Source organism: Chiloscyllium punctatum, chromosome 46, assembly GCF_047496795.1.
Source record: "Chiloscyllium punctatum isolate Juve2018m chromosome 46, sChiPun1.3, whole genome shotgun sequence".
Classification (NCBI taxonomy): Eukaryota; Metazoa; Chordata; class Chondrichthyes; order Orectolobiformes; family Hemiscylliidae; genus Chiloscyllium; species Chiloscyllium punctatum.
In genome coordinates this window covers 12,050,107-12,122,195 of record NC_092784.1, presented here as the reverse complement: position 1 = coordinate 12,122,195, position 72,089 = coordinate 12,050,107, and positions in this window count along the sequence as shown.

The following is a 72,089-nucleotide window of genomic DNA, read 5'->3' as shown; positions in this document are numbered from 1 at the left end:
CCATCCAGATTGAGTAAATATTCCCTTTTATTATGATGTGAAATGTGATTTAAGGAAGGGGTTAACTGAACCTGTTTGTTCGGTGACTGTGGTTAATGTTTGTCTCCATGGATTGTAATTATTCCAGTGGAGGGTTTCCATCTTTTACTGATAAATGGGCAATATGAACGGGGGCATCACCGACAGCACTAACCGGGATCAGTGGCGACAGAGAGAGAGGGAAGAGAGATCAGAATCTGAGAACATTAGACTGGAATGTTCCAACAATGGATCAGAATCGGAGAACATTAGACTGGAATGTTCCAACAATGGACAGGAGTTTATCCAATTCTGTTTGGCATCTTTCTGCATTTTATGAATGGTTGTCATTATCATGGCGGACCTATTATGCTCTTCGCATTATTCAATATATTTATTACCCTCTCCTGTCTATCGTTGGTGTCCCTGGTAAGTCTCACTATCCAGATATTTTCTTTCTATGAAACAGTTATGACTGCATTTCTGTTCTTTCATATAGTCTACACTTCCTGCCATCAATCGTGTTCCTGTTGATACATTGAATCCAGTACAATTCCTGTCTCCCTACTTTCTTCTGGCAGTATTAGTCATGGGTCTCTATGTTGAACTTCTCAGTTGCAGAAGTGAACCATTGTCTCTCTACCCTTGTTATTTAATTATTCTGGGCGTGGAGGTCATTGTCATCTATTATGTTTACCAACTCCATTTCCTTCCTGGGATTCCATCCCATCCCTGGCTAATATATTTTATTTTCATTCATTTTTGGGACTTGCGTGTTGCTAGCTGGACAGCATTGATAGCCATCTCTACTTGCCCTCGAGAAGGTGAGACTGAGCTGGTTTCTTTTCTTTTTTTTAGCAGCAGAGGACGCAGGCCTCTCCTCAGGCCACAGCAGCAGCAGTGGTGGTGGAGGTCCTGGGGAGGGGCCCCAAGGCAAGTCCCAGGCAGCAGCAGGGAGGCAGGCCCCAAGCAGCACCAGGGAGAGTCCTTGCACGTGTGCGCACACACTCACAGAGTCACAGTCCTACACTGATCTGATATCTCCACACAATGGGGGAAAACACCCGAGTGGCCAGTGATAAGCACTGCCCTTCACATCAAAGGATTCCTCTATTTTTTTTTCTTTGTTTTTATTGGCTAGTGACAAGCACTGCCCTTCACATCAAAGGGCAATGCTGTGGACACCCCAATTCTTTTTATTTCTTTTTCTTACTTTAACCCCCACACTACCGCCTAAGTGCGGTAGTGCTTATTTTTATTCCCCAGCACCCATGGTGTGTGTGTGTGCAGGTGTAAAACACAGTGAAAGACACAAAGTGCACCAATCTTTATTCAATTTCCACCACCAGGAAGATATGAAAAACACCCGAGTGGCCAGTGACAAGCACTGCCCTTCACATCAAGGGGCAATGTTACTCCTGGTTATATTTGAGCTGGTTTCTTGAATCCCAGCACTCCACTTGCTGTTGGGTGACGCACAATGCCAATAGGGAGGGAATTCCAGGATGTTGAGCCAATGGCTGTGAAGGAACAGCAGTATATTTCCAAATCAGTGTGGTGATTGGCTTGGGTGGGGGGTGGGGTGCGATGGGAGGTGAAACATGCAGGTGTTGTTTGAAACAGACGAATTACAATTCTGGTGATCCCGTTGGCCATGAGCTGATTCCTGACACCACGCCCTGACCATTATTATCTTTATCTACTCGCTGCTTCACAATGTACTTCACTGGCTTGACCCATCTGTTGATTGAACGTTGAGCTGTGAAATACAGATTTAGTGATGACCACAATCTGCTGCTGACACTCGGGATGCAACCTACAGAAACAAATCTGATTCGAACTCAGACCAAAATCCCATCCATCTGATATTCCTGTGAACGCTGATCTGTATCGCTGTTGTCTCTGACAATGCCTTTATTTTAATATTCTTTAAACACTTTAACTCATCTGTACACGAAACTTCCCTCAATTTCTTTGTGTCCATTATGCAAATCCCTTCCAGTTGTTCATAGTTAACCTGGTTTTCTACAAGTGCTTTTTCTCTTAAGCAATGATTTTCACATTCAATCACCCAAATGCACGCCTGACACACCACACACACACACACACACACACACACACACACACACACACACACACACACACACACACACACACACACCTTATACTGGTCAAATGGAGAGAGAAACCTTCATCTGCTGTGTCTATTTGATATGTGTATCGTTCCCATATGATAGTAAAGGTTAGCAATAATCCTCATGCTAGGCAGATAATCCAGTTTACTGAACAATACACTAGCCCAGTCTGCTCAGTTCCCCATGTTGGTCTATCATCTTGTCCCAGCTTATGCTGCTCACACAACACTGTGAAGTGTTCTGTAAAGCCGATTCAGAATTCGATGAAACAAAGTATTTCAGCTGCTCTGAAAATACCTTTATTTAATGTTCACATTCCTGTAATTTTGCTCTCTCACGGTTCAATCCTACAGTTAGTCACACTACCCAGTCTTTTTCTATATATTTTCACAACATATTCCAAGTTAATTAACTGTCTGTTTCTGTCCTTAATGTTGATCTCTCTGTTCCTCTGTATCTTTTCCTGGCCTTGGTTTTTGGCTCCCTAGTGTATTGAGTGCTGGCATTGTGAAGCTCAGAGACAATGAAATGGTCTTTGTCCAGCTGTTGTTCACTTCCCGGTGTGACCTATATGGTGTTCCATGTTCGGGAGTGTGGGTGTGTGTTGGGATTTTGTTCCCTTCCCGGTGTGTCCTAAGTGGTGCTCCATGTTGTGGGGGGGTATTGTTGTCGGGCTGTTGTTCACTTTCCGGTGTGTGTCATGTGCTGCTCCATGTTGGATAGGGGTTTCAGCAGCTTTGACTCACATCTTTTAAACTTGATCTGTGCCTGGCCATTGAACATCTGGCTTTAGTGTTTGTCCCTTTGAGCTGACTGTGTGGTCAGTAACACGAGGAAGCCCCTTGAGTATTATTGTGAAGGACCAGGTACCTAACATCTCTGACAGTGCTGTCACTTAAAAAAGGTTATTTGCTCTTTTCCTTTAAAAAGAAATCTTAAAGGCCGAACTACGTAAACCAAATGGCTGAAGTAAATAACTTAGGAGGCGTTTAGTTTGTTTCATATATAGTGATAACAATGGTCAGTTCGCACAGACCAGGCTTTCCAGGTTTTCTGAGCTGTGACAATCACCAGGTGCCTGGGGTGGGAGCAGGGTTGGATGCTTCAGTAAATGACTCTGAACTGCTATTCCCTCTGAAATCTGTCTTGATGCTGTTTCCCCCTGGATTGGAGAACTGCATGCATGACTGACTGGCCGTGGATGTGTATTTTTGCCAAGGGACGAGCTTATGTGATGATCGTACATTGAAACAGTTAATTAGTGGAAGGTACTATGTCTATAATTCTGTTAAGATTTCCAGTAGTTAAGTTATTCTACGTACCTCTTCTTTTAGCATGTATATTTAATGGAGTGTTTAAATAATTGTGTTTTGCTTTAAGTTGAGTAGTTTGACCAGCTGCATCACATCTGGACCACCCATTTCACATCCATCTTTACTATAAGACAAAGTTGGCGTCCAGGCTGCCATCTTAAAACATTTTAAGGCAGTCTGGTCTGGTCCATAGCAAAGTGGGGACTCTTGTCCGTTTCGAAATCGATAATTCCAAATTGGGTTCAGGTTCAGAATCCCTACACTGTTTAATCAGGTCATTTTTCCCAACAATTCCACACCAATCCACCGAAGAGTAACCCATCCAGACCCATTCCCCTATCCTATTCTTCCATACTTACCCCTGACTAATGCACCGAACATAGACATCCCTGAACAGTATGGACAATTTAACATGTCCAATTCACCTAACCTGCACATTTTGAGGCTGTGGGAGGAAAACTGAGCACACAGAGGAAACCCACGTGAGGAGGGCGAGCATGTGCAAAGGGAGATTGTTGGGCTCGAAAGCGACGTTTGGTAGTTGTTTGTGCTTTTGTTCTGAGTGTTGAATTCGGTTGGTTTGAACAGCGCTTTGTACAGTAATGGTTTTTTTCTGTCTCTAAGAGGTCTGTGGGTGTGGAAAAAGTGAAGTTGGAGATTTTACAAAAGGTGAGCAAGGCAAAGCTTTTTGAATTGGCGAACAAGCTGGAGTTGGGTTTGTGTTTGTCTGTGAGAAAAGGAGATAATTACAGCTATAGCTTGGAATTTGAATTTTGGTGGAACACCATCAGAATCTTTTGAAATGGCTGGAATTCAATTGCAGATGAAGCAGCTTGAACACGAAAAGGAATTAAGGCAATTTGAAATTTGATTTAAAGTAAAATTAAAAGAGAAGGGGAGGAAGAAGGAATACAGAAAATGAAAGAAGAAACGCAGGAAGAGAGAGAGTTTCAACTTCAAAAGTTAGCAATTAGGAAAGTCGACTTAGCTGGGTGGACATGAAGTTAGACGGTAGGCTGAATGAGGACAATAGTGAGGATGAGCAACTCTATAGTAGCCAAAGGTATGATGGTTATCTGTTTAAATACATGCAGACATTGTCTAAATTTGATGAGAAGGATACAGAGGCCTTTTTAATTTCATTTGAGAAAGTAGCTAAACGCATGCAGTGGCCTCTGATCAAGTAGATTTAGTTGATCCAAACAAAGCTGGTAGGTATAAGGAGTCAGGTATTTGTATCCCTATCGGAAGAGGTATCTGGCCAGTATGAGGGGGGTGAAGAAAGCCATTTGAAGTGCATATGAGCTTGTGCCAGAAGCCTACAGGCAATGTTTCAGGAATCGAAAAAAGCATGCCTGGTTAAATGTACATTGAGTTTGAAAGAATCAAACAAAGTAATTTTGAAAGGTGGATAAGGGTATTAAAAATAAAGCAACCTATGTCAATCTTAGAGAGATTCTTACTTTGGAGGAGTTCAAACATTGACTTCCTGCAGTCGTGATAACTCGTATGCAAGAGCAGAGACTTAAAATGTCGTGATTAGAAGCTGAACCTTCTTCAGGAAACGGGCTCATGCCCGAAACGTTGATTCTCCTGCTACTTGGATGCTGTCTGACCTGCTGCGCTTTTCCAGTAACACATTTTCAGCTCTGATCTCGAGCATCTGCAGTCCTCACTTTCTCCTCGAAGGTACAGAAGCATGTAAATCTTGTAAGCTGAGACATGAGTAGACATGTCATTGAGAAGGACTATTGGAGAGATGAGATTTGCTCCATTATGTAATGTGTGGTTGGAGTGTCCGGTAAAACCATCAACAGAAATATTTCACAATTGGGCCTTGAGCTTGGTGTTAACGTTACAACATTTCAGCATTTAACTTGTAAATAACGTGCCTGAGACAAATCTACATACGATCATATCTCCGAAACGCTTTTGGAGAAATTTAGGGAGAAAATTTCCGGGCTATTCAGATAGAGGTTATTATTGTTGCAATTCAATTTGGAAGTTATACAGGTGACAGGAAGAGAAACCATACTTGCTGCCAAGTTGTCGAGACTTGGATGAAGAAAGACAGAGGTGTTCTGTGGCCGGAGTATACTGACTGAAATAAAATGGAGTTGAGAATGTTTGCATACTTAGTGTCAATACAAGATATGTGTATTGTAGTCTACTGCAACAGTAAGAATAAGGACTTTAAAATAAAGTCTCCTTTGCAAATTGATTGTTCTTTTTGTCAATGGGGGAGTTGTGACGATACTATCACTTTATAAAGGTCATTTTCTCCTGGGTTCTTTTTGAAGAGAGGTCCTAAAGGCAGAGGTTCTGAACTGCCCACTAGAAACCGGCTGAAGTAATTAACTGAGGAGGCCTTTAGGTTGTATGAAAACGGTGAGAATAATGGAAGGGCAGCGGCCTGCTCTCACAGACCAGGTTTTCTCGTTTTGTTTTTGGCTGCAGCATTCAGAAGCGTTCGGGGTCCCAGAAGGGCTGGAAGCTTCAATGCATGACCCCTAGTTCCGAATCTCTCTGAGATCTCTTCTAATATTGTATCTTTCTGGATTCGAAAACTGCAAGTAAGAATCTGTATTTGAGTTTATCTTTGTGCCAAGCGGTGTGTACCAGGAAAGTACGGCATCTATTGTTTGTGTGTGTGTTCCAAAATATAAACTATCGCAAATTGTTCTTTTTTTTGATTGTATTTTAACTATGGCGTTTGAATAGGTTATATTTTGCTTCACACTTCATATCTACGGTTAAACTAAGGAAACGTTTGGGTAACTTTCTTAAAATATGCTCTTCTCATGCATAACTCTCGCAGCTCATGGGCTTCTGTCACTCTCCTGCTATTGAAACGTTAGTGGAGGGGCTGGGGATGTTTTGCTGGAGGTTGTGCTGATGGCTCCTCAGACATTCAGGGAAACCTGAGGATTTGGTGATCCGACTCTGGATGGAGCATGGGTACTGTAGTTACAACGTCTGGGTCTGCAACATGAACACTAAATGGAGCAGAGGCTGCAGAGAAGGGAAGCTCTGAAACCATGAAGTGCGTGTATGTGGGAAAAGGGATCTGCTCTTTCCACCCCGGGTTTTCCAAGACCAGCTTCGCAAGCTACAATTAACCGAGGAGCAGAATGTGAGAGGATGCTGATTGAACTAGGAGCTGGTCACACAGCAGTGTCATCTCCTAAAACATAGCCTACAGCTTCACACCGGGGAGGACGGTGTTGCCAGTAGCTGTGAGGGTCTTTGTTTCAGTCAACGTCTATGATCTGGAAATTTCCAGGCAGGACTGGGTGGCATACCCAACATTTCCCAGTATGTCGACATCAATGTCATCATTCAGAATCGGAGGATATATATGGTGGATGAGCTGAATACAATGTTTTGTCCCTCAGCAGGGAACTGCCGAGTGTATCCTTGTTTTCCCAGTAAAGCGGAATTCCCAATGATGTACGTGCCTCTGCGGGTCCCCATGTCATTGAGGAGATGGAAGGGAACTGAAGGACATCTCACTCCATTAATGTTACAGTGCATCCATGCATGCACAGGACATAATGTTGGTGAATACCCACTGTCCTCGCAGCAGCCACAGCCTCTTCATTCAGAAGTTGTCAAACCATCCCTTCATCATCGGTCTCCATGTAGAAAGAAATTATTGTATCTTAAAGGCCGTTCCCTTGCTACATGTTTCAAAACACTGTCCCCACTGCCAATCAACAACATCAAAATATCCGGTATGTACTGAGAGCAATTGGGCCATTTGGGAATATCACGGAGCAGACCATCAGCGAGATGGAGCAAAACCTCGAATGTCTGAACTGTCTGAGTGAACTCCCCAATACATAGTATTATTAAGGTCTGTAATATTTCTCCATTTCAGTAACATACTCCCTTACATTCCTCCTGTAAATGTAATGACAGATCATATCATGTTATATTCCACCTGCCTTTCTTGATAATTTAATGTCTTGCTTATCACAGATTCATCACCAAATCTAGTTATATTACATCTGTTCCATACTCCTGATCATTGATATAGATTACAAATAGTTGAGGACCAAGCACTGGTCATGGTGTGATTCCACTGCTGACGTTCTGTCAAACTGATTCAGACTGATTTATCCGTAGTGCCTACTTCCTGTCTGATAACCAGTCATCCCCCATTCCTGTGTAACACATTCAAAGAGCTAAATAAGAACAACGAACATCAGTCAGTAATTCAGCCACTCCAGTCTGCTCCATCACTGAATACAATCATGGCTGATGTCATCGCGGCGTCTGTTCCACTTTCCTGCCATCTCTCCATCCTGAAACTCTGGTCTGTTGTTGTAGACTGCTGCAGATGAAAAAAATATCCACTCCACATCTACACTGTCAATTACTTTTAGGATTTTACAGACCTCAATGAGATCTCCTTTCATTATTATAAACATGAGACTATAGTCAAGAACTGCTCAAACTCTCTTCATAAGACAAACACCTCATCTCTGAAATCAGTTTAATGAACCTGTTCTGAATTACTTCCAATGCGAAATGCATCCTTCCGCAAGTCAGCGCACCCAAACTGAACTCTAGTGGCAGCGTTAATAATGTCTTGCACAGCTACAGCAACACTCCCACCTTTCTACTCCATCCTTTTACAAATAAAAACTGAAACTACGTTTGCCTTTACCATTACATACTGTAGCTGCATGCAGTTTCTCTGTGAAATGCAAATGAATACTTTGACCGCTCTGCACCTGAGCACTTTGAAGTTTCTCTCCATTTGGATAATAATTTGCCTTTCTATTTCGCTGGCCAAACTGGATAATCTCATAGTTATCCACTTTACTTTTCATTGCCAAATGTTAGCCCATTCACCCAACCTTTCCAGATTCACTATAAAACCTCTTACATCTTCATTCCGAAGTAATTTCCCACCTACGTTAGTGTCATCTGTAAATTTGATTATATTATTTTCTATTCTGTCAACCGAGTAATAATGTTGATGACAAATAGTTAAGGCATGAGTACTGAAATCTGTGGCACCCCACAAGGTACGTTTGAGAAAGGAAAATGACACATTTATTCCATCTGACTGCATTTTGTTGGTTTACCAATCCTCCATGCAAGCTAATTAATTACTCCTAAATCCATGTTTTCTGATATTACTGCTTACTCTTTGGAGAAGTGATATATACAATCCCTTCTGGAAGACCAGATATAGTCCATCTCCAGGATTCCCGCAATCCACCCTGTCTGTGACTCCTTTAAATAACTCAAGCAAACCAATTCAAATACGATTTAGCCTTCGTAAAGCCATGTTGACTCTGACGGAGTGGGGTTTAACTTTGCAATGGATTCTAAAAATTTGCCTTAAATTGCTATAGTTTATCATTAAACTTTACTCTCTAATGTATACCATTATTAAAAGTTCTTCCCTGTCGATAACCTTTACGTTTTCTTTGAATGCCTGTTTAACAGGCATAAGGCGTTAAGAGATCAGCTCCAATTGCTGTGTAAGAGGCATGTGTGGCTGAATGGACTCATCATCCTGCTGGTGTACAATATCGATGGGATGACGTCTTTCTGGTGTTCCCATGTTGTCATCTCCAAGGCGAGAATGACCTCCTCCTGTTGATATGTTAGAGGGTTGGGGGATTATGGAATCTTCCTGTTGCTGTGTAACAGCTCGAGTGGAGGATGGGTCTTCTCATATTACTCCATAACAGGCTGAAGAAACTGAACAGTCTCCTCAGTCTCCTCGAAATGTTCTCCTCCTGTTCCCTTACAACAGACACGTGTCTGAATTTCCTCCTCTTTTCTCATAAAAAATGTCTCAGACAGTTTGTATCCTTATCCAATTCATTTGCAGTAGGCTCAGTGGGGCTAAATGGCCTCCTGTTATCCCAGTGTAGCAACCTCCAGTCACTGTGTAGTCTCTGCCAGTTCCTGTGTTACAGATTTGGGGAGGCTGAATGGACTGATCCTGTTGATGTGTAATAGGATACTGGTCCATTATCGCCTACTCGGGGTTCAGTGTTATAGGCTCAAGGGGCTGATTGGACTCTTCCTGTAACTGCACATCAGACTCCAGGGACTGAATTGCCTCGTCCTGTTTGGTGTAACAAGGCCTGAATATCCTTCTGATGATCCTGTGTAACAGGCTGGAGAATGGCATGGATTTATCCATTATGTGTTTAATTGGTTTCTGTTTATGACTCCTTCTGGTCACCTATGCTGAAATAAGACCATCTTTCATTCTTGTAAGGTCCAATGTGTGTCAGATCAACCTGACCATCCTTTTGTTATAAACTAACAGCCTCATTCCATAAATCAGTTGAGGAAACCATCTCAGAACTGCTTCCAATGTAACAATATTCTTTCTTCACTGAGGAGATTAAATCTGTACACATTACTCCAGATGTGATCTCATTAAGATCCTGTACAGCAGCAGCAATGCTTCACCAGCCTGCTGTAAGATTCCCACCCAGGTTAGAGCAGTCTCCGCTGTCTGGAGGAATACACAGCATGGTTGAAAGATCTTTGTCCTTCTCTACTCCACCAGCATAACGGGAGGTCTGAAGTAAATCTCTCAATAAAGCTTGAGAAGAGCGTAAGTGATGTGGCGAGATGATTTCTACCATTAATCTCCTCAGAACCAACTTCAGTGAGATTCCACTGAATCATGTAAGGCGGAGCTCAGAAAGAGCAATGCGAAACAAACATTGATGGGAGTTATATGTCAAAGTGAAAGCTGCAATACAAACGTTGGCAGGAAATGGGATATGCACGTTAGTGGGTACTACAGTAATAATGTAATATTTAAATAATATCTAAGCTATGTTAACACAACTGAATGCTAATGTTGGGAAAATTGATTTCATATTCATACGTGAGATGGCTTGCATTGACATTATTTCGAACACCGAGGTCGACATCAGGTTATTTAGGAATTGGTGTTGGATATAAGAAGAGCTAATTGAAAACTTTGCTGTAAATGACCTTTTGGAAACAATGACCTCAACTTTTTTATTTGAGATTCGATTCGCTACAGAATGGAAACAGGCCCTTTGGACCAGCAAGTCCACATCAACCCTCCAAAGATTTACCCACCCAGACCGATTTCCCTCTGATTAATGCACCTACCGCTATGGGCACTTTAATGCGACCAATTCACTTGACCTGCACATCTTTGGGCTGTGGGAGGAAACTGGAGCACCCAGAGGAAACTCACACACACGCGGTGAGAATGTGTAAACTCCACACAGTCAACCAAGGCTCGAATCAAACAGGGGACCCTGTTGTTGTGAGGCAGCAGTGCTCGACAATGACCCGCCGTGCTGCCTCTATTAGTTTTCTGATGTTTGAGTACACGACAGTTGTTGTTTAATTTGAAGTAACCGTTATAAATCTCCATCATGCAAGCCATGAAGGTGTGCGGAGAAAGTGGAGACTGCAGATTCTGGACATTAAAGTCGAAGAATGGGGTACTAGAAAAGCACAGCCGGTCAGTCAGCATATTAGTAACATGAGAATCGATAATTCAGGCATAAGCACTTCATCAGGAATAAGGCTTGTGGGCCAAGGTGGCTGAGAGATAAATGTGAAGGAAATGTGGCGGTTTGAAAGTACCAGGTGATGAAGGGAGACAGAACGCCTCATCGACTGCATCCATTAAGCCCGACATGGTCTTCTCTACAGTGGCAGGACAGGATATCCACTATTGGATCGTTTCATAGACCATCTTTGGGACAGCTTCACTGGCCAACTTCACCGTCTTGTGGCTGAACAATTTTACTCCCCTCCCACTCCACAAAGAACATGCAGGTCCTAGGCCTCTTCCATTGCCAAAACCTAACCACCTGAGTAATGGAGGAATAACGCCTCACCGTCTGCCATGGTACTCTCCCAACACAGGGGATCAATGTGGATTTCACCAGTTTTTCCATTTCCCCTCCACCCACCTTATCCCAGTCCAACTTTCCAACTCGGTACCGCCCTCGCGAATGTGCCCATATGTCCATCTTCCTTCCACCTCTCCACTCCACCCTCCTCTCCGAACTACCACTTTCACATCCCCCCCCCCCCCATCTACCTGTTTGATCAAAGGAAGCAGCTTAGAAAAATGTCAAGTATTGTAGTAAGCCAATGGATTCAGACAAACGTAGGACGCAGCAAAGGAGGACAAAAAAATTTAGAAAAAACTCATAAAGGAATAAAGCATGCAAACAAAAAAATCAACATAAAAACTGCTAAAAAAAAGCTTCTATCAATATATGAAACAAAAAAAACCAAGGTCAAACTTGGAACAGTGAGTGTGTGGACAGGGTAATTTATTATAAGGAACCGAGATATTACATGGTAAAGAAACAGTTTCTTTGTGTCTGTCTTCAAGTAAGAATATCCAGAAATTCTCCCAGAAAGACCAAGTGACCATAGGACTTGTGTAAGTAAACAGTAAGATCATTCTTGTCGGTGTTGACGTAGTATTTGAAAAGACAGATGGATTGAGTATTGATAAATCTGACAGACCAGATTTACTTCATACAAACATTTCAGTGGAAGCAGCAAGAGTCATGTTGTTTGAATTATGGATTTTCACGTTATTTTCCGACACATTCCCGAAAGGCAGGAAGCCAATAGGGATAAGGGACGGTTATAAATATTATCCGCCAGTTTAAGTAAGAATGAAGATGGAGAGTTGTGGAATGCTACAGTCTATGTAACTTGTCATCTGCAGTCTGGTGTCTGTTGAACTCGATTACAAAGAATATGGTACGAGATATATAGAAGGTAACAGCAAACCTGGGGAGTACGATAATGCATCGATGAAAGGAAAACTGTACGTGGCAAACTTTTTTTTAAAATGGTTTGAAGATGATTCTTGTAGATATCAGCAATGAGGAACCAATGGATAACGTATAGTTGAATATTCAGGTGGATTTTTTTGAGAAACCACACACTAATATCATAAGAAACGTTGAAGCAAAAGGCATTGGGAAGAACATATGCAAATGGGAAAATAATAATTATGTTTACATTCACGTGAATGTAATTGGAATATAATCTGATTGTGAAACTCAACCAGTGATCTCGAATTTCAAATAATGAGAGGTGATCGCAGTGAATCTTAGAATCTTAGAAACATAGAGGAGACTGAATAACAGAGGGACATGGAGAAGTGCACGGAGCCGCAATTAGGAAGAATCCCATGGTATTCTACACGGACAACAAGTAGAGCAGAATAATCAGTGAACAGTTAGTGTCTATCAGAAACAAAGGGGGAAATCTGTGTGTGAAGCTGGAGAACATTGAGAAATTGTGACATGAGAGCTTCATAACTGTTTTACTTGGCTGAAGAAGGATGCAGGGACAGAATTCGAGGAGATGGATGGGGAAGCTCTTTAGCAGATTGATGTAAAATGCTAGCAGGAATTTGAGGCTTTGGCTGGTAGAAAATTGGACTGAATGCCAGGTCTAAATGAGTTGTATCACAGGCTGCTGTTGGAAACAAGGGAGGAAAGATCCTGACTGAAAATTTTAATTAGCATATGACCATAGGCGAGGTGCCAGCGTACTGGAAAACAGTTAATGTGATTCCACTTCACAGTAAGGGTGGGAGAGATAGACCAGGGAACTATAGACAAGCGAGTATTTCAACATTGTTAGGGAAACTACTGGAGAAAATAGGGAAGGAGAAAATTGAACTCCAATCACAACGGCAAGGTTTGATCAGGGATAATCATTATGACTTGATCAGTGGGACATCAAAACTAACGAATTTGAATTAGTTTGAGGAGGTTGCTTATTTAGTTTTGCAGCAAGGACATTGACAAATCTCCACATGGGAAAGTGAAGAATAAAGTAAAATCTCATGGAATCAAGGATAACTTGACAAGTTACAATGAAAATTGTCTTGTGGCAGGACACAGAGTTTGATGGGAGAAGGCTGTATGTGTGACTGGAGACCAGTGTCCCCTGCTGAACCAAAGACAACAGTGCTGCGTCGCTTATTATTTGTAGTATTCATAAATTGTGGGGATGTGAATGGAGGGGGTGGGTGGAGGGTGTGGGGGGTTGTGATAAGTACGTTTGTGTTTGCATTGAGGAGGAAGGTCTTATGTTACAGAAAGATACAGATGGATTGGTCAGATGAGCAGATCAATTTCAGTTGGAATGTAACCCTAACAAGTATGAGATGATGCACTTTGGAAGAAGAAAGCAGACAGGGGAGTACTCAATACATGAAAACACACTAGGAAGCTCAGAAATTGCTTCACCAATCATTCCTGAAAGTGACTGGACAGGGCAATAGTTTAGTTAAGAAGTGCACCTTGGGTGTAGCATTTATTAATAGGGGCGGAGATTATAAGAGCTGTACGGGGCTTTGGTTAGGCAAATATGGAGTACTGTGTGTAATTCTGGGAGCTACATTACAGGAAGGACGTTATTGCACTGGAAAGGGTGCAGAGGAGATTCACCAGGGTGTTCCGTGGGATGGAGCATATCAGCTATGGAGAGAGGCTGGATAAGCTCGGGTTGTTTCCTTTGGAACAGAGGAGGCTGAGGAGGATGTGATTCAGAAGGATAAGATTATGAGGAGCATGGAGAGGGGAGATGTACAGCAGCTGTTCCTTTTAGCCAGAGAGTAAAGAACAAGGGAGCACACTTTTAAAGTGAAGGTTTTGAGGTTTAGAGAGGATTTAACAATAGTTGTATTTCACGCAGAGGATGTTGGCATCAGGGATGTACTTCCTGAGAGGGGAATTTTCACGGGTAACCTCACAGCCCTTAAAAATTATTTGGACGAGCAATTGGAAGTGTCATAACATTCCTGGCTATGGGCCTGGATGAGGAAAGTGGGACTAAGATAGATCGTGTTGTTTTTTTGTTAGCACAGATTCTATGCTCCTCTGAGTGTATGGTGTGGAAGGTCAATCATTGAGCAGCTTAAGGCAGGAATTGATGAGTTTCTGAAGAGTATATTCACAAGGGTTATAAGAGTGAACTGTAATATCTTGTCAAATTATGTCAATGTGAGAAATATAAGAAAACACGTGCAGCTTCCTTACAGTTTGAGACCAGAGAATAGAGAATGGGGAACAGAAATGGCAGAACTATGAAGCCACTATTTCAGTTCTGTCTTCACAGAACTTTCTAACAATATTAGGAAAATCGAGTCTTGTCTGCAAAAATAGTATAGTACATGCAACATAGAACATAGTCAGTAAATGGTTTACGGGGAATTATTGGGAAAGGAAATAATGGTCATAGACAACACTAAAATAGATTTATGAAATAGGAATTATGTTTGAGAAACAGACTGAGAGACAAATGAAAGAGAAGCAATGGATGTAAAACATTTGGATTTTTAGAAACATTTTGGTAAAGCTCCACGCCCAGTTTGCAAAATCAAATCTGAGTGGATTGGGCGAATATATTGCCATGTCTCTAGAATGGGACAGCTAGCAGGGAACACTGAATTTAAATACACAGATTCGTCAAGCAACAGCCTGGCATTGTCTGTGAGGTATGATTCTGTGAGCATGACTATGTCCCAGACACCCCATCACGTTTCCCGGATATCTCCTGTCTCACCAACAGGACAGACACAGCAGAGGTGGCGACACAATGGGATATAGGTGGAAGGAAATTGTTCTGGTAGTCCTCAACAGTGACTCAGCTGATTACCATGTACCAGCGTCTCTCAACTGATGAATCAGTACTCTTTCATGCTGAACAACACTTGGAGAAAGCATTGAGGGTGGCAATGACGGAAGATGTACTCTGGGTGAAGGATTTCAATGTCCACCAGCAAGAGTAGCTCAGCTGCAGCATTACTGATTGAGCTGGCCGGGACCTAAAGGATATAACAGCTAGACTGGGTCTGCGGCAGATGGTGAAGGAACCAACAAGAGAGAAAAAAATCATACCTGACCACACCCTTACTAATCTGCCAGTTGTAGAAGTATCTGTCCATTACAGTATCGGTAAAAATGACCACCGCATAGTCATTGTAGAGACAAAGTCACACTTGCACATTGAGAATAACTTCCACCATGTTGGGTGGTACAATCACGGTTCTAAATAGGACAAACTTCGAACAGATCTAGCAGTTCAAGTCTGGGTGTACATAAGGTGTATTGAGTCATCAATAGCAGCAGAATTGTAATCCCGCACAACTTCATGGCCTAGCATATCTCCCTCACAACAGTTGCCATCAAGCCAGAGGATCAACCTTGGTTCAATGGAGTGTGCAGGATGGCAGGAGCAGCACTGGGAATACCTGAAAATGAGGTGTAAGCCTGGTGAAGCCAACAAACAGGACTACTCGTGCACCAACAGCATAAGCAGTAAGTGATAGACAGAGCTAAGTGATCCCACAAACAACAGATCAGATCTAAGCTCTGCAATCCTTCCACACCTTGTCGAGAAACGATGGGGAAAAGGAACCAATTCACTGGAGGAAGAGACTCTTCAAATATCCCCATCGTTATCGATGGAAAAGCCCAGCACTTCAGTGTATAAGGTAAGGATGATGCATTCGCAACAATCTTCAGTCAGAAATGCTGAGTGGATGATCCATCTCAGCCTCCTCTAGTGGTCCACAGCAATTCACTTACCAGCCATCAACCAATTTGATTCAGGCCACGTGATATCCAGAAACGGTTGCAGACACTGGATACTCCAAACGGGATACATACTGACATCAGTATGGCAATAGTACTGATAACATGTGCTTCAGAACTTGTCACTGCCCGAGCCAAGCTGTTCCAATACCGTTACCACAACGACAATTCCCCGATTACATGGAAAATTTCCAAGTATCTCCGATACATAAAAAGCAGAACACATGCAATCCAGCCAATTACCAACCCATCAGTGTACTCTCAATCATCCGTAAAGTGATAGAAGGTGTCAGTGCTTTCAAGAAGCACCTGCTCAGCAACAAACCTGCTCAGTGACGCCCAGGCTGGGCTGCCTCAGGGTCACTAAGCTCCTGATCTCATTACCTTGGTTCAAACATGGACAAAAGAGCTGAATTGCAGAGGTGGGGTAAGAGTGACAGCCCTTTAAAACAGGGCTGCCTTCGACCAAATGTGGCATCAAGGGAAGTTAGCAAAACGGGAGTCAATGTGAATCCAGGGCAAACTCCCCGCTGATTAGAATCATACCTGACATGTAGAAAGATGGTCATGGTTGAGAAAAATTAGTCAGCCCAGCTCCAGGACAAGTCTATAGGTGTCCCTTGGCAGTGGCCTAGGCCCAAACATCTTCAGGGCTGCTCCATCAATGACTTTCCCTCTATTAAAAGGTCAGAAGTGGGAATGTTCTCCAATGATTGCACAATGTTCAGCAACATTTGTGGCTCCTCAGATCCTGAAGAGTCCAAATGCGACAAGATCTGGACAGTATACAGGCTGGCAAGTGGCAAGTAATATTCACGCAACACAAATGCCAGACCGTGAACATCACCACTAAGATACAATCTAACCACTGTCCCTTGACATTAAATCCGCGGGGGGGGGGGGGGGGGGGGGTGGGGGTGGTAATCATTGTTCAGAAAATGACTGGACTTGCCACATAAACACAAAAGCAGGTCAGAAGCTAGGAATTCTGCGGCGATTAACTCACCTCCTCACTTCCAAATGTCTGTCCATTATCTACAATGCATAAGTCAGAAGTGTGATCGAATACTCCCCATTTGCCTAGATGAGTGCATCCGCAACAACACTCAAGAAGTGTGATACCATCCAGGACAAAGCAGCCAGTTTGACTGTCACTTCATCCACAATGTTGCACAATCAACGTTCAGCAGCAGCAATGTGCACTATCAACAAGCTGCACTGAAAAGATACACCAAAGATTCTCAGACACCGCCTTCCCAACTCACGACAGCAGTGGTTCAACAAGGCTTCTCAGCACCACCTTCTCAATGGCAACTAGAGATAGGCAATAAATGCTGGTGACACCCAGATCCAAAAAATATATAAATTGAAAAAAAAACACTTTTTTTTTAAACAGAGGATGGTTGCTGAGGTATCGCAGGGTGCGGTGCTTGGGCCCCGGCTGTTCACATTACCAATTAAACATTCGGTTGAGGAAGTTAAATACAATATATCCCAGCCTGCTGACAGTGCTAAAGGATGTGGGATTGTAAATGAGTGAGGAGATTGTAAAAAGTCTTCAAGGTGACTGACACAATGGGGTGAATGGGCACATATGTGGCAGATTCAGACCAAACTGAGTAGAGGTGAAGCTATGCCCTTTGGTGGGAACAATAGTTTGGTGGCAGCTTACCAATTGAAAAGGGATTAGTTGAAACATATTGATCTACAAAGGGAATTGTGTCCCTTTTGTTATTTCCTTCTGTGCAGCCCTCCGAGGCCCATGCAGATCAGTGAGTTCTGAATCCAGAAGTCAAGACTGGGATTGGCATTGGCACGCTGAACAGTATACACAGATCAACACGTGGGTAGCTGTAGCATTGAAAAGCATCTGATCTCCCTGTACACCAATCACTGAAAGTAATATTGCAGGAAAATAAAGAAGGTCAGAAGATAAATGGTGTGTTGATCTTCATTTCAAGGTGATTTGAGTCCAGGAGTAAGGGTGTCTTACTGCAGCTTTACAGGTCCTTGGTGAGACCCCATCTCGAACATGGTGCAATATTGTGTGCAGTTTTGGTCTCCATACCTAATAAAGGACAAATCTGACATTGAGGGAGAGCAGCGAAGGATAACCAGACTGACCTCTGGAATGACAGGCTTGTTGTGGGAGCAGAGTTTGTGGACTGGGCCTGTATTCCATGGGGTTTTGGAAAATACGTGGAGGTCTCAGTGAAATATCTAAAACTCTGACAGGGTGAGACAGATGGGAAGCAGAATGATAATTCCCCTGGCTGGGACTTCTAAAACATGTTGCCCCAGTATTCGGTACAGGCAGGTCACATTGCATTGAGATGAGAATAAATGTCTGCGCTCAGAGACTGGGGTACCTGGGGAATTCTCTCCCACATAAGGCTGTGGAATCAAAGGCACTGAAAACAATATGAGGATTTCTAGCTACTAACAGAATGAAAAGGGCAGGAGAATGCTGTGGAGACACAGGATCATCCATCATTATAATGGATGGTTTAGAAAGCTCAATGGACCGAAGAAACTACAGCAGTTCCTATTTTATATTTTTCCAATGGTTCATCACATGAAGGGATGTGTACATTGTGTGGGATAAGTGCATTGAGGAGATTTTCTGCATGAACGAGCATATGGGAGGGCTCAATGTGTTGTATGACTACTCCTTTCCCGATGTTTCAGTGCAGTCTGTAGGAAAGCTCTGCAAATATTGACACAAGCTCTCAGATGTTCGGAAGGAGGTCTCTGCAGGGTCAACAGAACTGTGTTTCCCGTTCCCTTTTCCGATACCGAGGCTGTGGCTGGGTGTTCGTGATCGTTTTTACCCTTTACGACCTCAGTGCAGTTTGATAGAATTGAATGCCTTGCTTGGTGTTTCAGAAGCCATTGAAGAGTTTATCACTTATCTGTGCATCTGGAGTTTTACTTCCTGAAAGTCCATTGAGGAAGGCAATAGATGTTTCCAATCGCCATTGACTTCAAGGTCACTTTTAGATTAGATTAGATTAGATTAGATTAGATTACTCACAGTGTGGAAACAGGCCCTTCGGCCCAACAAGTCCACACCACCCCGCCGAAGCGTAACCCACGCATACCCCTACATCTACATCTATCCCTTACCTAACACTATGGGCAATTTAGCATGGCCAATTCACCTGACCTGCACATCTTTGGACTGTGGGAGGAAACCGGAGCACCCGGAGGAAACCCACGCAGACACGGGGAGAACGTGCAAACTCCACACAGTCAGTCGCCTGAGGCGGGAATTGAACCCGGGTCTCTGGCGCTGTGAGGCAGTAGTGCTAACCGTGCATTGAGGAGATTTTCTCCATGAACGAGAATGTGGGAGGGCTCAATGTGTTGTATGACTACTCCATTCCCGATGTTTCAGTGCAGTCTGTAGGAAAGCTCTGCAAATATTGTCACAATCGCTCAGATGTTAGGAAGGAGGTCTCTGCAGGGTCAACAGAGCTGTGCTTCCCATTCCCTTTTCCGATACCGAGGCTGTGGCTGAGTGTTAAGATCGGTTTTATCCTTTAAGACCTCAGTGCGGTTTGATACAATTGAATGCCTTGTTTGGCTGTTTCAGAGACCATTGAAGAATTTAGCACATGTCTATGCGTCTGGAGTTACTTTTAGGCCAGACCAGGAAAGCACAGGAGATTCACTTCCTGAAAGTCCATTGAGAAAGTCAATAGATGTTTACAATCGCAATTGACTTCAAGGTCATTATTACAAACAGTAGATTTTACATATTGATATCTTATTAATTGTTTTTAACTTCCACCAGCTGCCAGTGCAGTAGCCTGGTCTGGATTAATAATCCAGTGACATTTCTACAACAGCGCCATCTCCACATGGGGATCTATTGGAAACCACGCTGAGCAGGTTATTTCTTTGCTGCTTGACAGCTCTGACAAAAAGAACTCCCACCAATTTGACTATCGTCATGGGACTGAGGGGGTAGTAATTGGTGAGATTGTAATTATTCGCTTCTTAGTGGACTGGACATAGCTGAGTAATTTTCCACATTGCCAGGAAGATGTCAGATATGAAACTGGAATGAAACAGTTTCCCCAGGACACGGCTTGTTGTGCAGCACAAGTCTTCAGCCCTATTACAGGAATGGTGTCGGTGCCCATTGCCTTTGTCATATTTACTGTGTTCAGTTGTTTCTTCATGTCACGTGCAGCCAATCGAATTGGTTGAACTCTGGCATCGGTGATTCTGTGGGGATCATGAGAAGGGTGTAGAAGGGTCATCGACTGAACGCTGCTGGCTGCGGATGGTGGAGATAAATCACATTTGTCTTTTTAAATGATGTGCAAGGCTGTTCTGTTATTTAACATGCCAATATTTGGTGAACCCTTCTTCCAGTGAATTGCTTAATTCGATTAGATTAGATTACTTACAGTGTGGAAACAGGACCTTCGGCCCAACAAGTCCACACCGCCCCGCCGAAGCGTAACCCACCCATACCCCTACATCTACATTTACCCCTTACCTAACACTATGGGCAATTTAGCATGGTCATTTCACCTGACCTGCACATCTTTGGACTGTGGGAGGAAACCGGAGCACCCGGAGGAAACCCACGCAGACAAGGGGAGAACGTGCAAACTCCACACAGTCAGTCGCCTGAGGCGGGAATTGAACCCGGGTCTCAGGCGCTGTGAGGCAGCAGTGCTAACCACTGTGCCACTGTGCCACCATAGTAATCATCCATTACTATTTATGACTCAATGTGGTAGGGCTACAGAGCTTTGATGTGATCTATTAGTGTGAGGGTCATTTGGCCCTCTTGTTCAGATGTTTGTTCTGCTCTTTAGAATGTAACCAGTCAAGCGTGGTTGCTTCAATGGGTTATCATCAGGTGCAGGTACACATGGTTCGGACCCTGTCATATTCACCCACACTGTTACAGAAACATATATCGGCTTCATGGAAATGGCAGACTGAGGGATTATATCAGGCATTAATTACAGATTGTAGTTGTATGTAATTCACCTTCTTCTGCTGCTATGATCTGCAGCACCACATGAATGTCCTGTTTTTAGCTTCAAAATCTGCAATGCAATTCTGTAGCCGGCTCCCAATTCACACCGAGACCCATTCAACCATCAGTCCTGTACCCAATGACCTACTCTGGTTTCTGATGCTATAACACTTCCATTTTAATGTTCTCATTCTGCTGAGGGTCTCTCCATGGTGTCACAGCTCCAATTCATCACAGCTCCAATTCCTCAAATATCCTAAAACCAATTCATCTGAATCTTCTTTCTTTCCAGTTGTACCATCCTGTGTGCTTGAAGTCAATGTGTTTCCCTGTTTCTCTCCCTGAACATGTCTAAGAGCTCTGCAGTGTCAGTGATGCCAGCCTGATGTAGTTTCAGAGCCAATGCATTTGTGCAGTTTGCGTTATCATTAATTTCCCGCTGTGTGGCGCGCTGTATTGGACAGGGCGTTTGAGCAGCTTTGATACACGCCTGTGGAACGTATTCACAAACAGAAATTGCTGAAGAAACTAGGCAGGCCTGGCAGCAACTCTGGAGTCAATGCAGATTATTTTTTACGTTCAGTGACCCGTCAAAGTTTCTAGTTTTTTCATCAACTTTTGCTTTTGTGTCAGATTTCCATTATCGATAGGTCTTTTTTTATTAAAAATTTGAAGTGCCTATTCATTTCTGGAGAAACTCAGCAAGTCTGGCAGCATCTGCGAAGACAGTGAAACGGAGTTAACCTGATCAGTCAAGGGTGCCATTTCTTCACAACTATAAGGATTTGAAATGAGCTTTTCCATCCCCTGCAGAGGTGAATGTTGAGGTGAGGGAAATCAAAGGATGTGGAGATGCAGTGCAAATAGATAAGTGTGCTTTTAATGGCGGTGCAAGAGAAATAGATTTAAAATAGTTGTAAATTAATGTGCAAATGGGAGAAATGATTTCCCTCTTTTGACTGCAATAAAAACAAGACACGGTCACAGGTAGACTTGAAGGAAGAATGTATGCAAAAATTTTAATAGTCATAACAGGGTTGGGTTGTGAAGTTATGGAATTGAATATTAACACCTATAGGCTTTAACGCACCAAAGTGTAAAGTTAGGTGTTACTCGATTTTAGGTTGTCCTTCCTTCGAACATTGCAGCAGCCCAGAACGAAAAGTTAAGATGCCAGCAAAATAGGTTATTGGAATGGGAAGCAATGAGAATGTCAGGGTTATTCCTACAGGTAGAGTGAGAATGTTCCTCAGTGCAATCTCTGTTTGGTCTTCCCAATGTAAGGGAGACATCATTGTGAGCGGCAATGACAGGAGACTGGATTTAAAGAGTACAAGAGAAATGCTGCTTCATTTGGAAGTTATATGTTGAGTTGCTCAGGAATGAGGAATGTGTCAGCCATCTTTCCAAATATCTGGCGAAATAGACTACATCATTGGGACTCCAGCAGCAACAGCTTTAGTTGTGCTTTTTTGACAGTGTTTTTGTCTGTCTGTTTAGTCACAAGCTGTTGCTCACATCTTAACAAGAGGGTCTAGATAAAAGTCTGTTTGTCACATATGCTCCTGCCTGGTTCGAACTAATTTACTTTGTTTCAAACATACTTGCAAGTCTGCTCATTGCAATAGCGTTTGTAAATTCAACCCTTGTAATGTTATAGATTAAACACAGAACTCTGTGTCTTCCTTTTTTATATACTCTATACAACTATTCACAAACCCAAGGATCCACTAAGCCTTCTTAACAATAATTTCAACTTGCCTGGCCACCTGTAATTTCCTGTCTTCTGCATCCCTCTCTCCTTAAACAGGGGTTATATTTGCCAGTCCTCTTGGACCCTCCCTGACTCCAGTGATTAGTGAAAACTTCCTGAAATATCACCAACAGGACCTCTGAAACCACCTCAGCTATCTACTTAGAAGAATGAGGTGCGGTCCATCATGCCTGGGCGATTTATCCATTTTCAGAGCTTTCAGCCTCCCCAGCACCTGCTCCTTCGTGATGGTCACTGCCATTACCTCTGCCCCATGACTGCCTTGAAGTTCTGGTCGGCTGCTGGTGTCTTCCACTTTGACAACTGATGAAAAGTATCTCTTCAACTCCACTGTTATTTCTTTCTTTCCCACAAACTATCACAGCCTCATTTTCTAGCAGTCTAAGGTTGCTCTTCCCTCCCTCCCTTCACTGTGACATAACTAAAAACCTCTTGCGCTCTTCTTTTATATCATTTACAAGCTTCCCATCCTATTTCATGTTCGCCTCATTATTGCTTTTAGTAGTTAGCTTCTGCTGGTAATTAAAGGTCTGTCTATCCTTCGGATTCTCAATAATCTTCACTACATTGTATGCTTTCTATTTAGGTTTGATGCTGTCTCTAACTTCTCATATCACTTACGGCTGTCTTGTCCATTCCCGTGTACGTTTCTTCTTCTTTGGGATGAATTTCTGATGTGCCTCTGAATTACCCCCAGAAATTGTTGCCATTGATGCACAATGGCCTTCCCTGCTCGGCTCCCGTTCCAGTTAAAACTGGCCAGCTCCTCCTTCATGTCTTTGCAGTTACGTTACTCAATGAAATCACATCATAATAAGAAAAGTTAATACAAAAGGAAAAACAACACAGAGAAATCAGCAGATGTATGATTGAAGACAGTGGAGAAGACAGAGACTGTGTGGTCTTGAGATTATATTAATGCAATGTTCAGTAAGTGGAACAGAATATTTTTATAGAAGTTGAATCAGATAGTAAGTTGTTAAAAAGGGGGCTTGAATTTTATGAAGAGTTGTTGTTTCGTATTCAACGTTAGATTTAAGAAAACGAATTGTTAATTTTCTTTAAATAATGGAATTTAGGAATCTCTGTCACTCATATTTTGACAGATTACGAGGTGAGGCGAGGCGTTCTGGGTGTTTGGTTTAATTAACAGATGGGGACGACTCCTCATCGTAAACGTCCATCCACACTAACCCGGTTTCCCTGCACTTGGTGCATGCCCTTCTCCTCCTTCCCTGTCCAAATATTCATCTAAATTCCCTTTACACGTTGATAATGTACTCACCTCAACGACTTCCGCTGTTAGCTCGTTCTTTCTGCGTACCACCTTCTGTGTAAAAAAAAAACAACTTGCCCCTAAGGTTCCCTTTTATTCCTTCCCCTCTAGTCCTCGATTCTCCAATCCATGGCAAAAGAATGAGTGCATTCACACTATCCATGCCTCTTATGATCGGATAAACCTCTCTAAGGCCCTGCTCAGTCTCCTCTGCTCAAAAGAAAATGTCCTAGCTTGTCCAAACGCTCCATATAACTAAGATCATTGAGTCCTGGCAATATCCTTGCAAATTCCTTCTGCACTGTTTCCAGCTTAACAGCATCCTTCCAATAACAAGGTGACCAAAACTAAACAAAATTCTGCAAGTACGGCCTCGCCAAAGACTTGTACAACCAGAACATAACTTCACAATTTCTATATGCAAAGCCCTGACTGATGAAGGCCAGTGTGCCAAAAGCCTTTTGTCTACTGTCTACCTGTGACTCCACTTTCAGAGAACCATGCATCTTCCGTTCCACTTCAATCCTTGAGGCCCTAATATTCGCCATGATTTGAGGTTCCAAAATTCAAGATCTCACACATACCTATATTAAACTCCATTTGCCATTTCTCAGCCCATCAAGGGCTGATTAAGGTCCTACTGTAATTTCTAATAACCTTCCTCACTCTCCACGATACCACCTATTTTAGTGTCATTTGCAAACTTACTAATCGAGTCTTATACATTCTCATCCAAATCATTAATTAGAGAACAGCAATAAGACCAGCACTGAGCCCTGAGGCACTCTACTAGTCACAGGCCTCCAGTCCAACAAGCATCTTTCCGCTTTTACACTCTGCTTGCTACCATCAAGCCGATTGTGTATACAATTTGCCAGCTCGTCCTGGATTCCAGGCGATGTAACTTCCAAAGCAGCTGACCATATTGAACCTTCTCACAGGCCTCACTAAAATCTGGATCAATTACGTCTACCATCCTGCCCTCCTCAACCTTCCTGGTCACGTTTTGAAGGAATGTTAACAAATTTGCAAGGCATGATCTCCCACACACAACGCCATGCTGAGTACTCCTAATCAACCCTGATGAAGGGCTTCTGCCCGAAACATCGATTGTCCTCCTCGGATGCTGTCTGACCTGCTGTGCTTTCCCAGCAACACACTCTCTCGTTTTAATCAAACTCTAACTAAGTTACGAGGGCAGAAAATGATGTTGTAAAATTACTGAAGAACCTAAGTAAAGCCAGTTATCTGTAATTGTAGAGCCTTGATGACAGAGTATTTGTTGCACTGTGCACAGGTTTGATCTCATTTGTAAAGAATAATGCCCTTACCACAGTCACAGATGATGTTACCATGAGGGGAGAGTGAAGGAACTGAGTGTTTAGTCAGTAGGGCAGTGAGAGACGAAGGGATGTTTGCTTTGAAACTTTAGAGTTAGCGATGATCACTTATTTCCAAGAGAGACATTCATAGGGTGATACATTCCATATTTCACGCAGGATTGATTGATACGATTAATTGTCACGTGTACCTCAGTACAGTGAAAAGGTTTGTTTGTGATCGATATAGGCAGATAATAGTAAGCAAAGGCGTACAGATCAGAGGGTGAAAATAAACAGAGAGAGTAATGCATCCAGATTACACTGCACAAGACGTGCACCAGGAAAGATCAACATAAGCAAGATCAGCATCAGTTGATGTTAGACAGTTCATTCATCATTCTAATTGGACATTCGGAATAATTCATATGCCTCAATAAGCTCTCCCCACATTAACGTGAAGATGGTGTGACCGTGTATCGAACATTATGTTGTTCACAATCCTCGACAGCAGCCACAACACCTTCTTTCTAACACAGTCAGCCATTCTCACCAGCTTCGGCACTCTATAGGGAATTCCAGGCTGACTTCTCGGAGATGGAACGTGCCTCCTTGAGATAACATTTGCCTTCCCCTCAATGCTGAACACCACGTTAAAGTTCCACGTGTGTACCATGTGCAATGGAGGCACAAGGATCACCATGGTGCAGTCTGTTTTACAGTCTCTGTTCCATTTTCTTGTCAAGTTGGAATATCAACTACCTCCTTCTGTCTCTGTGTAAGTGACTCCAGAGGCTAAATTGACTCCTTCCATTTCTGTGTAAGTGACCCAAATTAGTGAATGGTTTCTTCCTCGTCCGATTGGACAAGTTTAAGAGCCTGATTGGGTTAACTCCGATTCCTGTCGAATAGCTCGATGTGTTGACGGGTGTGATGATGCTGTCACTTGTTATTTTCTCCTGATTTCTATCAAGGACAAATTGAACAACAGAAACCAAACTGGCTAGTTCCGACACAAAAGTAAACAGCTTTGGAAATGTTGGGTTTATTTTAATGCAGCCTGAATGAGTGTGACCAGCTCTCACAGATTAGAATTTCTAAGTTTTGTTTTCTCAGTAATATCAGAGGCTATTGGGGTCACATTGGAGAATCGGAGAATCATGCATCATGGAAACAGACCCGTTAGTCCAATCTGTCCACTCGGACCAGAGAACCAAATCTGATCTAGCCCCATTTGCCAGCATTTGGTCAATATCCCACCTCTTTCAGGTCCATTTAAAATGTGCGACTGTAACCGCCTGCACCACTTCCTCTGACAGCACTTTCTGTACACACACCACTCTCTGTGTGAAACATTTTCCCCTCAGGTCCCCTTTCAATCATTCCCTTTTGCCTTCAACCTATTTCATTTTGGTTTGGACTCCCCTGTCCTGGAAAACAGACAGTGGATATTCAGAATATCCGTGCCCCTGATGATTTTGTAAACCTCTACAATGTTACCCGCCAGCTAGTGACACTCCGGGGGAAACATCTCAATTTATTCAGCCTCTCCATACAGCTGAAACTTCCAGTCCTGGAACATCCCTGTCAACCTTTTCTGCTGCCAACTCAATTGTATGCAGGATTCTTAAAATGGCGTCGCTAACATCCTGTACCGATGCAACATGCCACCCCAACTCCTATACTCAGTACTCTGACTGCTGAAGGCGAATGTGCCAAGTGGGTTCTGCACCACACTGTCGACCTGTGACTCCATTTTCAAGGAACTATGCCCTCACAGCCCTAGGTCTGTTTGTTCCGGAACACTACCCAGGACCTTACTATTAAGCACATATTTCCTGCCCTGATTTGTCTTCCCATAATGCAAAACCTCATATTAATCTAAATTAAACTTCATCTGTCACTCCTTGCCCCTTTGGCCCGTGTAATTGTGGTCTTGTTGTACTCTGACATAATTCACTACATCACCGTCATCTGTAAATTTATTAACAATGCCTCCGATATTCATATCAAAATACTTTATATAAGTGTCGGAATTCAGTGAATGTAGTACTGATTCTCGCAGCACACTGCTGGTCACAAGCTTCCAGTCGGAAAAACAACCCTCGCTCTTCAAGTCAATTTTTAATCCAACCGACTAGCTTCGACTCTATCCCATGTGACCGAACCTTACTCATCTGTCGACAAATCGGAATGTTATGAACACCTTGCTGAAGTTCATACAGACAACGTCTGTCAAACTGTCTTCTACAATCTTCTTTGTCACTTCTTCATAAAACTCAATCAAATTAATGACGCATGATTGCCCATGCAAAAAGCCATGTTGCCTACCTCTGATCAGCCCTTGCTTTCCCAAATGTAAATAAATCCTGTTAAGCATGACAGAAGTCAGGCTCACCTGTGAAGAGTTCCCCAACCTTTTGGGTCACTGTTTCCTTTTCAAACCTACTCCTCGACGGCTCATGATAAATGTTAAATGTAACCAGGTTGATAATATGGCCGACGGTGTAGGTCTCAGACTGGGTAAGGGTAAGTTTTAGGAACAAGTCAGGCTGGTTCTTTTTAATCTGCTAAAACAAGATGTTTATGATCCAGAGCAATGTTAGTCAAAATCTGATGAAATGATGAATGGCAAACAGTTTTTATATTGCAAATATATAATTGTTATTTCTCTTTTTAAAACACACACACACACACACACACACAAAATACATAAAATCCCTGCAATTTTAAGTTTAAAGAACTTTGTCCAGATATTGGTGTAATTCATGACAAAACGAATAGTTGAGAAAATGTCCAAAACATTATTCTTCTTCTCAGATGATTCTGCTCACACAAGGTACTTGTGATGGGATTTTATTCTGGAAGAGTTTGATTTGATTGAATTCCCTTTTTTTAGGCAGTCAGGAGATTCCAACAATTTCTGGTCAGAAGTCCTGCCTGAAGGTCGCTGAATGGTTAGCCCTCCTGCCTCATAATGCCAGGGACTTGGGTTCTGTCCAGGCTTGGGTGACTGTCTGTGTGAATTGCACTTTGCACATTCTCCCCATGGCTGCGTGGGATCGTAAAGGGTGCTCCAGGTTCCTCTGGCAGTCCAAAGATATGTCGGTTATGTGGATTGGTCATGTTAAGTTATCCAGAGTGTTCAGGGATTTCTACTTTAGCTGCATTTGTCGGGGTATGTATATGGTGGGAGAATGGGTCTGTGGAGGCCAAAAGCCTTGTTTTCACATTGCTCTGATGAGCATCAATAAGTGCGAGAGAGTTCAACAGGCCGTTCCTACTTCGGCAGATTACATTTTCTCCCTCTCTGAGTTGAATCACACAGTAATGTCATCCTCTCCCAAACTGGACCATGTGAGGTCTGCTTGCACATTGTCCGAACTATGACTCCATCACATTCTCTGTTCCATGTAGGTGCAGCATTTTTACTGTCATACACAGAGCCATACCCTTTGCAGAAAATGGGCCGAGTTGATTTGGAGATGTGTTCATATGTCACTGCGTGATTTAAAAATAAAATGTTTAATGTAATCAGAATACCTGAGTTAAAATGAATGCATCTTTAACACAAACTGAAATTGTTGGAAAAGTTCAGCAGATCTGACAGCGTCCAGATGTCTTTTAAATGTAGCAGTTATACCAATCTCCATCACATCCTCTGATAGCTCATTCCATAATGCTCTACACTCTGCATGAAAAGGTGCCCCGAGGCCTCTTCAAAATCTTTGCCCTCTCACTTTTTACCAATGGCTTCTAGTTTTAGACGCCCCTACCTTGGGGGAAAAAACCCTTGACTGTTCACCCTATCCATGACCGTTAAGATTTTATAAACGTCCACTGCGGCGAAATGTGACTCCAATCAACACGAATGGCTGTACTTTCAGTCACCCTGGGCCAAAATTCTGAAATTCAATACTGACACCTCTTCCTTCTCCATCAGTTTGATTAAACACACCATGAAACACCTTTGTGGGATTTGAAATGAGAACCTTGTGCCCAGAGATAGGGCAATAGCCCCAAAGCTGCAATATTATTCTCCTGTGTGTTTGTTCATCAGCCTGTTCTGACATGCTGTGACACACCTCCACAACAGGTAGGACTTGAATCCAGACCGTCTGGTCTAGAGTTAGGGAGAATATCACACATGTTCAGCAATTGGAATCAAATCCAGAATTCTGGCTCAGAGGCAGGGGTATTACCCACGATGCAAAATCTAATCCATGCCAAGAATTTGGGTCACATTTTAACTACCAGCTTTCAGTCGGTGTGGATTTAGTAAAATCTGTGTAATATTGCTGTACTACACAAAAAACATTGTTAAACAAATGTAAGATGTTTGTTGCAACTGCAACATGCTGTACCATCAAGATAAACCATGAACATTAGATTTAGATTACATTACAATGTGGAAACAGGCCCTTCGGCCGAACAATTCCACACCGACTCGCAACCTACCCATGCCCCTAATCTAACACAACAGGCAATTTAGCATGGCCAATTCACCTGACCTGCACATCTTTGGACTGTGGGAGGAAACCAGAGAAAACCCACGCAGACATGGGGCTAACACGCAAACTCCACACTGTTCGTCACCTGAGGCGGGAGTTGAACGCGGGTCTCTAGTGCTGAGAGGCAGCAGTGCTAACCACTGTGCCACCGTACCGTCCACACGATCTTTTATTGCTTGGCTTTGATTTCTATTTTAAATCGTTATTATCTGTAGTCTGCAATACTAAGGACATAAATCATGCAGACACACTCTGCACAATGATGGGTCCCGAATAGATATTTATTACTGAACACCAGAGACCAAGAAAGAGTATAATCTCTGGTCCCAAAAAACCGATCACTATTACCCACCTCTAACGTGTGACTACCCTCTTCCTAAAACCATGAAATGATACTAGGTCGCTGATTACTGTCCAGCCTCTCCTCCCCACTGACTGTGTCTGCAATCTGTCCCTCCTCACCCAACCGCACAAGGCAAACCAAGCTCAGGGTCTTTGTGAAAATCAAGGCCGAAGTGTGCAGGCCTCCTGGAGAGGGGGAGAGAATTGTAAAATTAAACGGCGAAGGTGACAATGTGGTATTATCATTCACTGGGCTGAGAGGTGGCAGATGGAGTTTAGTTTGAATTAATGCGAGGTTTTGAATTTGGTATATCAACCAAGTGCAGGACCAATACAATAAAAAGTAGGGCCTTTGGCGGTGTCGTAGAACAGAGACCTTTACCGTCAGGTATAATTTTTTTAAATTTGCATCTCATATAAATAGTGTGGTTAAGAAGGTGTATAGCACTCTTGTCTTCATTGGTAAGACTTTTTATTATAGGAATTGGGACGTCATGTTGAGTTTGTATAGGACATTGGTGAGACCTCTTCCGGAATACTGTGTCCAATCTGGTCATCCTGCCCGCTCATTTCATAGGCGCACCATCCTCTGGGTAAAAAAGATGCCCCTTATGTCACTGTTAAATTTTTCACCTCTTACCTTCAGCCTTCTGTCCTCTAGTTTTTGACTTCCCGTACCCTTCAAAAACACCTTAACTATTCACTTTGATATTACTGACGTTGATATTATTAAGCTGGAGAGGGTTCAGAAGAGATTAATCTGGATGTTGCTGGGAATGGAGGGAGTGAGCTATAAGGAGAGGCTGGGTAGGCTGGGACATTTTATCATTGGAGAGTATGAGATTAAGGGGTAACTTTACAGAGGTTTATAAAATAATGAGGGGTACAGATATGCTGAAGGGCTGATGTCTTTTCCCTCGAGTTGGGGATTCACAACTGAGTGACATTTTAAGATGTGAGGAAAAAAGATTTACAAAAGTGATGAGAAGTAATTATTTTAGACAGAAGTTGGCTTGGGTGCGGAATGAACTTCCAGAGGAAGTGATGAACGCAGTGACAGTTACAACGTTTAAGGGACATTTAGATTAGTACATGGATAAGACATCCGATTGGATGGTGCTGTGAGCAGCTGCCCTCTCCCTCTCCCTCTCTGAATGAATCTCTGTTGGTTTTCACCCTCTGCCATTGCCTGTGCAGTGGCGCGGGGAGGCCAGCAGAGGGTAGTATTGCATCAGTGACTGCTGGACCTGCCCCTCACGGAGACAGACAGATACACACACAGCAATTGTTAGGACACGGCGTGAAGCTCATCTGGTAATTTAACCTAAACACCATGAAAAGCACAATTTGCATCATAAACTGTTAAAATCTGAGTGACAGAAAACTCCCAAATTCCACTGTTTAAATAAAAACATCAATTTATTTTTTAACTCTGAAAGTGAACATTTTACATCTACTATTCACAACTCTGGGACCCCCAATCCCTTAACCGCCTATTACCCCACTACAACTCTATAGCAATATACTATTTCAATAAGAAAGTTATTAAAATTACGTCAACTTAATTTCAAAACCACACAGCAGCTGTTGTTTTCGGTTTGTTCGTTCAGCTATGGATCTCCCTGGGTATCTTCTTTCTTTTTACTCTGAATATGTTTCATATGAAAAGGAACCTTTGAGAGAGATTGTTTTCCAATTTCTTGGATCTGTGTTGATGGCATTTACTCTGTTTGCAATTTTCAAAATGCCTGCATTCTTAATATTCCCAACATCGGATCATTTATCGAAAACCAATAAATTCAAACTTGATTTGGTTTGAATATCCTGGGGCATTATTTAAACGGATTGGTAAAATTCCAATTGTTGTCCAAAGAGCAACCAAATCAGGGATCAATTTCACAGCCAAATGTGACACATTTTCAGTTGTCCTTGACACTCTGTGTCTGCCATCCTCTCATATGCACAGGAGCTTGGAAGCTCTCAGTTCAGAACCGCATTCACTCTCTCTTAAAGGTACAGTACACACTTTCAACTTCATAACATTAATAGCATGATGTCAATGAAGATAAGCAGAGCACATCCGGATTTATCTTGCCCCATGGTTTGTCAATGTTTCAGTCACTGTGCCTGGTGGGTGTCAGGATTTTTGTTGGTCTGTTGACAGTATGTCATTATTTGATTCCCTCCGTGGGAATATATCAATATTTCACTTGCTCACACTCGTGAGTGTGGCAGGATTTCAGCTGTTTCATGAGGACTGTGATACTATGATCATTTCAATGTTTGTGAATGGCACCGAAACTGGAAGAACTCTGAAGTCTATGGAGGACAGTGTGGAACTCTAACAGTAAGATCACTCATTGGTGTCGTTTGCACACAGATGGGGATCAATGCAGAGCAGTGTGAGGTGGTGCACTTTGGTAGGTAGGACAATGAAAGACAAAACAAAACAGGCTGCACCGTTATAAAGGGGCTGCAGGAGCAGAGAACGTTGCTTGTATATGAGCACAGATTGTTGAAGATGTCAGGACAAGTGGGGAGAGCAGTAACTATCACAGATTAGTTTCAGTATCTGAGCTATTTACAGGGGGAGGTGTAGGAGGGAGTCTCGGTGCTCCCTTCCTGGGAGGTGGTGGTGACGATGTGTTGTGAGCCCCCCCTCCTGCCCACCGAGACCATGGGGATCCCATTTGTACCAGCTCGACACAAAAGGGAAATGGCATCAGGGCCATGGCTTCCATGTTGTGCCAGGGGGAAACAGAGCTGCCAGTGGGTTTAAAGTGAGAATTGCCCTTCACTGAACTCGGTCGGTGGGACGTGGATGGTTCAGAATCTCCACACGAGGCATCCCCGTCCTCTCCAGCTCGTGCCAGAGTCCTCCCCACATGGCAGGGGAGGGAGGAGGGAACGGATATCGGGCACTCCACCACCCGGTTTGGTCCTTTCTGTCCTATTCCAGGCTGTTTCTCCTGGAATGGGAGGGAGGGAGAGAGTGAGGGTGGGAGTGGGTGGTACTGCTGTTTGTGTCGGTGTAGGTGGGGGTGGGGGGACGTTTAGTGAGGTGTCTGGAGGGAGTCAGTCCACAGTGTTGTATCCGGGCAGTGTTATTGGTGTGGGAGGCAAAGTGGAGGGAGAGAAGGAGAGAGAGTGAGAGAGAGGGGGGAGAGAGAGAGGGAAGGGTGAGAGAGAGAGGGTGAAGGGAGAGAAAGAGATACAGAGACAGAGAGAAGGTGCTACATACAGTCGTGAGAATGGTGGAGCATGAGCCTTGTTCGGGGGTTGGTGCTATAACAGATATACCGTGAGTGTGAGGGAGCAGAGAGACTACTGCGACCCTTAGGCTGACAGAACGGTGAAGGTTATTGATGCTTGCCCTGTGTTGCTGGGCATTTCTACAGACTGCAAATAGTGCACTGAGCTGAGTGGGGAGCTCAGCCCATGCTCGGTGGGTCTGGTGCTGTGCCCTCTCTGGGAAGAGAATGGTCCCCCTCTCTACTAGGATCTCCGTGCCCCTGTCGACAAACCGTGGTGTAATTGTCCCTTATCCCCCATGCTCGGGGTAAACTGTGCAGGGCAGTTCCGAACTAAGAAAGCTCAACCGTGTGCCCATTTGCCTTTTAAAGATGGCACCTGTGTCAGGGATCACAGAATATCCAGGCATAGCCAGGCGATGGTGAGTACCTCCAGCCATGATGGGTGGGAGAATCGGGCTGGTATTGAAGGACAGGGACACCATGGGGTGGGGTGGGTAGTTAATGAGCTTGATAAGATAGCACCAGGAAACTAGCTCAGCCTCGTGCAGATAATCCCTCTGTCACACTCAATGAAAATGTCACTGAGACAAATTATTGTTAGAAACTGCCCAATGAGTCATAGATTGTGTTGAAACCAATTTCAGTTAAAAAGATGCAGAACAAATGCTCATCTGACTTCACACCAATATCCCTTTTTCCCATCTTTCCTGGGAAGGTTGGCTCATGTTACAGGATGCTATCCAAGTGTCTACATTTCAGCAATCTGAAACGTAGGAACACATCCTTCCATGACACTGTCTCTCAGTCTCCCCCTCACTGTCTATTCCACAAAACCATGTGGTGATGTTTAAACTGATTCCCCCGCCATCTCTCTCTGGCAGTGATGTTCGCACCCACAGCACCCCCTTGTCAGGGCAACAATGAAGATATGGAGCTGTAAGTGGATGGGAGCTGCGCAACCTGTCACTTCCAGCGCGGGCTGCAAGGTTCCCTGCGCTGGACAGGGATCTAACACAGTGTTACTGAGCAATGCACTGGGCTGGGGTACACAGCTCCATATTCTGGGAGGGTAACTGCTCCTGGTTTACAGATCAATGCACTGCGGTGGGGTACAAAGTCCTACATGCTGCGAGTGTAACTGCTCCTGGTTTACAGATTAATTCACGGGAGAATCACTGCACAGGTCGCTGTGCTGGTCAGACTATCTTGTTGTGGTTTATAGATAATCCCCGTGCTGGACAGATATCTAGTCCGGGATTATCAATCAATGCACTGCTGTGGTCTGCACCTCTCCCGGTGCTGGACAGATATCTCGTCCGGGTTTATAGATCAATGCACAGGTGTGTCTGCACAGTTCTCCGCGCTGGAAAGATATACGGTCTGGGTTTATCGATCAATGCCCTGATCTGATCTGTGCAGTGTTCCACTCTGAAAAGATTGCTGGGCCGTATTGACCAGCGCAATGGATGAACCTGGCCAGATTGCTGGGTTGTGCTGAGCAGTACATTGGCCTTGTCTGCACAGTGTTCCACGGTGAACAGACATCTCCTCTGGCTTTATCGTGTCTGGGCTGGTTCTGTTCGGTGGATTGAGAATGTGATATATCTAACCATTTCAGCTGATCTGGTAATGCCTTTAGTTCTCATTCCTGTGATTGGACCCTCTGTGTATCACCCCATTAATGTTACAGTGTTCCCCGGCAGACTACATAATGTTGGTGGGGTGGGTAAGGGGGAAAGGTGATGGACAGGTCAAGGAGTCCCCCGCAACGTTCTGTCCCCAACATTCTATAAACAACATTCCCCGGAACATTCTGTCCCTGACATTCTATAATTGACATTCCCCAGAACGTTCTGTCCCTGACATTCTGTAACTGACATTCCCCGGAACGTTCTGTCCCTGACATTCTATAACTCACATTCCCCGGAACGTTCTGTCCCCAACATTCTATAACTGTCATTCCCCGGAACGTTCTGTCCCTGACATTCTGTAACTGACATTCCCCGGAACGTTCTGTCCCTGACATTCTATAACTCACATCCCCAGAACGTTCTGTCCCCGACATTCGAGAACTGTCATTCCCCGGAATGTTCTGCCCCTGACATTCTGTAACTGACATTCGGCGGAACGTTCTGTCCCCGACATTCTATAACTGACATTCCCCGGAACGTTCTGTCCCTGACATTCTATAACTCACGTTCCCCGGAACGTTCTGTCCCTGACATTCTATAAATGACATTCCCAGGAACGCTCTGTCCCCGACATTCTATAACTGTCATTCCCCGGAACGTTCTGTCCCGACATTCTATAACTGTCATTCCACGGAAAGTTCTGTCCCTGACATAGTTTGTGAACGGCCAGACGTCAGTGAATTGAACAAATGATAAGATTCTGAGGGAGAGATCCCATTCCAGGGAGAAGGAGACACTGTTCCGAAGGCCCCTTAGGCGGTTAAAGGGGTGTATACGTTTGCCCTGCATTTACATTTCTTCACGACACAGGATCATCCATAATTGAGACCAAAATACAGAACTTCCCAAACTTCGTTTGTCTTCAGGAAACTGGGAGAGAATCCTTCAGGACAGCAACTTTTCCACCCTCCGTTTGAGGAACTGGGAAGGAGTGACCTGTGTCTACTCTCGAGTGATCGAGTGTATGGGAATGTTCTCGAAACCATCTCTCCTTATGGATGTATTTCTGTGTGTTTGGGGAGGGAGGGTTTCTTGTGGTTTATGTCACATTTTTGTCAGTAATTCAGACCTTCCCATTTGTTATTCCCACTGCAATTATTTCAATAAATCCCTGAATACAGGGACACATTTAAAAATCTCACTGGGTCCCAAATCAAACGGTTCCCTTTGCCTCCAGCCTGATGGATAATGGGTTTGTTTTCCTTCCTCACAGTTAACGTAGTGACCATCAACGTCCTGCTTTATAAAGATTGTGGATTGTCTCCATGTGTCAGACGTTACCTGGGAGCCATGGCAGCGGCGGATCTCCTGGTCATTATCCTCGACCTGATCCTGAGACACATTCCCATTGTTTATCGGGAACAGTTTTATTTCCTGGATTACTCCGCCCCCGTGTGTAATATCCACGCGGTCCTGCTTTATGCAACCACTGACTGCTCTGTCTGGTTCACCGTCACTTTCACCTTTGATCGGTTTGTGGCCATTTGTTGCCAGAAGCTGAAAAGTAAATATTGCAGTGAGAAAACGGCGGCTGTGGTTCTGGGAGCAGTTACTGTGCTGAGCTGTTTAAAGAACATTTTCTGGTATTTTATGTTCACGGCTCGGTATTTGCTGAAGAACAATCCCTGGTTTTGTGATTTAACAGTCTATGTTCTATCCTCCAGTGTCTGGGTCACAATCGAGTTCCTCCATCACATTCTAACCCCGTGTGTCCCATTTCTCCTGATTCTGCTGCTCAATGTTCTCACCATCAGACACATTTTTGTGACCAGCAGAGCTCGCAGGAGACTCCGCGCTCACACGAATGGGGGCGCTCAGTCTGACACAGAAATGCGAAACCGACAAAAATCCATCATTTTACTGTTTGTGATCTCGGCCAATTTCATCCTCTTATGGTCAATGTTCATGCTCTATTCTATATGGGCCCGGATGTCGTGGATTCGGTATTGGTCTGTGCATCTCAATCCCTTTGTGCGGGAATTGGGCTTCATGCTGCAGCTCCTGAGTTGCTGCACAAACACCGCGATTTATGCCGTGACCCAGACTAAGTTCAGGCAGCAGCTGAAGAATGTGCTGAAATATCCCTTCACTCAAATCCATCCATCCATCAAATTCTCGCATTAATCAATCCATCCGGGATTTTCTCATTTCAGTTCAGTGTTTCAGCGATGGAACAGCCTGTCGCTATGGTAACAGACTGAGGGTAGCGCTGGTTTGTCCAACCTTATCCCACAGCGGGGTTACAGGGAAACATTTCAATGTTTCTCAAAACTTAGGGGCCAGTGAGAAAAGGCACCATCCCACTGACTGTGTCCATCACTTCCATTTGTAAACAATAAAAATGTTCATTAAAGTGTGCTGAGTAGCAGATTGACCGATGTTGTTGTGTTTCTTTGTGTTGGAGAAGCTGAGCTGGAAAGAGACAGACTTAGCCCCAAGTCCTGGTCCTCAGGGAAGGGGAGGGCACCGCGCCCTGAGCTCAGGAGCTGGGTTTAATTTTCCTTCACCTCTGGGTCTCCCACTCCAACTTCGCTCTCAGCAGAATTCACCTTGCTCTCATTGTCAATCTCCCTCCATATATCCCTCCCACTCTCACACTACACTATTATTTCTCTCTCTTTTTCCCAGTTACACACTCAATTCCACTGTTCTTGCCTTCCCCAATCTCATTCACTCTCTCTCCATCTTGCGATCATAACCTCCCAATGTTACTGTCTTCCTCGAATCCTTCCGTGCTGGGGGAACAGAAGAGGGTTGTCGATTTTCAGGCCGATGTTAGGGAACAGAGATTGGGATGACATGTCAGGCCATTGCCAGGGCAACAGTACGGAGCTTGGGCCAAACGCCATTGCTCGGGGACATAGTGGGTGTGAGAACATGAAACGTTACAAGGGGGTAATAGGTGGAGTGGCACCGTAGGCTGTGGCTGAGACTTGTACGACAGGATATCACAAACAGAACACATTGTGTGGGACATACTGTCTGTTACTCAAGGAATAGAATGGGGATGGGGTTAAAGGCCATTTAGAGGGGATCAACTGGGTCGGTGTTCACAGGCAGGAAATCAGTTTAAGGTGTGTGGGGAGTGTGATGGTGGGAGACTGCGTGGGCGTGTGAGCGTGATGCAGGGGGAGTGTGCGGGGGAGTGAGCCTGATGGTAGGGGATTGTGTGGGAGAGTGAGCGGGAGTATGGAGGAAAGTGCGAGGGAGTGAGCCTGATGGTGGGGGTGGTGTCGGGCAGTGTGTGTGATAGTGGTGGAGTGTGTGCGGGTGAGCATGACAGTGGGGGAGGTGTTCAGCAGTGTGTGTGATGGTGGCGGATTGTGAGGGGGGTGAGTCTGTCGGTGTGAGTGGTGTGGCGCAGTGTGTGTGATGGTGGTGGAGTGTGAGGGGGTGAGCATGACAGTGAGTGTGGTGTGGGGCAGTGTATGTGATGGTGGTGGAGTGTGAGGGGGTGAGCGTGACGGTGGGGTTGGTGTGGAGCAGTGTGTGTGATGGTGGTGGAGTGTGAGGGGGTGAGCGTGACGGTGGGGGTGGTGTGGAGCAGTGTGTGTGAGGGTGGTGGAGTGTGAGGGGGTGAGCGTGAAGGTGGGGGAGGTGTGGGGCAGTGTGTGTGATGGTGGAGGATATGTGAGGGGGTGACCTTCACCGTGAGCGTAGGTTGGCGCAGTGTGTGTGAGGGTGGTGGAGTGAGAGGGAGTCAGGGTGACGGTGGTGGAGTAAGTGTGAAGTGGTCAGGCTGATATTGATGGAGTGAGTGTAAGAGGGTCAGGGTGACAGTGATGGAGTGAGTGTGAAGTGGTCAGGGTGGCAGTGATGGAGTGAGTGTGAGGCAGTCTGTGTGTCAAGGATGGAGGGAGTATGATGTGGTCAGAGTGATAGTGATGGAGTGAGTGTGAGGCTGTGAGTGTGTCAGGGATGGAGAGAGTGTGAATTGGTCAGGGTGACGGTGATGGAGTGAGTGTGAGGGGATCAGTGTGCCGGTGATGGGTCAGGATGGCAGTGATGGAGTGAGTGTGAGGGGGTCAGGGTGACGGCAATGGATTGAGTATGAGGGGTTAAGGGTGATGGCGATAGAGTGAGTGTGAGGGGTTAAGCATGACGGTGATGTTGTGAGTGTGAGAGGGCCAGTGTGAAAGTGATAGAGTGAGTGAGAGGGAGTCAGGATGATGGTGATGAAGTGAGTGTGAGGGGGTCAGGGTGACGGTAATGGAGTGAGTGTGAGGGGTTAAGTGTGATGTGGATGGAGTGAGTGTGAGGGGTTAAGTGTGACGTGGATGGAGTGAGTGTGAGGGGTTAAGTGTGACGGGGATGGAGTGAGTGTGAGGGGGCCAGGGTGATGGTGATGAATTGAGTGTGAGATAGTAAGGGTGACAGTGATGGAGTGAGTGTGAGAGGGTAAGTGTGACGACAATGGAGCGAGTGTGAGCGGTTAAGGGTAACGGCGATGAAGTGAGTGTGAGGGGTTAAGGGTGATGGTGATGTTGTGAGTGTGAGGTTGTCAAGGTGGCAATAATGGAGTGAGTGTGAGAATATCTGGGTGATGGTGATGGAGTGAGTGTGAGGGAGTCACTGTGACGGCGATGGAGTGAGTGTGAGGGAATCATTGTGACGGAGATGGAGTGAGTGTGAGTTGGAAAGCGGGACGGTGATGGAGGGAGAGTGAGGGGGTCACTGTGACAGTGACGCAGTGAGTGTGAGGGGTTAAGTGTGACGTGGATGGAGTGAGTGTGAGGGGTTAAGGGTGACAGTGATGGAGTGAGTTTGAGGGGGGTCATGGTGACGGCGATGGAGTGAGTGTGAGGGGTTAAGGGCAACGGCGATGGAGTGAGTGTGAGGGGTTAAGGGCTATGGAGTGAGTGTGAGATGGTCAAGTTGGCAGCGATGGAATGAGTGTGAGTGCATCATGGTGATGATGATGGAGTGAGTGTGAGGGCGTCAGGGTGATTGTGGTAGAGTGAGTGTGAGGAGGTAGGGATGACGGTGATGGAGTGAGTGTGAGGGGATCTGGGGAACGGTGATGGAGTGAGTGTGAGGGAATCATTGTGACGGTGATGGAATGAGTGTGAGTTGGTAAGGCCGACGGTGGTGGAGTGAGTGTGAGGGGGTGAGCCTGAAACTGATGGAGTGAGTGTGAGGGGGTCAGCATGACGGTGATGGAGTGAGTGTGAGTGGGTCAGGGTGACAGTGATGGAGTGAGTGTGAGCGATTAATTGTGACAGTGATTGAGTGAGTGTGCGTGGGTCTTGGTGATGGTGATGAAGTAAGTGTGAGGGGTTAAGTGAAATGTGGATGGAGTGAGTGTGAGGTGTTAAGAGTGACAGTAATGGAGTGAGTGTGAGGGAGTCAGGGTAATGGTGATGGATTGAGTATGAGAGGATCAGTGTGACGGTGATGGAGTGAGTGTGAGGGGGTCAGGGCGACAGTGATGGAGTGAGTGTGAGGGGAACAGGGTGACAGTGATGGAGTGAGTGTGAGGGAGTCAGGGTGACGGTGATACAGTGAGTGTGTTGGGTTAAGCGTTACGGTGATGGAGTGAGAGTTTAGGGATCAGGATGACAGTGATGGAGTGAGTGTGTGGGTTTAAGGGTGTGGTTGATGGGGTGAGTTTGAGGTGTTAAGGGTAATGGCGATGGAATGAGTGTGAGTGCATCATGGTGATGATGATGGAGAGAGTGTGAGGGTGTCAGGGCGACCGTGATGGAGTGAGTGTGAGTGGGTCAGGGTGATGCTGATGGAGTGAATGTGAGGGGGTCAGGGTGACGGTGATAGTTTGATGGTAACGGGTTCAGGTTGACTGGTGGAGTGAGTGTGAGGGGTCAGGCTGAGTGTTCTAGAATGAGTGTGAGAGCATCTGGGTGATCGTGATGGAGTGAATGTGAGGTGGTCCAGATGACAGTGATGGAGTGAGTGTGAGAAGTTCACGGTGATGTTGATGGAGTGAGTGTGATTGGGTCAGGGTGATGGTGCTGGAGTGAGTGTCAGTGGGTCAGGGTGACTGATGGAGTGAATGTGAGGGGTCATGGTGACGGTGATGGAGTGAGTGTGAGAGGGTCAGGGACACGGTGATGGAGCGTGTGTGAGGGTGTCACTGTGATGGAGGAGGAGTGTGTGTGAGGGGATCAGGGTGATGGTGATGGTGTGAGTGTAAGGGGGTCAGGGTGACAGTGATGGAGTGAGTGTGAGTGGGTCAGAGTTTCGAAGATGCAGTGAGTGTGAGTGTGTCAGTGTGATGGAGATGGAGTGTGTGCGAGGGGATCAGGGTGACAGTGATGGAGTGAGTGTGAGTGCATCAGGGTGATGTTGATGGAGTGAGTGTGAGGGTGTCAGGGCGACGGTGATAGAGTGAGTGGGAGGTGGTCAGGGTGAATGTGATGGAGTGAGTGTGAGGGTGTCAGGGTGTTTGTGATGGAGTGAGTGTGTGTGGGCCGGTGTGACGGTGATGGAGTGAGTGTGTGTGGGTCAGGGTGAGGGCGATGGAGTGAGTGCGAGGGTTCAAGGTGATGGCGATGGAGTGATTGTGAGTGGGTCAGGGTGACGCTGATGGAGTGAGTGCGATTGGGTTCAGGCTGACTGGTGGAGTAAGGGTGAGGGGTCAGGGTGAGTGTACTGGAATGAGTGTGAGGGCGTCTGGGTGATTGTGATGGAATGAATGTGAGGTGGTCCAGATGACAGTGATGGAGTGAGTGTGAGAGGGTCACGGTGATGTTGATGGAGTGACTGTGAGGGGTGCTGGGGACGCTAATGGATTGAGTGTGAGGGTTTCAATGTGCTGGTGCTGGAGTGAGTGTGAGTGGGACAGCGTGACGGTGACGGAGTGTGTGTGAGGGGGTCAGGGTGATGGTGATGGAGTGAGTAAGAGGCGTTCAGGGTGATGATGATGGAGTGAGTGTGAGAGGGTCAAGGTGACAATGATGGAGTGAGTGTGAGCCCGTCAGTGTGATAGTAAAAGATTGAGCGTGAGGGGATCAGGGTGACAGTGATGGAGTGAGTGTGAAAGGGTCAGAGATTCGGAGATGCAGTGAGTGTGAGGGTGTCAGTGTGATGGAGATGGAGTGTGTGTGAGGGGATCAGGTTAACAATGATGGAGTGAGTGTGAGGGGGTCATGGTGATGGTGATAGCGTGAGTGTGAGTGGGTCAGGCTGACAGTGATGGAGTGAGTGTGAGGGGATCATGGTGAGAGTGATTGAGTGAGTGAGGTGGTCAAGATGACAGTGATGGAGTGAGTGTGAGGGTGTCATTGCGACAGTGATGGAGTGAGTGTGAGGAGGTCTGGATGAAGGTGATGGAGTGAGAGCTTAGGGGTCAGGATGACAGTGATGGAGTGAGTGTGAGGGTTTAAGGGTGTGGGTGATGGGGTGAGTTTGAGGTGTTAAGGGTAATGTCGATGGAATGAGTGTGAGGGCTGAAGCGTGACGGTGATGGAGTGACTGTGAGGGGGTCAGGGTGACTGTTATGGAGTGAGTGTGAGGGGGTCAGGGTGATGGTGATGGAGTGATTGTGAGGGTGTCAGGCTGTTTGTGATGGAGTGAGTGTGTGTGGGCCGGTGTGACGGTGATGAAGTGATTGTGTGTGGGTCAGGGTGAGGGTGACGGAGTGAGTGCGAGGGTTTACGGTGATGGTGATAGAGTGAGTGTGAGTGGGTCAGTGTGATGCAGATGTAGTGAGTGCGATGGGGTCAGGGTGACGGTGATGGAGTTAGTGTGAGTGGGTCAGGGTGACGCTGATGGAGTGATGGTAAGCGGTTCAGGCTGACTGGTGGAGTGAGTGTGAGTGGTCAGGGTGAGTGTACTGGAGTGAGTGTGAGGGTGTCTGTGTGATCGTGATGGAGTGAATGTGACGTGGTCCAGATGAGAGTGATGGAGTGAGTGTGAGAGGGTCATGGTGATGTTGATGGAATGACTGTGAGGGGGTCTGGGTGACGCTAATGGAGTGAGTGTGATTGGGTCTGGGTGATGGTGCTGGAGTGAGTGTGAGTGGGTCAGGGTGACGGTGATGGAGTGCGTGTAAGGAGGTCAGTGTGATGGTGAAGGAGTGAGTGTGAGGTGTTCAGGGTGATGATGATGGAGTGAGTGTGAGAGGGTAAAGATGACTGATGGAGTGAATGTGAGTTGGTCAGGGTGAAAATGATGGAGTGAGTGTGCGGGTGTCGTGGTGACGGTGATGGAGTGAGTGTGAGAGGGTCAGGGTGACGGAGATGACTCATTGTGAGGCTATCAGTGAGAGGGGGATGGTGTGAGTGTGAGGGGATCAGGGTGATGTTGACGGAGTGAGTGAGAAGGGGTCAGGGGGACAGTAATGGAGTGAGTGTGACGGGTCAGGGTAATGGTAATGGAGTGAGTGTGAGGGGATCAGGGTGATGGTGATGGAGTGAGTGTGAGGCTGTCTGTGTGACGGAGATGGAGTGTGTTTGAGGGGGTCTGGGTAACGGTGATGGAGTGAGTAAGAGGGGGTCATGGTGACAGAGATGAAGTGAGTGTGAGTGGTTCAGTGTGTCAGTAATGGAGTGAGTGTGATGGGGTCATGGTGACGGTGATGGAGTGAGTGTGACGGGATCAGTGTGATGGTGATGGAGTGAGTGTGTGGAGGTCAGGTTGATGGAGTGAGTGAGTGTGAAGGGATTGGTATGACAGTGATGGAGCGAATGTGTGGGGCTAAGGGTGACAGTGATGGAGTGAGTGTGAGGGATTCTGGGTGACGGTTATGGAGCGAGTGTGAGGGGGTCCGAGTGACGGTAATGGAGTGAGTGTGAGGGGGTCGTGGTGACGGTGATGGAGTGAGTGTGAGGAGGTCTGGGTGACGGTGATCGAGTGAGTATGAGGGGGTCAGGGTGACGGTGAAGGAGTGAACATGAGTTGGTCCGGGCGATGGGGATGTGTGAGTATGAGCGGGTCAGGGCGATTGTGTTGGTTTGAGTGTGAGGGGCTGATAATGTGTTGCAGAGTGAGGGGTTCATTGATACGGAGATGGAGTGAGCGTTAGTGGGTCAGGGTGACAGTGATGGAGTGAGTGTGAGGGGGTCAGGGTGATGGTAATTGAGTGACTGTAAGGTGTCAGGGTGACAATGATGGAGTGAGCGTGAGTGGGTCAGGCTGATGGGGATGGTGTGAGTGTGAGTGGGTCAGGGTGACAGGGATGGAGTGAGCGTGAGGGGGTCAGGGTGACGGTGATGGAGTGAGTGTGAGGGGGTCAGGGTAAAGGTGATTGAGTGAGTGTGAGTGTGTCAGGGTGACAGTGATGAACTGAGTGTGAGCGGGTCAGGGTGACTGTGATGGAGTGAGTGTGAGTGTGTCAGGGTGACGGATATAGAGTGGGTGTGAGGTGGGCAGAATGATGGTGATGGAGTGAATGTGAGAGACACAGTATGATGGTGAAGAGTGAGTGAGTTCACAGTGATGGAGTGAGTGTGAGGGGGTCAGGGTGACGGTGATGGAGTGAGCGTGAGGGGGTCAGGGTGACATTTAAGGAGTGAGCATGAGTTTTTCAGGGTGACGGGAATGTTGTGAGCGTGAGTGGGTCAGGGTGACGGTGTTGGTTTGAGTGTGAGCGGCTGATAATATGTTGCTGGAAAAGCGCAGCACGACGGGCAGCATCGAAGGAGCAGGAGAATCTACGTTTTGGGCATGAGCATTTATTTAGGAATGAGGAAAGTGTGTCCAGCAGGCAAAGGTAAATGGTAGGGAGGAAGGACTTGGGGGAGGGACGTTGGAAATGCGATAGGTGTAAGGAGGTCAAGGTGAGGGTGATAGGCCGGAGTGGGGGTGGGGGCGGATAGGTCAGGAAGAAGATTGCAGATTAGGAAAGCGGTGCTGAGTTTGAGGGATTTAACTGAGACAATGTGGGAGGATGGTAAATGAGGATGGAGTGAGTGTGAGGGGGTCAGGATGATAGTGATGGAGTGAGTGTGAGGGGTTCAGTGTAATGGTGAAGGAGTGAGTGTGAGGGGATCAGTTTGAAAGTGATGGAGTGAGTGTGAGAGGGTCAGGCTGACGGTGATGGAGTGAGTGTGAGGGAGTCACGTTGAGGGTGATGGAGTGAGGGAGAGGGGGTCACAGTGATATTGATGGAGTGAGTGTGATGTGGTCAGGGTGACAGTGATGGAGTGAGTGTGAGGGGTTCATGGTGACAGTGATGGAGTGAGTGTGAGGGGGTTAGGGTAACGTTGATGGAGTGAGTGTGAGAGGTTCATGGTGACAGTGATGGAGTGAGTGTGAGGGGGTCAAGGTGACAGGGATGGAGTGAGTGTGAGGGGGTCAGGTGGAGGGAGATGGAGTGAGTGTGAGGATCTAAGGGTGATGGAGTTCGAGTGTGTGTGAGGGTGTCAGGTTGATAGTGATGGAGTGAGTGAGAGATGGTCAGGATGACGGTGATAGAGTGAGTGTAAGGTGGTCAGGGTGACGGTGATGGAGTGAGTGTGAGGGGGTCAGTTCGAGGGAGAAGAAGTGAGTTTGAGCGGGTCAGGATGATAGTGATGTAGTGAGTGTGAGGGGATCATGGTGACAGTGATGTCATGATTGTGAGGTGGTCAGGGCGACGGTGATGGAGAGTGTGTGAGGGGGTTTGTGTGACAGAGATGGAGTGAGTGTGATTGGGTCTCGGTGATGGTGCTGGAGTGAGTGTGAGGAGGTCAGGGTGATGATGATGGAGTGCGTGTGAGGCGTTCAGGGTGATGATGATGGAGTGAGTGTGAGAGGGTAAAGATGACTGATGGAGTGAATGTGAGGGGGTCATGGTGACGGTGATGGAGTGAGTGTGAGAGGGTCAGGGTGACAGTGATGGAGTGAGTGTGAGGTCGTCAGTGTGATAGTAAAGGATTGAGCGTGAGGGGTCAGGTTGACGGTGACGGAGTGAGTGTGAGAGGGTCAGAGATTCGGAGATGCAGTGAGTGTGAGGGTCTCAGTGTGATGGAGATGGAGTGAGTGTGAGAGGGTGAGGGTGACAGTGATGGAGTGAATGTGAGGGGGTCCTGGTGTCGTTGATGGATTGAGTGCGAGGGTGTCATGATGATGGTGATGGTGTGAGTGTGTGGGTGTCAGGGTGACAGTGATGGAGTGAGTGTGAGGTCGTCAGTGTGATAGTAAAGGATTGAGCGTGAGGGGATCAGGGTGACAGTGATGGAGTGAGTGTGAGAGGATTAGAGTTTCGGAGATGCAGTGAGTGTGAGTGGTTCAGTGTGTCAGTAATGGAGTGAGTGTGATGGGGTCATGGTGACGGTGATGGAGTGAGTGTGACGGGATCAGTGTGATGGTGATGGAGTGAGTGTGTGGAGGTCAGGTTGATGGAGTGAGTGAGTGTGAAGGGATTGGTATGACAGTGATGGAGCGAATGTGTGGGGCTAAGGGTGACAGTGATGGAGTGAGTGTGAGGGATTCTGGGTGACGGTTATGGAGCGAGTGTGAGGGGGTCCGAGTGACGGTAATGGAGTGAGTGTGAGGGGGTCGTGGTGACGGTGATGGAGTGAGTGTGAGGAGGTCTGGGTGACGGTGATCGAGTGAGTATGAGGGGGTCAGGGTGACGGTGAAGGAGTGAACATGAGTTGGTCCGGGCGATGGGGATGTGTGAGTATGAGCGGGTCAGGGCGATTGTGTTGGTTTGAGTGTGAGGGGCTGATAATGTGTTGCAGAGTGAGGGGTTCATTGATACGGAGATGGAGTGAGCGTTAGTGGGTCAGGGTGACAGTGATGGAGTGAGTGTGAGGGGGTCAGGGTGATGGTAATTGAGTGACTGTAAGGTGTCAGGGTGACAATGATGGAGTGAGTGTGAGTGGGTCAGGGTGACAGGGATGGAGTGAGCGTGAGGGGGTCAGGGTGACGGTGATGGAGTGAGTGTGAGGGGGTCAGGGTAAAGGTGATTGAGTGAGTGTGAGTGTGTCAGGGTGACAGTGATGAACTGAGTGTGAGCGGGTCAGGGTGACTGTGATGGAGTGAGTGTGAGTGTGTCAGGGTGACGGATATAGAGTGGGTGTGAGGTGGGCAGAATGATGGTGATGGAGTGAATGTGAGAGACACAGTATGATGGTGAAGAGTGAGTGAGTTCACAGTGATGGAGTGAGTGTGAGGGGGTCAGGGTGACGGTGATGGAGTGAGCGTGAGGGGGTCAGGGTGACATTTAAGGAGTGAGCATGAGTTTTTCAGGGTGACGGGAATGTTGTGAGCGTGAGTGGGTCAGGGTGACGGTGTTGGTTTGAGTGTGAGCGGCTGATAATATGTTGCTGGAAAAGCGCAGCACGACGGGCAGCATCGAAGGAGCAGGAGAATCTACGTTTTGGGCATGAGCATTTATTTAGGAATGAGGAAAGTGTGTCCAGCAGGCAAAGGTAAATGGTAGGGAGGAAGGACTTGGGGGAGGGACGTTGGAAATGCGATAGGTGTAAGGAGGTCAAGGTGAGGGTGATAGGCCGGAGTGGGGGTGGGGGCGGATAGGTCAGGAAGAAGATTGCAGATTAGGAAAGCGGTGCTGAGTTTGAGGGATTTAACTGAGACAATGTGGGAGGATGGTAAATGAGGATGGAGTGAGTGTGAGGGGGTCAGGATGATAGTGATGGAGTGAGTGTGAGGGGTTCAGTGTAATGGTGAAGGAGTGAGTGTGAGGGGATCAGTTTGAAAGTGATGGAGTGAGTGTGAGAGGGTCAGGCTGACGGTGATGGAGTGAGTGTGAGGGAGTCACGTTGAGGGTGATGGAGTGAGGGAGAGGGGGTCACAGTGATATTGATGGAGTGAGTGTGATGTGGTCAGGGTGACAGTGATGGAGTGAGTGTGAGGGGTTCATGGTGACAGTGATGGAGTGAGTGTGAGGGGGTTAGGGTAACGTTGATGGAGTGAGTGTGAGAGGTTCATGGTGACAGTGATGGAGTGAGTGTGAGGGGGTCAAGGTGACAGGGATGGAGTGAGTGTGAGGGGGTCAGGTGGAGGGAGATGGAGTGAGTGTGAGGATCTAAGGGTGATGGAGTTCGAGTGTGTGTGAGGGTGTCAGGTTGATAGTGATGGAGTGAGTGAGAGATGGTCAGGATGACGGTGATAGAGTGAGTGTAAGGTGGTCAGGGTGACGGTGATGGAGTGAGTGTGAGGGGGTCAGTTCGAGGGAGAAGAAGTGAGTTTGAGCGGGTCAGGATGATAGTGATGTAGTGAGTGTGAGGGGATCATGGTGACAGTGATGTCATGATTGTGAGGTGGTCAGGGCGACGGTGATGGAGAGTGTGTGAGGGGGTTTGTGTGACAGAGATGGAGTGAGTGTGATTGGGTCTCGGTGATGGTGCTGGAGTGAGTGTGAGGAGGTCAGGGTGATGATGATGGAGTGCGTGTGAGGCGTTCAGGGTGATGATGATGGAGTGAGTGTGAGAGGGTAAAGATGACTGATGGAGTGAATGTGAGGGGGTCATGGTGACGGTGATGGAGTGAGTGTGAGAGGGTCAGGGTGACAGTGATGGAGTGAGTGTGAGGTCGTCAGTGTGATAGTAAAGGATTGAGCGTGAGGGGTCAGGTTGACGGTGACGGAGTGAGTGTGAGAGGGTCAGAGATTCGGAGATGCAGTGAGTGTGAGGGTCTCAGTGTGATGGAGATGGAGTGAGTGTGAGAGGGTGAGGGTGACAGTGATGGAGTGAATGTGAGGGGGTCCTGGTGTCGTTGATGGATTGAGTGCGAGGGTGTCATGATGATGGTGATGGTGTGAGTGTGTGGGTGTCAGGGTGACAGTGATGGAGTGAGTGTGAGGTCGTCAGTGTGATAGTAAAGGATTGAGCGTGAGGGGATCAGGGTGACAGTGATGGAGTGAGTGTGAGAGGATTAGAGTTTCGGAGATGCAGTGAGTGTGAGGGTGTCAGTGTGATGGAGATGGAGTGTGTGTGAGGGGATCAGGGTGAAAATGATGGAGTGAGTGTGAGGGGGTCATGGTGACTTTGATTGAGAGAGTGAGAGGGCGTCTGGGTGACGTTGATGGGATGAGTGTGAGGGGATCAATGTGACGGTGATGGTGTGAGTGTGAGGGGGTCAGGGTGTTAGAGATGGAATGAGTGTGAGGGGGTCAGGGTGACAGTGATGGAGTGAGTATGAGGGTGTCAGGGCGACAGTGATGGAGTGAGTGTGAGGGGGTCTGAGTGATTGTGATGGAGTGAGTGTGAGGGTATCAATGTGATGGAGATGGAGTGAGTGTGAGGGAACCTGGGTGACGATGATTGAGTGAGTGTGAGGCGGTCATGGTGAAGTTGATGGAGTTCGTGAGACGGGGGTCAGAGTGACAGTAATGGAGTGAGTGTGAGAGTGTCAGAGTGACTTTGATGGAGTGAGTGTGAGGGGGTGGGGTGACTGTGATGGAGTGATTGTCGGGGTTCAGTGTGACGGTGATGGTGTGAGTCTGAGGGGGTCTGGGTGACATTGATGGAGTGAGTATAAGGGGTCAGGGTGACGGCGATGGAGCGGGTGTGAGGGGGACAGGATGACGGTGATGGAGTGAGCGTGAGGTGTTCACGGTGACAGTGATAGAGTGAGTGTAAGAGGGTCAGGTTTTCAGAGATGGTGACTGAGTGTGAGGGTTTCTGTTTGATGGAGATGGAGTGAGTGTGAAGGGATCAGGGCGACTTTGCTGGAGTGAGTGAGAGGGGCTCAGGGTTACAGTGATGGAGTGAGTGTGAGCGGTTCAGGGTGATTGTGATAGAGTGAGTGTGAGAGGGTCATTGTGACAGTGATGGAGTGAGTGTGAGGGGGTCATGATGGTGATGGAGTGAGTGTAAGTTGGTCAGGGTGAAAGTGATGGAGTGAATGTGAGGGGGTCATGGTGATGGTGATGGAGTGAGTGTGAGAGCGTCAGGGTGGCGGAGATGAGTCAGTGTGAGGGTATCAGTGAGAGGGGGATGGTGCGAGTGAGAGGGGCTTAGGGTGACAGTGATGGAGTGAATGTGACGGGTCCAGGGTGATGGTGATAGAGTGAGTGTGAGAGGGTCAGGGTGACAGTGATGGAGTGAATGTGAGGGGGTCATGATGGCGATGGAGTGAGTGTGAGTTGGTGAGGGTGAAAGTGATGCTGTGAGTGTGAGGGGGTCATGGTGACGTTGATGGAGTGAGTGAGAAGTGGTCAGGCTGACAGTAATGGAGTGTGTGTGAGAGTGTCAGAGTGACGTTGATGGAGTGAGTATGAGGGGGATAGGTTGATCGTGATGGAGTGAGTGTGCGAGTGTCAGGGTGACATTGATGGAGTGAGCGTGAGGTGATCAGGGTGACGGTGACGGAGTGAGTGTGAAGAGGTCGTGGTGACGGTGATGGCATGAGTGTGAGGTTGTCAGAGTTACAGAGATGGAGTGTGTGTGAGGGAATCAGGGTGACGTTGATGGAGTGAGTGTGAGGGGGCAATGGTGATGGTGTTGGAGTGAGTGTGAGGGGGCCATGGTGATGGTGTTGCAGTTAGTGTGAGGGGGTTAGGGTGACCGGGACGGTGGGAGTGTGAGGGTGTCAGGGCGACAGTGATTGAGTGAATGTGAGGTGGTCAGGGTGACCGCGATGGAGTGAGTGTGACAGTGTCAGAGTGACGATGATGCAGTGAGTATGAGGCAGAATGGTTGATCGTGATGGAATGAGTGTGAGTGGCTGGGGGTGACTTTGACAGAGTGAGTGTGAAGGATTTAGGGTGACGGTGATGGAGGGAGTCTGAGGGGGTCAGGGTGACATTGATGGAGTGAGTGTGAGATGGTCAGGGTGACAGTGTTAGAGTGCGTGTGGGGGTCAGCGTGAAGGTGATGGAGTGAGTGTCAGAGGGTCAGGCTGATTGTGATGGAGTGAGAGTGAGTGGGTCAGAGTGACCTTGATGGAGTGAGTGTGAGGGGATCAGTTTGACTGTGATGTAGGGAGTGTGATGGGTTCAGTGTGACGGTGATGGAGTGAGTGTGAGGGGGTCAGGGTGACGGTGATGGGGTGAGTGTGAAGGGTTCAGTGATACGGAAATGGAATGAGTGTGAGGGTTCAGTGTAAGGGTGACGGAGTGAGCGTGAGAGGCTCAGGGTGATGGTGATGGAATAAGTGTGAGTGGTCAGGGTGACAGTGATGGAGTGAGTGTGAAGGGTTCAGTGTAACAGTAATGGAGTGAGTGTGATGGGGTCATGGAAACGGTGATGGATTGAGTGTGAGAGGTTTTGGGTGATGGTGATGGAGTGAGTGTGAGTGGGTCTGGGCGATGGATATATAGTGAGTGTCAGGTGGGCAGGGTGATGGTGATGGTGTGAATGAGAGACTCAGTATGATGGTGAAGGAGTGAGTGTGAGGGGGACAGGATGACAGTGATGGAGTGAGTGTGAGGGTATCGGTGTGACAGTGATGGAGGGCGTGTGAGGGGATCAGTGTGATGGTGATGCAGTAAGTGTGAGGAGGTCAGGTTGATGGAGTGAGTGAGTGTGAGGCGATTGGTATGACAGTGATGGAGCGAATGTGTGGGGCTAAGGGAGAGAGTGATGGAATGAATGTGAGGGTGTTAGGGTGACAGTGATGGAGTGAGTGTGAGGGTTTCAGTGTGACGGCAAAGGAGTGAGTGTGAGGGATTCTGGGTGACGGCTATGGAACGAGTGTGAGGTGGTCCGAGTGACGGCAATGGAGTGAGTGTGAGGGGGTCGTGGTGACGGTGATGGAGTGTGTGAGAATGGGCCAGAGTGACGTTGATGCAATGAGTTTGAGGGGGTCATAGTGACGTTGATGGAGTGTGTGTGAGGGGGTCAGGGTGACAGTTTTGGAGTGAGTGTGAGGAGGTCCGGGTGACGGTGATCGAGTGAGTGTGAGGGGGTCAGGGTGACGGTGTTGGTTTGAGTGTGAGGGGCTGATAATGTGTTGCAGAGTGAGGGATTCAGTGATATGGAGATGGAGTGAGTGTGGGGGTTCAGTGTGAGGGTGATGGAGTTCGTGTGAAGGGTCCAGGGTGAAGGTGATGGAGTGACTGTAAGGTGTCAGGGTGACAGTGATGGAGTGAGTGTGAGGGGGTCAGGGTGATGGTGATTGAGTGAGTGTGAGTGGGTCAGGGTGACAGTGATGAACTGAGTGTGAGCGGGTCAGGGTGACGGTGGTGGAGTGAGTGTGAGTGCGTCAGGGTGACGGATATAGAGTGAGTGTGAGGTGGGCAGAATGATGATGATGGAGTGAATGTGAGAGACCCAGTATGATGGTGAATGAGTGAGTGTGAGGGATCCGGTTGACAGTGATGGAGTGAGTTTGAGGGGGTCAGGGTGACTGTGATGGAGTGAGCGTGAGTGGGTCAGGGTGACAGGGATGGAGTGAGCGTGAGGGGGTCAGGGTGACGGTGATGGAGTGAGCGTGAGGGGGTCAGGGTGATGGTGATGGTTTGAGTGTGAGGGGCTGATAATATGTTGCTGGAAAAGCGCAGCAGGTCAGGCAGCATCCAAGGAGCAGGAGAATCTACGTTTCGGGCATGAGCCCTTATTCAGGAATGAGGAAAGTGTGTCCAGCAGGCAAAGATAAAAGGTAGGGAGGAAGGACTTGGGGGAGGGACGTTGGAAATGCGATAGGTGTAAGGAGGTCAAGGTGAGGGTGATAGGCCGGAGTGGGGGTGGGGGCGGATAGGTCAGGAAGAAGATTGCAGATTAGGAAGGCGGTGCTGAGTTTGAGGGACTTGACTGAGACAATGTGGGGGAATGGTAAATGAGGAAGGAGTGAGTGTGAGGGGGTCAGGGTGACAGTGATGGAGTGAGTGTGAGGGGTTCATTGTAATGGTGAAGGAGTGATTATGACGAGATCAGTTTGACGGTGATGGAATGAGTGTGAGGAGGTCATGATGATGGTGATGGAGTGAGTGTGAGAGGGTCAGGCTGACAGTGATGGAGTGAGTGTGAGAGGGTCAGGCTGACAGTGATGGAGTGAGTGCGAGGATATCCCGGTTACAGTGATGGAGTTGGTGTGAGGTGTCAGAGTGACGGTGATGGAGTGAGTGTGAGGGTGTCACGTTGAGGGTGATGGAGTGAGTGTGAGGGCCTAAAGATGATGGTGATGGACTGAGTGTGAGGGGGTCAGGTTGACAGTGATGGAGTGAGGGAGACAGGGTCACAGTGACGATGATGGAGTGAGTGTAATGTTGTCAGGGTGACAGTGATGGAGTGAGTGTGAGGGGTTGAAGGTGACAGGGATGGAGTGAGTGTGAGGGGGTCAGGTGGAGGGAGATGGAGTGAGTGTGAGGGTCTAAGGGTGACAGAGTTGGAGTGAGTGTGAGGTGGTCAGGGAGAGGGTAATGGATTGAGTGTGAGGGTGTCAGCGTGATGGTGATGGAATTAGTGTGAGGGAATCCGGTTTTGGGTGATGGAGTGAGTGTGATGGCCTAAGGGTGACAGAGTTGGAGTGTGTGTGAGGGTGTCAGGTTGATAGTGATAGAGTGAGTGAGAGATGGTCAGGTCGAGGGTGATGGAGCGAGTGTGAGTGGGCCAGGATGACAGTGATGGAGTGAGTGTTAGAGGGCAGGGTGACAGTGATGGCATGATTGTGAGGCGGTCAGGGTGACGGTGATGGAGAGTGTGTGAGGGGGTTTGTGTGACAGAGATGGAGTGATTGTGAGGGTGTCAGGGTGTTTGTGATGGAGTGAGTGTGTGTGGGCCGGTGTGACGGTGATGAAGTAGGTGAGTGTGGGTCAGGGTGATAGTGATGGAGTGAGTGTGAGTGGGTCAGGATGACACTTATGGAGTGATGGTAAGGGGTTCAGGCTGACTGGTGGAGTGAATGTGAGGGTTCAGGGTGAGTGTACTGGAGTGAGTGTGAGGGCGTCTGGGTGATCGTGATGGAGTGAATGTGAGGTGGTCCAGATGAGAGTGATGGAGTGAGTGTGAGAGGGTCACGGTGATGTTGATGGAGCCACTGTGAGGGGGTCTGGGTGACGCTAATGGAGTGAGTGTGATTGGGTCTGGGTGATGGTGCTGGAGTGAGTGTGAGTGGGTCAGGGTGACGGTGACGGAGTGAGTGTGAGTGGGTCAGGGTGACGGTGACGGAGTGAGTGTGAGGAGGTCTAGGTGATTGTGATAGAGTGCGTGTGAGGCGTTCAGGGTGATGATGATGGAGTGAGTGTGGAAGGGTAAAGATGACTGATGGAGTGAATGTGAGGGGGTCATGGTGACAGTGATGGAGTGAGTGTGAGAGGGTCAGGGTGACAGTGATGGAGTGAGTGTGAGGGGGTCATGATGATGGTGACGGTGTGAGTGTGAGGGCGTCAGGATGACAGTGATGGAGTGAGTGTGAGGTCGTCTGTGTAATAGTAAAGGATTGAGCGTGAGGGGATCAGGGTGACAGTGATGGAGTGAGTGTGAGAGGGTCAGAGTTTCGGAGATGCAGTGAGTGTGAGGGTGTCAGGGCGACTTTGATGGAGTGAGTGTGAGGGGGTCTGGGTGATGGTGATGGAGTGAGTGTAAGGGTATCAGTGTGACGGAGATGGAGTGAGTGTAAGGGGGTCTGGGTGATGGTGATGGAGTGAGTGTGAGGGTATCAGTGTGACGGAGATGGAGTGAGTGTGAGGAGACCTGGGTGATGATGATGGAGTGAGTGTGAGGCGGTCATGGTGAAGTTGATGGAGTTCGTGAGAGGGGTCAGAGTGACAGTAATGGAGTGAGTGTCAGAGTGTCAGAGTGACGTTGATGGAGTGAGTGTGAGGGGGTTAGGGTGACGGCGATGGATTGAGAGTGAGGTTGTTAGGGTGACGTTGATGCAGTGAGTGTGAGGGGGTCAGGGTGACGGTGATGGAGTGAGTGTGTGGGAATCAGTGTGACGGTGATGGAGTGAGTGTAAGAGGGTCAGGGTTTCAGAGATGGACTGAGTGTTAGGGTTTCCATGTGACGGAGATGAAGTGAGTGTGAAGGGATCAGGGTGACTTTGCTGGTATAAGTGAGAGGGGCTCAGGGTGACAGTGTTGGAGTGAGTGTGAGGGGTTCAGGGTGATGGTGATAGAGTGAGTGTGAGAGGGTCAGGGTGACAGTGATGGAGTGAGTGTGAGGGGGTCATGATGGCGATGGAGTGAGTGTGAGTTGGTCAGGATGAAAGTGATGGAGTGAGTGTGAGGGGGTCGTGGTGACGGTGATGGAGTGAGTATGAGAGTGTCAGGGTGACGGAGATGACTCAGTGTGAGGGTATCAGTGCGAGGGGGATGGTGTGAGTGTGAGGGGATCAGGGTGACGATGATGGTGTGAGTGTGAGGGGGTCATGGTGACTATGATGGAGTGAGTGAGAAGGGGTCAGGGTAACGGTAATGCAGTGTGTGTGACAGCGTCAGAGTGACGTTGATGGAGTGAGTGTGAGGGGTTCAGTGAAACGACAAAGGAGTGAGTGTGAGGGGATCGGTTTGACGGTGATGGAGTGAGTGTGAGGAGGTCATGATGATGGTGATGGAGTGAGTGTGAGAGGGTCAGGCTGACAGTGATGGAGTGAGTGCGAGGGCATCCCCGTGACAGTGATGGAGTTAGTGTGAGGGGTCAGAGTGACGGTGATGGAGTGAGTGTGAGGGTGTCACGTTGAGGGTGATGGAGTGAGTGTGAGGGCCTAAAGATGATGGTGATGGACTGAGAGTGAGGGGGTCAGGTTGACAGTGATGGAGTGAGGGAGACAGGGTAACAGTGACCGTGATGGAGTGAGTGTGAGGGGTTTCGGGTGACGTTGATGGAGTGAGTGTGAGAGGTTCATGGTGACAGTGATGGAGTGAGTGTGAGGGGGTCAGTTGGAGGGAGATGGAGTGAGTATTATGGTCTCAGGGTGACGGAGTTGGAGTGAGTGTGTGGGGGTTAGGGTGAGGGAGTAGGAATGAGTGTGAGGGGGTCAGGGAGAGGGTAATGGATTGAGTGTGAGGGTGTCAGCGTGACGGTGATGGAATGAGTGTGAAGGAATCCGGTTTTGGGTGATGGAGTGAGTGTGATGGCCTAAGGGTGACAGAGTTGGAGTGTGTGTGAGGGTGTCAGGTTGATAGTAATGGAGTCAGTGAGAGATGGTCAGGTCGAGGGAGATGGAGTGAGTGTGAGGGGGTCAGGGTGACGGTGATGGAGTGAGTGTGAGGGGGTAAGGTTGAGGGTGATGGAGTGAGTGTGAGAGGCTTAGCGTGATGGAGTTGGAGTGAGTGTAAGGTGGTCAGGGTGACGGTGATGGAGTGAGTGTGAGGGGATCAGGTCGAGGGAGATGGAATGAGTGTGGGGTGTCAGGATGACAGTGATGAAGTGACTGTGAGGGGGCAGGGTGACAGCGGTGGCGTGATTGTGAGGGTGTCAGGGCAACGGTGATGTAGAGTGTCTGAGGGGGTTTGTGTGACAGAGATGGAGTGAGTGTGAGGGAGTCACCGTGACGGTGATGGTCACCATCACCCTGACCCCCTCATACTCACTTCATCACCGTCACCCTGACCCCCTCACACTCACTCCTTCTCTTTTACACTGATCCCCTCACACTCACTTTTCATCGTCACCCTAACACCCCCATACTCACTCCAACACCGTCACACTGTCCCACTCACACTCACTCCGTCACCATCACCCTGACCCTCTCTCATTCACTCCATCACTGTCACCTGAACCCCTCACACTCACTCCAACTCCATCACGCTAAGCCTCTCACACTCACTCCATCACCCTTAACCTGACACTCTCACACTCACACCATCAACCTCAACCTGACTCCATCACACACACTCCATCACCATCACTCTGACAGCCTCACAATCTCTCCATCAACCTCGCCCTAACCCCCTCACACTCACTTCATCACCGCCACATTGATCCCCTGACACTCACTCAGCACCGTCACCCTTTACGCCCCGTACTCACTCCAACACCTTCACACTGTCCCATTCACACTCACTCCGTCACCGTCACCCTGACACCCCACATTCACTCAATCGCCCTCACCTTGAACCCACAAACTCACTCCATCCGGGTCATCCTGACCCCCTCACACTCACGCCATCACCGTCACACTGAACCGCTCACACTCACTCCATCACCATCACACTGACCCACACACACTCACTGCATCACTGTCACCCTGACCCCCTCACACTCACTCTATCACCGTCACACTGAACCGCTCACACTCACTCCATCACTGTCAGCATGACCACCTCACACTCACTCTATCACCGTCACTCTGACCCTCTCTCACTCACTCACTCCAACATGATCAGACTGACACCCGCACACTCACTGCATCACCCTCACCCTGAACCCCTCACATTCACTCCATCTCCGTCATAATGACCCCCCACACTCACTCCATCACCAACACACTGACCCCCTCACACTCACTCCATCATCGTCATCCTGACACTTTCACATTCACTCCATCACCCTCACCCTGAACCCCTCAGTCTCACTCCATCTCCGTCACAATGATCCCCCACACTCACTCCATCATCCTCACCCTGACCCCATCACACTCACTCCAACATCGTCACCCTGAACGCCCTCACCCTCACTCCATCACCTTCACCCTGACCCACTCACACTCATTCAAACACCATCACAATGACCCCCTCACACTCACTCCATCACCATCACCCTGACAACTGACACTCACTCCATCACTGTGACCCTGACCCTCTCACACTCACTCCATAACCATCACCCTGAAACTCTCACACTCACTCCTTTGCCATCACACTGATCCCCTCACACTCACTCCATTACTGTCACCCTGACACTATCAGACTCACTCCATCACTGTCATCCAGATACCCTCACATTCACTCAATCACTGTCACACTTAGCCCCACACACTCGCTCCATCAGAGTCATACCGATCCCCTCACACTTACTCCATCAACGTCACCCTGACCCACTCACACTCACTCTATCATCGTCATCCTGACCCACTCACACGCACTCCATCAGTCTAAGCTCCTCACACTCACTCCATCACCCTCACGGTGACCCCCACACGCACTCTAACACTGTCACCCTGACCACCTCACACGCACTCCATCAATGTCACCCTGACCCCCTCAGACTCACTCCACCACTGTCACCATGACCACTCACACTCACTCCATTACTGTCACACTGACCTCCTCTCACTCACTCCACCAAAGTCACCACGACACCCTCACACTCATGATCAACCTAACCCCTCATACTCACTCCATCAACATTACCCTGGCCCCCTCACACTCACTCCATCGCTGTCACCTGACCCTCTCACACTCACTCCATCACCGTCACCACGACCCCCTCACACTCAATCCACCACTTTCACCCTGACCCCCTGACACTCACTCCATCACCCACAATATGACCCCCTCAAACTCACTCCATCAATGTCAACCTAACCGCCTCACACTCACTCCATCACCCTCACACTGACTCCCACACGCACTCTAACACTGTCACCCTGACCACCTCACACTCACTCCATCAATGTCACCCTAACCCCCTCAGACTCACTCCATCACCGTTAGGCTAAATCCCTCACACTCACTCCGTCACAGTCACTCCCATCCACTCACATTCACTCCATCATCGTCACCATGATCCCCTCACACTCAATTCAACACCATCACCCTGAACCCCTCACACTCACTTCGTCACAGTCATCCCCACCCCCTCACACTCACTCCATCACGATCAACCTGTCCACCTCATACTCACTCCATCAACGTCACCCTGACCCCCTCACACTCACTCCATCACCCACACCATGACCCCCTCAAACCCACTCCATCATCGTCACACTGACACCCTCTCACTCACTCCATCAACGTCACCCTAACCACCTCACACTCACATCATCACTGTCACCCTTACACCCTCACACTCACTACATCACCGTCACCCTGACCCCCTCACACTCACTCCATCAACGTCACCCTGACTCCTCACACTCACTCCATCACTGTCACCCTGACCACCTCACATTCACTCCATTACCATCACCCAGACGCCCTCACAATCACTCCATCTCCATTTCACTGTCATCCTCACACTCAATCCATCTCCGAAACCCTGACCCCCTCTCACTCACTCCATCACCGTCACCACGACCCGCTCACACTCACTCCATACATGTCACCCTGACCCCCTCAGAATCACTCCATCACCGTCGCACTGAACCCCTCACAATCACTCCATCACGATCAACCTATACACCTGATACTCATTCCTGAAGAAGGGCTTATGCCTGAAACGTCGATTCTCCTGTTCCCTGGATGTTGGCTGACCTGCTGCGCTTTTCCAGCAACACATTTTCACAGCTCTGATCTCCAGCATCTGTTGTCCTCACTTTCTCCCCTCATACTCACTCCATCAACATCACTCTGACACTCTCACACACACTCCATCACCGTCACCATGACCCCCTCACACACACTTCATCACTGTCACCCTGACCCCCTCACACTCACTCCTTCACCATCACCCTGAACCCCTCACACACACTTCATCACCGTCATCCTGACCCAATCACACTCACTCCATCACCGTCACCCAGACGCCCTCACACTCGCTCCATCACCGTCACCCTGACAACCTCACACTCGCTCCATCAACGTCACCCTGACACCCCCTCACATTCACTTCACCGTCACACTGATCCCCGCACTCTCACTCCATCACTGTCACCCTCACACCCTAACACTCATTCCATCACTGTCACCCTGACGCCCGCAAAATCACTCAATCACAGTCACCCTGAGCCCCACGTTCACTCCATCACTGTCACCCTGACACCCTCACACTCACTCCATCACTGTCACCCTGACCCCCTCACACTCACTCCATCACTGTCACCCTGAACCCTCACACTCACTCCATCACCAACATACTTAAACCCTCACACTCACTCCATCAATGTCACCCTGACCAGCTTACACTCACTCCATCACCATCACCCTGATTCCCTGACACTCACTCCATCAACGTCACCCTAACTCCCTCACACTCGCTCGAACACCGTCACGCTAATCCCTTCACAGTCAGTCCATCACTGTCACCCTGATGCCCTCATGCTCCCTCCATCACCGTCACCTGACTCCCTCAAATTCACTCCATCATCGTTACCATGACACCCTCACACTCACTCTTTTTCTGTTACCCTGAGCCTCTCACACTCACTCCATCACCGTCACCATGAACGCCTCACACTCACTATATCACTGTCACCCTGACACCCTCACACTGACACCATCACGGTCTCCCTAACCCCCTCACACTCACTCCATCACCATCAAACTGACATCCTCACACTCACTCCATCAATGTCACTGTGACCAAATCACACTCACTCCATCACTGTCACTCTGACCACCTCACACTCACTCCATCCCCCTTACACTTAACACCTCAAACTCACTCCATCATCGTCACACTTACACCCTCACACTCACTCCATCTACGTCACACTTAACCCCTCACACTCACTCCATCAATGTTACCATGACAAACTCACACACACTCCATCAATGTCGCCCTGACCCCCTCGCACTCACTCCATCACCATCACACTTAAACTATCACATACACTCCATCACTGTCACCCTGGAACCCTCACACACAATACATCACCGTCACCCTGACTCCCTCACACTTACTTCATCACCGTCACCAATGCCCACAAACACTCAATCCATCACCGTCACACCAGCCCATGCACACTCACTCTATCACTGTCACCTTGACCCCCTCACAATCACTCTAACACTGTCACCCTGACCCCCTCACAATCACTCCATCACTGTCACTCTGACCCCCCCACACTCACACCATCAGCGTCACACAGATTCCCCCACACTCATTCCATCACCGACACCTGACACTCTCACACTCACTCCATCACCGACCCCAGACCCCCTCACACTCACTCCATCACCGTCAGCCTGATCCCCTCAAACTCACTCCATGACCATCTCCATGACCCCCTCACACTCACTCCATCACCATCACCCTGACCCCTTCACACTCACTCCATCCCCGACTCACTTAACACCTCACACTCACTCCAACATCGTCATTCTTACACCCTCACACTCATTCCATCCACGTCACATTTAACCCCTCACATTCACTCTATCAATGTCACCATGACCATCTCACACTCACTCTATCACCGTCACCATTAACCCCCTCACACTCACTCTATCACAGTCACCCTGACCAACCCACACTCACTTCATCCCGACAACCTTACCCCCTCCCTTTCAGTCCATCACCATCACCCTTAACCCCTCACACTCCCTCCATCCCATCACACTTAACCCCTCACACTCACTCCATCACCGTCACACTGACCCTCTCACACTTACTCCATTGCCATCACCCTGACTCCCTCACACTCACCCCATCACTGACACCTTGACCCCCTCACACTCACTCCATCACTAACCCCTGAACCCCCTAACCCCTGAACCCCTCACACTCACTCCATCACCATCACTCTTAACACCTCACACTCACTCCATCACCATTACTCTTAACACCTCACACTCACTCCATCACCGTCAGACTTACCGCTCACACTCACTCCATCACTGTAACCCTTATCCCCTCTCCCTCACTCCATCAATGTCACCCTGACCCCCTCACACTCACTCCATCACTGTAACCCTGACTCCCTCACACTCACTCCATCACTGTTACCCTGACCCCCTCACACTCACTCCATCACTGTAACTCTGACACCCTCAAACACACTCCATCAAAGTTACACTGACCCTCTCACAGTCATTCGATCTCTGTTACCCTCAGCCCCTCACACTCACTCGATTCCTGTTACCCTAACCCCCGCACATACACTCCATCTCTGCAACCCTGACACCCTCAAACTCACTACATTACAGTCACCCTGACCCCTCAAACTCACTCCACCATTCAGCCAGACCCCCCTTCCCATCAGACTATCACAGTCACACTGACTCCCTCACACTCACTTCGTCACCATAACCATGACCCACAAACACTCATTCCATCACCGTCACAGCAGCCCACGCACAGTCACTCGACCTCAGTCACCCTGACCCCCGCACACTCAATCCATCATCATCACGCTGACCCCCTCAAATTCACTCCATCGCCATCACACTGACCCCCACACATTCACTCCTTCACTGTCACCCTGACCCACTAACACTCACTCTATCACTGTCATTCTGACCGTCTCACACTCATTCCATCACTGTCGCCCTAACCCCCTCACAGTCACTCCATCACCAACCCCTGACCCCCTCACACTCATTCCATTACCATCACACATAAACCCTCACACACACGCCATCAATGTCACCCTGACCAACTCACACTCACTCCATCACCGTCACCCTGACCCCCTCACACTTACTGCATCACTGTCACCATGTACCCCTCACAAACACTCCATCACTATCATACTTAAACCGGCACACACACTCCATCAATGTCACCCTGACCCTCTCACACTCACTCCATCACTATCACCCTGACCCCCTCACACACACTCCATCAATGTCAACCGGACCAACTCACACTCACTCTATCACTGTCACACTTTACCCCCCACACTCCCTCCATTACAGTCACCCTGACGCCTCACACTCACTCCACCACCGTAACCCTGACCCCTTCACACTCAACCATCACTGTTACCCTGACCCCCTCACAATCACTCCATCACTATCACACATAAACACTCACACACACTCCATCACCGTCACCCTTAACACCTCATACACACTCCTTCACTGTCACCCTGACCCCCTCACACTCACACCATCAATGTCACCCTGACCAACTCACACTCACTCCATCACTGTCACCCTTACCCCCTCTCACACACTCCATCACCGTCACCCTGACCACCTCACACTCACTCCATCACTGTCACCCTTAACCACTCACACTCACTCCATCCCCGTCACACTTAACCCCTCCCACTCACGTCATCACTCTCACTCTTAACCATCACACTCACTCCACCTACGTCACACGTAAACCCTCACACTCACTCTATCACCGTCACAACAGCACACACACACTCACTCCATCACTGTCAACCTGATCCCCTCACACACACTTCATCACCGTCACCCTGACCCCCTCACACTCACTTCATCACCGTCACACTGACCCCCTCACACTCAATTCATCACCATCACCATGTCCCACACACTCTCACTCCATCACTGTCACACCGTCACATGCACTCTCACTCATTCACTGTCACTCTGACCCCTCACACTCACCCCTTCACTGTCACCATAACCCCTCACACTCACTCCATCACCGTTATACTGATTCATTCACAGTCACTCCATCACTGACCCCTGACCCTCTCACACTCACTCCATCACTGTCATCCTGACACCCTCACACTCACTCCTTCATCGTCACACTGACTCCCTCACACTCACTCCATCACCATCACTCTTAACCCCTCACACTAACTCCATCACCGTCACCCTCACCCCCTCACACACACTCCATCACTGTCAACCTGAACCCCTCACCCTCATTCCATCACCGTCAAAATTACACCCTCACACTCACTCCATCAATGTCACACAGACCCCCTCACACTCACTCCATCACCATCACCCTGACCACCTCACACTCACTCCATCTCAGTTACACTTAACACCGCACACTCACTCAATCATCGTCACTCTTACACCATCACACTCACGCCAACCATGTCAAATTTAACCCCTCACACTCACTCCATCAATGTCACCATGACCATCTCACACTCACTCCATCACAGTCACACTGACCCCCTCACACTAACTCCATCACTGTCACACTGACCTCCGCACACTCACACCATTAGCGTCATCCTGACCTCCTCACACTCACTCCATCACCGTCAGACTGACCCCCTCATACTCACTCCATCACTGTCACCCTGACCCCCTCACACTCACTCCATCACCAACCCCTGACCCCCTCACACTCACTACATCACCATCACCCTGACCACTAACACTCACTCGATCACTGTCATTCTGACCCTCTCACACTCATTCCATCACTGTTGCCCTGACCCCATCACAGTCACTCCATCACTGTCACCCTTATCCCCTCACACTCATTCCATCACCATCACACATAAACCCTCGCACACACTCCATCAATGTCACCCTGACCAAATCACACTCACTCCGTCACCGTCACCTTGACACCCTCACACTCACTCCACCACTGTTACCCTGACCCCCTCACACTCACTGCATCACAGTCACCATGTCCCCCTCACAAACACTTCATCACTATCACACATAAACCGTCACACACACTCCATCAATGTCACCCTGACCCTCTCACACTCATTCCATCACTGTCACCCTGACCCCCTCACACACACTCTATCACCGTCACCTTTAACCGCTCACACTCAAAACCATCACCGTCATCCTGACCCCCCACACTCAGTCCATCACTGTTACTGTGACCCCCTCACACTCACTCCATCACTGTAACCCTGATCCCCTCAAACCCACACCATCACTGTTACCCTGACCCCCTCACAATCACTCCATCACTATCACACATAAACCCTCACACACACTCCATCAATGTCACCCTGATCAACTCACACTCACTCCATCACCGACACCCTTAACACCTCACACTCACTCCATCACTGTCACCCTGACCCCTCACACTCACTCCATCACTGTCACCCTGACCCCCTCACACACACTCCATCACAGTCACCCTTAACCCCTCACACTCACTCCATTACAGTCATCCTGACCCCTCACACTCACTCCATCACCATAACCCTGATCCCCTCACACTCACACCATCACTGTTACCCTGACCCGCTCACAATCACTCTATCACTATCACACATAAACCCTCACACACACTCCATCAATGTCACCTTAACATCTCACACTCACTCCATCACTGCCACCCTGACCCCCTCTCACACACTCCATCACCGTAACCCTGACTCCCTCACACTCAATCCATCACCGTCACCCTGACCACCTCACACTCACTCCATCACTGTCACCCTTAACCACTCCCACTCACTCCATCCCTGCCACACTTAACCCCTCCCACTCACGTCATCACTGTCACTCTTAACCATCAAACTCACTCCATCCACGTCACACTTAAACCCTCACACTCAATTTATCACCGTCTCACCGGCCCACACACACTCACTCCATCACTGTCACCCTGATCCCCTCACACACATTTCATCACCGTCATCCTGACCCCCTCACACACACTACATCACCGTCACCCTGACCCCCTCACACTCAATTCATCACCGTCACCATGACCCACACACACTCACTCCATCACCGTCACACGGGCCTATGCACTCTCACTTATTCACTTTCACCCTGACCCCTCACACTCACCCCTTCACTGTCATCCTAACACCCTCACACTCACTCCATCTCCGTTTTACTGATTCCTTCACACTCACTCCATCACCGACCCCTGACCCCCTCACATTCACTCCATCACAGTCACCATGACCCCCTCACACTCACTCCGACACCATCACCCTGAGCGCCTCACTCTCACTCCATCACTGTCACCCTGACACCTCACACTCAAACCATCACTGTCACACTGACCACTCACACTCACTCCATCACTGTCACACTGACCCCTCACACTCACGCCATCACTGTCATCCTACACCCTCACACTCACTCCATCCACGTCACCTTAACCCCTCACATTCACTGCATCAATGTCACCATGACCAACTCACACTCACTCCATCAACGTCACCCTCAACCCCCTCACACTCTATCACCGTCATCCTGACCCCCTCACACTCACTCTTTCACCGTCACACTGACCCTTCACACTCAGTCCATCACTGTCACCCTGACTCCCTCACACTCACTCCATCACCAACCCCTGACCCACTCACAATCACTCCATCACCGTCACCCTTAACCCCTCACACCATCTCCATCACCGACACCCTCATCCCCTCACACACACTCCATCACTGTCAACCTGAACCCCTCACCCTCATTCCATCACCATCAAAATTACACCCTCACACTCACTCCATCAATGTCTCCCAGACCCCCTCACACTCACTCCATCACCATCACCCTGACCACCTCACACTCACTCCATCACTGTCACCCTTGACCCCTCACACTCACTCCATCTCAGTTACACTTAACTCCTCACACTCACTCCATCATCGTCACTCTTACACCCTCACACTCACTCCAACCACGTCAAATTTAACCCTCACACTCACTCCATCAATGTCACCATGACCAACTCATACTCACTACATCACAGTCACACTGACCCCCTCACACTCACTCCATCACTGTCACACTGACCTCATCACACTCACTCCAACAGTGTCATCCTGACCCCCTCACACTCACTCCATCACCGTTAGACTGACCCCTCATACTCACTCCATCACTGTCACCCTGACCCCCTCACACTCACTCCATCACCAACCCCTGACCCCCTCACACTCACCGCATCACCATCACCCTTAACCCCTCACACTCACTCCATCACCTTCACTCTTAGCCCCTCACACTCACTCCTTCACCGTCACACTTACCCCCTCACAGTCACTCCATCGCTGTAACCCTGAACCCCTCACACACACTCTATCACTGACACCCTGACCCCCTCCATCTCACTCCATCACTGTCACCCTGACCCCCTCACACTCACTGCTTCATTGTAACCGTGTCCCCCTCACATTCACTGCTTCATTGTAACCCTGACCCCCTCACAATCTCTCCATCAATTTCACCCTGGCCAACTCACACTCAAAACCATCACCTTCATCGTGACCCCCCACACTCAGTCCATCACAGTTACTGTGACCCCCTCACACTCACTCCATCACTGTAACCCTTATCCCTCACACTCACTCCATCACTGTTATCTTGACCCCCTCACACTCACTCCATCACCGTCACACTTACCCCCTCACAGTCACTCCATCACTGAAACCCTGACCCCTCACACTCACTCTATCACTGTCACCCTGACCCCCTCACACACACTCTATCACTGACACCCTGACCCCCTCCATCTCACTCCATCACTGTAACCCTGACCCCCTCACACTCACTGCTTCATTGTAACCGAGACCCCCTCTCATTCACTGCTTCATTGTAACCCTGACCCCCTCACATTCACTCCATCAATGTCACCCTGGCCAACTCACACTCACTCCATCACCGTCATCCTGACCCCCCACACTCAGTCCATCACTGTTTCCGTGACCCCCTCACACTCACTCCACCACTGTAACCCTTATCCCCTCACACGCACTCCCTCACTGTAACCCTGACCTCCTCACACTCACTCTATCACTGTAACCCTGACCCCCCAAACACACTCCATCAAATTTACACTGACACTCTCACACTCACTCCATCACTATCACCCAGACCCTCTCACACTCACTCCAACACTGTTTCCCTGACCACCTCACACTCACTCCATCACTGTCACCCTGACCCCCTCACAATCACTCCACCACTGTAACCCTGACACCCTCAAAATCACACCATCGAAGTTACACTGAACCGCTCACACTCATTCAATCTCTGTTACCCTCAGCCCCTCACACTCACTCATTTCCTGTTACCCTAACCCTCACACATACACTCCATCTCCGGAACCCTGTCACCCTCAAACTCACTACATTACAGTCACCCTGACCCCTCAAACTCACTACACCAGTCAGCCAAACCCCTTTCCCATCTCTCTATCACAGTCACACTGATTCCCTCACACTCACTTCGTCACCGTCACCATGACCCACAAACACTCACTCCATCACCGTCCCACCAGCCCGCGCACACTCACTAAATCACTGTCACACTGACCCCAGCACACTCACTCCATCACCATCACGCTGACACCCTAACACTCACTCCATCGCCATCACCCTGACCTCCTCACATTCACTCCTTCACTGTCACACTGACACCTAACACTCACTCCATCACCGTCACTCTGACCCCTGAACCCTCACTCCATCACTGTCATTCTGACCCTCTCACACTCACTCCATCACTGTCGGCCTGACCCCTTCACAGTCACTCCATCACCATCACACTTAACCCCTCACACTCACTCCATCCACGTCACACTTAAACCCTCACACTCACTGTATCACCGTCACACTGGCCCACACACTCACTCCAGCACTGTCACCCGGACCCCCTCACACACACTCCATCACCGTCAACATGATCCCCTCACACACACTACATCACTGTCACCCTGACCCCTTCACACTCACTCCTTCACCGTCACACTGACCACCTCACACTCACTCTATCACAATCACCCTGACTCCCTCACACTCACTTCATTACCGTCACGATGACTCACGCACACTCAATCCATCACCGTCACACCGGCCCTCGAACTCTCAATCCTTCACTGTCACCCTGACCCCCTCACACTCACTCTATCACTGTCACCCTGCCCCCCTCACACTCACTCCATCCGCGTCATACTGACCCCCTCACGCTCACTCCATCGCTAACCCCTGACACCATCACACTCACTCCATCACCGTCACCCTGAACCTCTCAAACTCACTCCATCACAGTCACCAAGACCCCCTCAAACTCACTCCACTGCCGTCAGCCTGACCCCCTCACACTCACTCTATTGCCATCACCCTGACCACGTCACACTCACTCCATCACTGTCACCCTGGCCACTCACACTGACTCCATCACTGTAACCCTGACCCCCTCACATACACTCCATCACCGTCATACTGATCCCCTCACACTCACTCCATCACCATCCCCGCCACCCTCACACTCATTCCATCACTGTCACACTGACCCCTCACACGCACTCCATCACCGTCACCCTGACCCCCTCACACTCACTCCACCACCATCACTCTTCATGGCTCATACTCACTACATCCACGTCACATTTAAACCCTCACACTCACTCTATCACCGTCACACCAGCCCACACACACTCACTCCATCACTGTCACCCTGACCCCCCACACTCAGTCCATCACTGTTTCCGTGACCCCCTCACACTCACTCCACCACTGTAACCCTTATCCCCTCACACGCACTCCCTCACTGTAACCCTGACCTCCTCACACTCACTCTATCACTGTAACCCTGACCCCCCAAACACACTCCATCAAATTTACACTGACACTCTCACACTCACTCCATCACTGTCACCCAGACCCTCTCACACTCACTCCAACAAAGTTTCCCTGACCACCTCACACTCACTCCATCACTGTCACCCTGACCCCCTCACACTCACTCCACCACTGTAACCCTGACACCCTCAAAATCACACCATCGAAGTTACACTGAACCTCTCACACTCATTCAATCTCTGCCTCAGCCCCTCACACTCACTCATTTCCTGTTACCCTAACCCTCACACATACACTCCAACTCCGGAACCCTGTCACCCTCAAACTCACTACATTACAGTCACCCTGACCCCTCAAACTCACTACACCAGTCAGCCAAACCCCTTTCCCATCTCTCTATCACAGTCACACTGATTCCCTCACACTCACTTCGTCACCGTCACCATGACCCACAAACACTCACTCCATCACCGTCCCACCAGCCCACGCACACTCACTAAAACACTGTCACACTGACCCCAGCACACTCACTCCATCACCATCACGCTGACACCCTAACACTCACTCCATCGCCATCACCCTGACCTCCTCACATTCACTCCTTCACTGTCACACTGACACCTAACACTCACTCCATCACCGTCACTCTGACCTCTGAACCCTCACTCCATCACTGTCGGCCTGACCCCTTCACAGTCACTCCATCACCATCACACTTAACCCCTCACACTCACATCATCACTGTCACTTTTAACCCCTCACACTCACTCCATCCACGTCACACTTAAACCCTCACACTCACTGTATCACCGTCACACTGGCCCACACACTCACTCCAGCACTGTCACCCGGACCCCCTCACACACACTCCATCACCGTCAACATGATCCCCTCACACACACTACATCACTGTCACCCTGACCCCTTCACACTCACTCCTTCACCGTCACACTGACCACCTCACACTCACTCTATCACAATCGCCCTGACCAACTCACACTCATTCCATCACCGTCACGCTGACCAACGCACACTCGCTCCATCACTGTCACCCTTAACCCGTCACACGCACTCCATCCCCGTCACACTTAACCCCTCACTCTCACTCCATCAATGTCACCACGAACAAACCCACACTCAATCCATCACTGTCACCCTGAACCCCTCACACTCACTCCATCGCCTTCACATTTACACCCACACACTCACTCCATCAATGACACCCAAACCAACTCACGCTCACTCCATCACCGTCACCCTGAGCACTCACACACTCTATCATTGTCACGCTGATGCGCTCACACTAACTCCATCATTGTCAACCTGATTCTCTCACTCTCACTTCATCACCATCACTCTGACCGCCTCACACTCACTCCATCACCGTCAAACGTACACCCTCACACTTACTCCATCCACTTCACACTTAACTCCTCACACTCACTCCATCAACGTCACCCTGACCAACTCGCACTCACTTCATCACAGTCAGCCTGACCCCCTCACACTCACTCCATCACTGTCACCCTGTCCCCCTCACACTCACTCCATCACCATCACACTTGAACCCTCACACTCACTCCATCACCGTCACCCTGACACCCATCACTCACTGCATAACTGTCACACTGACCCCCTCACACTCACTCCATCAACATCACACTGACACCCTCACACTCAAACCATCACTTTCACACTGACCCCTCACACTCAATCCATCACCGTCACCCTGACAACCTCACAATCAAACCATCACGGTCACACTGACCCCTCACACTCACTCCATCGCCGTCACCCTGACCATCTCACACTCACTCTATCATTGTCACCCCGACGCGCTCACACAAACTCCATCAATGTTACCCTGACCCCTTCACACTCACTCAATCACCGTCACTCTTACACCCTCACACTCTCTCCATCACCGATCAACCTGACCCTCTCACACTCACTTCACCACCATTGCCATGATCCTCTCACACACAGTCCATCACCATCAACATGGCACCCTCACACACACTCCATCACTGTCACACTGACTCCTCACACTCACTCCATCACCGTCACCCTGACCCCACACATTTACTCCATCACTGTCACACTGACCCCTCACACTCACTCCATCCCCCTCACACTTAACACCTCACACTCACTCCATCATCGTCACTCTTACACCCTCACACACACTCCAGCCACGTCAAACACACACACTCGCACTCACTCTATCACCGTCACCCTAACCACCTCACACTCACTCTATCATTGTCATCCTGACCCGATAACACAAACTCATCACTGTTTCCCTGACTCTCTCACACTTACTTCATCACCATCACCCTGACCTCCTCACACTCACTAAATCACCGTCACTCTTAACCCCTCACACTCACTCCATCCACGTCACACTTAACCCCTTACACTCACTCCATCAGTCACCCGGACCCCCTCACCATCACTCCATCACCGTCACACTGATGCCTTCACACTCACTCCATCACTGTCACCCTGACCCCCTCACACTCACTCCATCACCGTTACACTTAAACCCACACACTCACTCCATCAATGTCACATTGACCAACTCACACTCTCTCCATCACCGTCATCCTGACCGCCTCCGACTCACTCCATCACCGTCACCCTGGCACTCTCTCACTCACTCCATCACTGTCACACTGACCACTCACACTCACTCCATCACCGTCACTCTGACCCCTCACACTCAACACCTCACACTCACTCCGCCATCGTCATTCTTACACCCTCACACACACTCAATCCACATAAAACTTACACACTCACACTCACTCCATCAATGTGACC